The sequence below is a fragment of the Pezoporus flaviventris genome, unplaced genomic scaffold (assembly GCF_033815535.1).
Source record: "Pezoporus flaviventris isolate CSIRO_AGI_PZ_B2104156 unplaced genomic scaffold, CSIRO_AGI_Pfla_v1 ptg000123l, whole genome shotgun sequence".
Lineage (NCBI taxonomy): Eukaryota > Metazoa > Chordata > Aves > Psittaciformes > Psittacidae > Pezoporus > Pezoporus flaviventris.
In genome coordinates this window covers 593,703-664,822 of record NW_026892671.1, presented here as the reverse complement: position 1 = coordinate 664,822, position 71,120 = coordinate 593,703, and the positions used below count along the sequence as shown (strand labels likewise).

Here is a 71,120-nt window from a genome sequence, read left to right as displayed (position 1 = left end):
ACTGACATCTGCTATTCCACAGTCATCTGCCCCAGGATGCTGGCAGACCTGTTATCAGAGGACAAAACCATTTCTTTCACTGGCTGCATGACGCAGTTCCTCACTTTTGCTTTCTTTGCTACTATTGAGTGTTATCTCCTGGCCATGATGGCCTATGACCGGCACGTTGCTATCTGCCAGCCCCTGCTTTATGTGACCATCATCTTCAGCCGTGTCTGCTGGCAGCTGATAGCATCATCCTACCTATTCGCCTTCCTCAGTGCCATCATCTACACATGGTGCGTGTTTGGAGGTTCCTTCTGTGGTCCCAACCGCATCGACCACTTCTTCTGTGATGTTGTCCCTGTTCTAAAGCTCGTGTGCTCTGACACCCACAGCAGTGAGATGGTCATCTTTGCCTTTGTCACCATCAACGTGGTGGGCACGAGCCTGGTCATTTTACTCTCCTACATCTCTATTCTCTGTACTGTGCTAAGGGTGTGCTCAGCACAGAGCAGGGCCAGAGCCTTCCACACCTGCGCCTCCCATTTGATGTCTGTTTCCTTGTTCTTCGGGACATCATTCTTCATGTACCTACAACCTCCCTCTAGTCACAGGAGCCTGGATAAGGTGGCCTCCATCATCTACACAATGGTCACCCCCATGCTCAACCCATTCATCTACAGCCTGAGGAACAAGGAGGTGAAGGGGGCTCTGCTGAAGTGCGGGAGAACATTCTTCAGCCACTGGCAACATAGAAGAGTTCTGTCATCTGGGACATGAACAGTCCATGGGCAGTGTGAAAGCCAATGGGGCACTGAAATACTGAGATTTTCCACTGATACTCATGACTTTATGGAAGTTCTTCCAGAGTTTCTGCACAAAAGTCTATGATAGTACTGAATGAGAAACAGACCCCCCAAATCACACCATTCTTGGAAGAAAACCAAGAGGAGATTGAGCCTCAAAGTTCATTTCACTTCGCAGGCCCGCTCCTAGAAGAAGAAATTACCCTCAATAATCCCAGGCCTCTTTTCCTCACAGGAAACACCAATCAGCTTTATTCATATTAAACATTTGTCATTCATAAATGAGTATTTTCATTGCAAGATTCTTGACCTTGTTCCTCAGCTCCAGTAGAGTTCCTCACTCTTACCTGTGAGTTCTTTGTTAAAGCTGCTGGGGTGGGAGGGAAGAGGCAGTGTAGTTTTACATTTGCTTGCTGAAAAAGAGTCAGAGAAAAGGCTTCAAAAGATTGATTGCATTTGTTTGTGCCTTCCAAAGAGAAGAAGTTGGTGGGAATCAAGGTCTCAAGCTGCACCTTTGAATATCATGAGGAATCCCACCCCAGTCTGCAGCTTCACAATAAATTTCACTTCAAAGAAGAAATTGTAGACAATATAATTCATAATACAGGATGATGAACTGTGTTGATACTTCTCAGTGTAAAGGACAATTTGGGCACATCAGGGGGTCTCCCATTCATTTTAAGTGGAGTTTTACATTCATTTGCAGTGCTGTTTACTTCAATAGTGAGAGAAATGGAATTCCAGCTGGACATCAGCACACACATCCCATGTCCATGCCCAGCTCATGCTAAAGCCCACCAGGAAACCAAATTGTCTATTTCATATAAGAATTAATTCTGTAGAAAGCTTCCATAGATGAAACACAATGCTGAACAGAATCAATGGTAATTGAGAGCTTTCTGGGTCTGAAAGAAGCCAAAGCACACTGATGGGGGAAAATATCTTTCCTTTAGCTGTTGTGACTGAGAATTAAATTATATTTGGAAAGTATGTGGATGGTGAAGAGACTGTTTATGTGCTCTGAAAAACAATGATATGAAAGGAGACTGTCTTAGGTATAAGGGGAACGTGGCTTCTACCTGCAGTCAATGAAGGGGCCAGACCCTACATCATTAAACGCTATAGAATTTGCAGGACAGAAACCTTTGATATCAGAGAACTTCCTTTAAAAACTTCACTAAACCTTGTTTTCTTCCAATCTATTTTATTGGATATTTCTGCTTAGACTATAGGTATGGAATCATGCAGCTTCAAAAAGCCCAAGTTTGACCTCAAAATAGAGGTACTGGAGAAACACAACTGTGAAGTCCAGCAATACATGAAACAGGCTTGAGGTTTTGGAAATACATTTTATACTGAGATCATCATTGCATGATTCTGCTTCAATCTTTGCAGAGAAAGGGTCTACATAATGCAGAAACTCCTGGCTGTAGACACAAAATTCCCACACCAAATACATACCAGATTTCCTATCAATCCAAGTCTAATAGTTTACCTGGTAAAGGAGAAGTCACTATGAACCAGAGAATGACACTTGTATATAGGGTTCAATTCATTATTCTATTTCCCTCACTGAGAACACTACCTCCTATTTTGCCCATGCAGGGACATGGTCCAGATGGAAAGCAATAGCCAAAGCAGTGAGCACTGCTGGGTGCAGAGCATGATGGGTTCTCCTCTGCAGGAGCCTGGAGACTGCCACAGGGTTGGTCTCATTCATCTCTTTAAAGAGAGGCAAAGGGGAACACTCTGGTGTGCAGGGACCATCCCACAGAATCTGAGCAAGAGAAGTTAGGCAGAACAGAGACCTGGGCCAAGTTCAGACAAGACTCCAGAGCATCAGGCAAGTTGGTGATGAGGAGGCAGGTCCAAGAACAAAACGGGTCAATACAGAAGAAGTCAACAACCTGCTCAGGATCAGGTTCAGCAATGGCTAGGGAGATCCATTAGCAAGCCTAGGTCACCATGAAAGGATTCCATAGGTGTGCACAACGCCTGCTAAACTGGAAACCACAATGCCTTTAATAAAACTCAAACTCCCTGGGCTGAGGTTAAATAGAGATGGAGGTCAAATATGCAGAGGGTAGGGATGGAGCTGCAACTGAGGCTGCTCATGTGGATGAAGGCCTCTTAGTTCACCCTGGGATAATTCATCATTGCCTGGAAGTGTCCATTTCTCGACCTTGAGTACAGTGGAAGCCCAGAGTCAGCAGCTCAACTGTTGGACATCCAGGTACTTCATAGAATCATAGAACAGTTAGGGCTGAAAAAGACCTTAAGATCATCAAGTTCCAAACCCCCTGCATTGGGCAGGGACACCTCACACTAAACCATGTCAACCAAGGCTCTGTCCTTGAACACCACCAGGGATGGAGCTTCCACAAGTTCCTTGGGCAATCCACTCCAGTGCCTCACCACCCTCACAGTAATGAACTCCCTCCTTAGAGCCAATCTAAACTTACCCTGTTTAAATGTTAACCCATTAGCCCTTGTCCTATCACTACAGTTAATAATGAAGAGTCCCTCCCCAGCATCCTTATAGGCCCCCTTCAGATACTGGAAGGCTGCTATGAGGTCCCCATGCAGTCTCCTCCAGGCTGAAGAGCCCCAACTTCCTCAGCCTATCTTCAAACAGGAGGTGCTCCAGCCCGTGATCATCCTCATGGCCTCCTCTGGATTTACCATGTAGATAGCCACACTGGGGATGGAAAACTGGGCTCTCAAGTGTCCACAGAGGGACAGCAGCAAATCCAGAGGGGGAGTCCCTTGTGCATCATGTTCCATTTTGGGACCCTCTGTAAGATCTGAAATGGCTCTAAACTCATTCTGTGGCCAAGAACAGACAAAAAACTTTGCATTCCCCACAGGTGTGTCAGAAACACCACGAAAGCTGCTCATCAGTGCTGCTGTGTAGCTGTGATAAGGGATGGCTCAGCAACTCCATGACTCTCAGATGCCCAAGCACCACAACGCCTTTCAGAGCTGATTTCACACCCTTTGATTTTCCTTTCCTTTGTTTTCCTCTGGGAAAGCATGAGCAGCCCTGGAGGCTTCCTCCCAGCAGAGCACATGCAACTGTATTTATAGCCCCAGCACCACAAGCTGGGCTCTTGGAGTCTGGCAGGAGCTCACCTCTCTTCACATCAGGTACTTAACAGAGCTGATGCCAGCACATAGATGTTCTCTGCTGCACTGGGGATAAACCCTTGGCTCCCATCACTGAGTGGCAGAGGGAAGGCACAGGAGGTAACACCAACACAAAGCAGAGCTTCACCTGCACTGAGGTAGTGGGCTTGTGTCTGCATGTTCTAGTTGCCTCTTTAGCAAAGCTGTGTCAGAAAACAGCCTTACCAATGTGGGTTTTCCTTATGATAAGATGGAGCAATGTCTGATGCAGGTTGTTTTTCTGTTACATAGGCAGCTTAAGCAAGATACACTGATTTATTCAAGAGTTAAATGAGGATGAATCTTATTCTGTTATAAAGAAATGCAACAGTTCAGATTGTCAGCAGAATATAGTCACTAAGAAATCAGCCTTTGGAATCAGCACATTTTAACATCAACTCAGCTTTCAAGCAAGCAGCTTAATGCCCATGCTTTTAGGATGCTTCAGCATGCTGGAGCTCACAAAGGTATAAATCATGATTTTACCAATGTGTATTTCATCCTTTGAGAATGATCTCAAATAGTTTGATAAATGTGATTTGAAGACCAGAATGATGATCAAAAACCAAGGGAAAATATCCCTTGCGTGTGAAGTCATGCACGTGTAATCTGGGGTTTCCCTGGGACTGGGACTTTCTCTTGCTCCAAGCTTGCGTGCACTCATCATGAGTTTCCTCTTAGCTGTCTTCTGAAACGAATTGCTTCCAAAGTGAAAGCTAATAAAGATTTAATTCTTTTTTTCCATCTCAAAAAATATTTGTTGCAGAATGGCTCCAAGAGCAAGGCCATGGATCCTTAGAGGCCTTGTGTGAGCAAAGCAAGGTGTAGGCCTCACAGGTAACCGGAAACCAGATGTGGGAGGAGAATGTGAAGGAAGCTGTGTAGAACTAACCAATACTGTTGTGACTAGTAGGCGTCGTTAAACACCATGCGGATTTAAGCAAAGTGGGCCACAAATAAAGTAGAAGCTTGCTTATCACCCATATTGGGTTGGCGTGTCTTGCTTCTCCTCGCCACTAACAAATGGCACCCAAACAGGGACGCAGACTACAGGGCCCCGGTTAGCGGGGACCCGGACTACAGGGCCCCAGTTGATGGGGACCCGGAATACAGGGCCCCAGTTGATGGGGACCCAGAATACAGGGCCCTGAGTAACAGGGACCCGGAACGGCGAGTGAGCGGCACCAGCAGCAGCGGCCGGGGAGCGTGGGCAGTGCTACTGCAGTGGCGTGACGGACCCGGGTGCTTGGACTGACCGAAAGGAGTCCGCCGCTGGGGCGAACCAGACACTGCTGCATCGGGAGGAAGATTCGGAGACTGAGGTTACAGGACAATCCAGAAAAGGATGATCTGGAAAAGGCTGGCCATGAAAATGGACCGAGAGGTAGCCCCTGATTTATTACAGCGCTTTTTATAAAAGCGGGGAATTAAGCCTGAGACTCTAAAGCAGCTAGCAGGTCTAGTGGCTGTAGGGAAGGCTCAGGGATTTTTTGTAGATCCTAATACAGTTTTTGAGGAGAGTGAGTGGCAAAAGTTTGGTGATGAGTTATTCGACTCGATGCTTGATGATGATAAAATGGCAAGGAAACTTGGTAAGCCTTGGAGAGAAGTAATAAATTGTATAAAAAAATACAAGGCGTAAAAGAAAATCGCAGCTGTAGCAACAGAGAAACTAGGAACAGAGGTGCCCGGTCTGTTGAGGCCGGGGGAATATTATAACTCGTTTTACCCAACCCGCGGGGCGCTCCCTGTGCTCGGAGCGCAGGGTTTCCCGCCCCCCTTTCCTTTTCTCCCCCTCCTTCTTCATCAGAAGGTGCAGCGGAGGAGGCGCAACTCCCTGCTCCCCCACCACCCCAGTTGAGTTCCGAAAGGCAGAGGGATTCCGACAGGAGGGACTTTGAAAAGGACAGAGAGAGTGTATTAGAAGGGATACGCATGATAAATGTCGAGGAATCCGAAAGGAAGAGGGTGGTGCCTCGGCGCCGGATCGATTGGGACGCCATTTTGAAACACGCAGTAGAAAATGAAGACTACACCCTAACGAGAGATCTGGAAGACCTGCGAGCCTTCCCAGTCCGGTACGAACCAGATGGACTGGGAGGAACACAGGGAAACCATTATGCCCTAGACTGAAAATTTTTAACTCAGTTGCGAAGTACGGTGAATGAATCAGGATTGCACGGTGAGCCCACTAAACAGATGTTAGGTTATATATGGAGCAGTACAGTTTTATGCCCTGAAGATATTAAGGGAATAATTAGGATGATCATGACACAAGCGCGGCAGCTATTGTGGCAGGCGCATTGGCAGCAGCTCTGTGATAGATCATCAAATCTGCCCAGAGGTCAAAACGACCCGCTGTTTGGTGTTACAACAGAACAATTGATGGGAACTGGGTGATTTGCTAGTATAGACATTCAAGTGCAAATGGGGCCAGACGTTTGTCTGAAATCCATGCGTACTGCCTGGGAAGCCATGCAGAGGGCGTGCACGGTGCCCCTCACCCCCTCGTACATGTCCATTAAACAGGGAAAAGATGAAACATTTTTTGATTTTGTGGATAGACTAACCACAGCCATAGGGGATACTCCAGATTATATGAGGGGTCCGTTGTTGCGCCAGTGTGTCATGGAAAATAGCAACACCTACACAAAAAGTATTTTAGTTACCCTACCCGCAGATGCCACCATAGAACTTATGTTAGAACGCATGAGCAGGGTGCCAGTAGGAGCTCAGGCACTACTTGTAGAAACTGTTAAAGAGATGGGAAAAGAGATAGCTCAGGCACAGAGGGAGGCAGCTCAGGCACAGGTACAGGCTTTTGCAGCGCTGGGTCCTCTCCGGTCCAACAACATAGTGCCGGCCCAACCAAGACGTGAATGCAAGCCGCTGCTTCGTTGCTTCCGATGTGGCGGAAGACATTTGAAACGAAACTGCAGAAGGACTGTCTGGTGCTCTAATTGTCACTGAAACAGCCACAGCACAGAAGCCTGCAGCTCTTCGGGAAACGGACAGGCGAGCGCGAATGGCCGCCGCGCGCAGATAACAATTGCGGCCCCTGTTCAGGCCGCCGCCCAGTGGCCAGCGCCAAGGGCGACACCATCAGCCGGGAGCTGCGGCCCGCAGCCGGCCTACAGCCCGCCACAAGAGGGAGCCTCGGCTTGGACCTGGCAACCGCAGTAGATGCGACCCTCATTGATCAACGGCCGTGTAAGATCCCCACCGCAGTCCGGGGAACACTAATGATCAATGGACAGGGCCATGGGGCATTGCTGCTTGGGCGATCCTCCAGTGGACTGAAGGGTCTGTTTTATATTACCTGGGCTGATTGATGCAGACTTTACTGGAGAAATTTGCATGGTAGCTCAAATGTCATTTCCTCCGATTCATATCCCTGAAGGGAGTAAAATTGCCCAGCTAGTCCCCTTGCCACAATTAACTGCTGCAATGCAAGATACTGGCCCACTGGCCAAGCGTGGGTCCCAAGGATTTGGCTCCACGGGAGGCCTTGTTATGTTAACTGTCCCAATGACCACCAGACCCGTCGTTGACTCCACATGGTCTCGAGGGAATCAGCGTCTAAATCTACCAGCATTACTGGACACTGGAGCCAATATCACCATAATAAACACTGACAAGTGGCCACACTGGTGGCCGTGCCACCCTACCTTTGGCGGGGTTGAAGGCGTTGGCGGTACTGCTTCTGTGCAACACACCTCTGATTTAATACAGGTGGCCGTCGATGGTCAGGTTGCCTCCATCTATGCAACCATCATTTCGTTGCCGACTGGGGTTAATGCCCTAATCGGCCGAGATGTGCTAGACCAGCTGGGACTGGTGCTGACTAACCAACATTTTTAGGAGCGGTCGCTGCACTATGGACTTTCCCAATCCAGCTCACATGGACTACTAACACTCCGGTGTGGGTCGAGCAGTGGCCGCTGAAAAAGGAAAGTCTAGAGCAAGAGCAACTTTTAGTGCCGGAACAATTACAACAGGGACATCTACGACCTTCCATGAGCCCTTGGAATATGCCGATTTTTGTTATAAAAAAGAAAACAGGAAAATATAGACTGCTACAGGATTTGAGAGCTGTCAATGCACAGATACAAGCGATGGGTGCCTTACAGCCAGGACTGCCCAACCCTGCTATGCTCCCTGAAGGTTGGCACCTGCTGATTATTGATCTCAAAGATTGCTTTTTCACAATTAAGCTGCATCCACTAGACACCGCACTATTTGCCTTTACCTTGCCAATGCCAAATAAAGCAGCACCTTTTTGCCGTTTTGAATGGACTGTATTGCCACAGGGCATGAAAAATAGCCCTGCCCTGTGTCAACTGTTTGTGGCCAATGCGCTTCAGCCCCTTCACCGAATATGGCCAGGAACATTAATTTATCACTCTATGGACAATATTCTATTCGCCCAAAATCAACCCTTCACTACGGACCAAGAGACTCTACTGGAGCAGCAACTGAGCAAGCATGGACTCGTTATCGTGGCTGAAAAAATTCAGCGCAGCCCTGCCTGGAAATATTTAGGCTGGCATATTACGGAGGGCCAAGTACGACCGCAAAACCTGCAACTTCACATTCAAATATCAACCTTACATGACACACAGCGCTTACTTGGAGATATACAATGGCTGCGTCCCGTCGTGGGCATTTCAAACGATGATATTGACACCCTGAGATCCCTGTTGCAAGGTACCAACCCAGCACGGCCTGTGCGACCCACGTCGGAACAGCGGCTAACCATCCAGCGCATTAGCACACAAATCGCACAGCGATGGGTTGACCGTCGAGACCCAGATCTTCCCATAGATCTTACAATACTACAAGGCCCTAAGCAACTTTTGGGTGCACTGACACAGTGCAAAAAGAAAAAGGGGGAGGAGGTGAAGATATTGGAATGGGTTTTTACTGCTATCCGGCCCAAAACTACTATTCAACAGAAAATTGAAAATTTAGCAGAGTTGGTCCAAAAGGGCCGTATGAGGGCGTTGCAATTAATGGCCCAGGAACCCGGAACCATTTACTTGCCGATAAAATGGCGGGATCTTGAGTGGTATCTCCAGCATTCACAGGCGTTACAAGTCAGCCTGCTGTCTCAGGCTGCGGAGCTCAAGGTAGAACAACTGCAATCCACCACCTTGCGCTGGATCAGCCAGCAAGAATGGGTCAAGATACCAAAAAGGAGTGAGCACCCGCTGGCCAATGCAGTAACGGTTTTTACAGACGCCAGAAAGAAGTCTCGGCATGCCGCAGTGACCTGGATGCAGGATGAGAAATGGCACCAGCAGATATTGGCCGCAGAAGCAGAGGACTCACTGCAAACCTTAGAACTAGCGGCGGTCGTTTGGACCTTTCTGAACTGGCATCACACAGAAATAAATGTAGTCTCTGATTCTATGTACGTCACAGGTGTGGTTCAGCGCATTGAGGATGCTCGACTCAGAGAGTGTCAAAACCGGCGGTTGTTTGACCTGCTGCGTCAGCTGCAGGCGACCATTCACCAGCGGGAGTGTGCTTACGCCATCATCCACATACGGAGTCATAAATGGTCACAGAGGTTGGGGGAAGGCAATGATAGAGCAGATCAATTAGTTTCCATTGCTGCACCCCTGAGCAACTTCATAAAAGCCAGGGAGGCCCACAACACTTTTCACCAGAATGCCAAGGGTCTATTCCGTCAATTTAAGATTACAATGGAAGAAGCGAGAGGCATTGTTAGGGCCTGCCCCAGCTGTAGCCATCATGGACCAGGGCTGGGATTTGGGGTGAACCCTCGGGGCTTGGGCCCTTGTGAATTGTGGCAGATGGATGTCACACACGTGCTGCAGTTTGGACGCCTAAAGTATGTGCACGTCACAATTGACACATATAGCAGATTCCTATGGGCTACAGCCCAGACAGGAGAAAAGGGTTCCCATGTAGTATGGCATCTAACTAGCTGCTTTGCCGTTATGGGAGTACCTCAGCAAATAAAAACGGACAATGGGCCTGCCTATGTAGGTGAGAGAATGCACCAATTTTGTAACAATGGGGAGTCAAGCATGTGACTGGCATTCCCCATTCACCAACGGGACAGGCAATAGTTGAGCGGGCGCATCAGACCCTGAAACGGTACCTTGAAAAGTTCAGTGACGTTCATGCCGTGCAAGAAAGACTGTCTAAGGCATTGTTTGTTTTGAATTACTTGTGCATTTTTGCAGACCAGGACTCTCCCCCTGCTCAAGTGCACGGCCGAGTTGCGGCGTCCGAGTCTAAGGCACCCATGATGGTCATGTACCGTGATCCCAGCATGGGCCTGTGGCGGGGCCCGGCAGAAGTGAAGTACATGGGGCGAGGTTATATGTGTGTGCTCATGTCCACAGGTACACAGGTCCCCGCAATGTGGACTAAAACAGTGTCTTTATCTTCCCCTGCTCTTCCTGATAGTAATGAAGGCTCCGAAAATGGCCAGTTATCTGCCTCCGCAGCCCAAGACCAACGGGTGGGCGACAATGGTTAAGCTTAGGGGGCAGAACACCATTTGCCTCGCCTTATCGTCCCCTGGCAACCCGTTTTCAACCTGTTTGGTTGGTGTTCCTATAGGTGACTGGCCCTGCCCGTCCACCATACCGTGTGTAGCACTGCCAACCTCAACAGCGCAACAGACAATTGGGACGCTTGGGTACCCTATTTGCCTATTGCCCCAAATGAGCCTCAGGAGTTAGAATTATTAGGGGCCGTGCGAACGGATGCCTGTGTGACACTTAGTTGGACAAGCGCCCAAGCCAAGGTGAATGGTACCGCGACAAATGTAAATTCTAGTCCTTTACAGGAACACCAGTGTGTGGTGCAGGTATGCTTCCCGCAACACTTCCCGCTCTACCGATCATCCCCTGAAGTTGCCCAGTGGAATGTTCCTGATTTGTGGCGATCGAGCCTGGCCTGTTATTCCCTCTAAAATGAAAGGGGGACCTTGTTCTATTGGAAGACTGACACTGTTGGACCCCAACACTTCAATAATTCCTGATATGTCTTGACAGCACCATTTAAGGCGCTTAAAACACTTTGTACATAGTTTTACTGCTAACTGTAGATCTGATGTAAAGTTTTGGTCACCTGACACTATTATAGCAACTTCTTTACTCATGCCAGGTGTGGCTTCGGCCAGGGCCTTGGTTCAATTAAACAGACTGGGTTGCTGACTTGCTAAGCAGACAAATACTACATCGAAGGCAATTTCTGATTTGTTGTTTGATGTTGATTCTGTGAGACATGCAGCACTGCAGAACAGAGCCGCTATAGACTTTTTGTTGTTGGCACAGGGACATGGATGTGAGGAGTTTGATGGAATGTATTGTATGAATCTTTCTGATCATTCTAATTCGATACATGCACAGCTGAAAACCCTGGCTCAGCTTACCCAGCAATTGCAAGTGAGCAGTGACCTAGGGATAACTAAATGGTTGTCCTCATGGGGCATTACAGGTTGACTTAAAACACTGCTATTCGAAGGACTGCATTTATGTATCATTGTTATTTCAGTCATTGTAGTTGTTAGACTTGCTTATAGTTGCGTGATGAAACAGGTGAACAGAGCGACCCGCAATGTTTTGCTTGCACAAAAGAAAAAGGGGGGAATTGTTGCAGAATGGCTGCAAGAGCAAGGCCATGGATCCTTAGAGGCCTTGTATGAGCAAAGCAAGGTGTAGGCCTCACAGGTAACCAGAAACCAGATGTGGGAGGAGAATGTGAAGGAAGCTGTGTAGAACTAACCAATACTGTTGTGACTAGGAGGCGTGGCTAAACGCCACGCAGATATAAGCAAAGTGCACCACAAATAAAGTAGAAGCTTGCTTATCACCCATATTGGGTTGGTGTGTCTTGCTTCTCCTCGCCGCTAACAAGTATTAAATTAAATCCACATTTTTAAGTGTCACATCTTCGAAAAAATAAATGCCACCTGTTGCTTCAATGCTCTTGCTGTTCATTTCTAAATACCTCAACTGAAAAAAATAAAGTATACATAATTTGGGTTAGAAAATGTAGTAGAATATTCTAAAAAGTAGCAGTTACAATGGTTATTGATTGAGGTTAGATATGGTCCAAATGTGAATTTTTCTTTCACTGGCTGCATGATGCAGTTCCTCACCTTTGCTTTCTTTGCTACTATTGAGTGTCATCTCCTGGCCATGATGGCCTATGACCGGCACGTTGCTATCTGCCAGCCCCTGCATTATGTGACCATCATCTCCAGCCGCGTCTGCTGGCAGCTGGTAGTATCGTCCTACCTATTTGCCTTCCTCAGTGCCATCATCTATACATGGTGCCTGTTTGGAGGTTCCTTCTGTGGACCCAAACACATTGACCGTTTCTTCTGTGACATCGTACCTGTGCTTAAACTCCTCTGCCCTAATAAATACAATAGCGAGATGGTCATCTTTGCCTTTCCCACCACCAACGTGGTCATGAGCGTGGTCATTTTGCTCTCCTACATCTCTATCATCCGCACCGTGCTGAGGGTGTGCCCAGCACAGAGCAGGGCCAGAGCCTTCCACACCTGTGCTTCCCATTTGACAGCTGTTGCCTTATTTTTGGGGACATCATTCTTCATGTACCTACAACCTCCATCTAGCCACAGGAGCCTGGAAAAGGTGGCCTCCATCTTCTACGCTTTGCTCACCTCCATGCTCAACCCATTCATCTACAGCCCGAGGAACAAGGAGGTGAAGGCAGCTCTGGTCAAGTGTGAGAGGAGATTGCTCAGCAGATGGCAACATAAAAGAGTTGTATCACCTAGTACACCAAGTTCATCTTAAGTGAGAGACTTTGGGACACTAAAACAATGGGATTTTCCACTGATCCTCATCATTTTATATAGGTTCATCCACAATTCTTGCACATGAGTCAATGACAGTATTGAATGAGAAATACACACCACAAATCACATCTTCCTTGGAAAGAAACTAAAAGGAAAGGAACCTCAAACTTCATTTCACTTCACAGTCACCAGCCTGTGGGAAGAGATTACCTTCAATTATACCAGGCCTCTTTTCCTCACAGGAAACACCAATCAGCTTTATTCAGTTACAGGTTTTGTCACTGATAAATGTTTGTTTTCCTTGCAAGATTCGTGACCTTGTCCCTCACCTCCAATAAAATTCCTCACTCTTACCTGTGAGTTCTTTCGGCCTGGGAACAGCACTGACAGCACTGACGTTTTTAGTTACTGCTCACATGTTTAGACTGACCAAGGACTGTGAGTCTCATGCTCTGCTAGGGAGGAGGGGAAGCCGGGAGGAAGCAGAGACAGGACACCTGACCCAAACTGACCAAAGAGGTATTCCATACCACAGCACGTCATGCCCAGGATGTAACTGAGAGTTACCTGGAAGGGCTGGGATTGCAGGGTTGGACGAGGTACTAGTTGGTGCATGGTTGGGCTGGGGGGATGGAGGAGTTATCAGTCAGTGGGTGATGAGGTTTTGTATTCTCTTCCCTTGTTATTTCCTTTATTATTATTGGTGGTGTTTTGTGTTATACATTAGTTACTAAACCATTCTTATCTCAACCAGTGGGAGTTCCATTCTTCTGATTTTCTTCCCCATCCCTCTGAGAGCAGGGGGAGGGCAAGGGGGGGGGGGAGTGCGGTGCGTATGTGTGTGGGAGAGAGACTGTGTGCCTGGGTTTAAACCCGGTTTTCAATGTCAATCTTTTTTTCTGCTGGAAGGCACCAGACTGACAGTCCAGGAGATGCACTGCAGGAGTGTAGAACAGGATTTCTGAGTGGTTTTGAATGTCTTTCTTACCCATGGGGTACTGGGCTAAAACCAAGGCTTGAGACGTGGGAAGATCAATATAACAGAGGGAGAAATAACTCTCAATCAATTTTGGAAACAAGAAAAATATGTAATTCAAAGATTATTGAAAAGAACTACATGAAGGCAAAAAAAGCCACTAAGAATACCTGGGTGCGCTTGTGCAGGGGGAATAATGCAGCTTGAAGTCCCAGATACAGTCAGCTGGTTATTGCACTTGCTCCATCAGCTTCATCAGGGGACCCAGGCCAGCAGCACCTTGGCTGTTCAGGGGTGAGGAAGACCCCAAATCCTCTCTCCCACCAGCACTAAGGCTCTTTGTACCCCTGCTTAAATTCACAGCAGAGCAGAGGCTCAGATATGACTTGTCCTTATTTAGCACAAGGGCTTTGTTGACCAACAGACTGTCAGAGATTTATTTCACAGAATCCCAGCCTGGTTTGTGTTGGAAGGGTCTTTAAAGCTCGTCCAGATCCAATCCCCCTCCAACGGGCAGGGACACCTTCCGCTAGAGCAGCTTGCTCCAAGCCCTGTGTCCAACCTGGCCTTGAACACTGCCAGGGATGGGGCAGCCACAGCTTCTCTGGGCACCCTGTGCCAGCACCTCAGCACCCTCCCAGGGAACAGCTTCTGCCTAAGAGCTCATCTCAGTCTCCCTTCTGGCAGGTTCAAGCCATTCTCCTTGGCCTGTCCCTACAGGCCCTTGTCCAAAGCTCCTCCCCAGGTTCTTGTAGCCCCTTTAGGTACTGGAAGCTTCTCTGAGGTCTCCACACAGCTTCTCTTCTCCAGGATGAAAAGACCCAATATTATCAGCCTGGCTCCGTACGGGAGGTGCTCCAGCCCCAGACCATCCTCGTTGCCTCCCCTGTACTTGCTTCAGCAGCTCCGTGACCTCCTTGTGTTGCAGACGCCAGAGCTGTATCAAATCCTCTTGACCTTCCTGCAGTTCATCATTGAGAAAATGCTTATCAAGCAGGCAATGGAGACAGTGGTCAGTGCCTTATGTGAAGTCTGAGCCTCCTTTTTGTGGGCTCTACTTTCATTTAGCACAATAAAGACACAAAAAAACAAGGTGGTGTCTCAGGGCTGCTATTGAGGAGCTGATACTTATTTGGATGAAATATTGAATTCTCAGGCCACACTTAAAACCACCTGAGGCTCTTTGAAGAGAACCATTTGTTGTGCAGGTTCTCCATACCCTGCACTTGCTTTGTGATCTCCTTAACTGTAATAATGACCAATAGGGACCAATAATGACAAATAATGGCCAGTAATTACCAAATCCATGACCACCTGTTTCTTCCTTACCTCCACAGTACTGAAGAGCTCCAAATGTGCTTTCAAACCCTGCATAGATGTGGCAGCAGCTTTCGCTCCCACAGCCTCCTCAGAGCTGCCTTCACCTCCTTGTTCCTCAGGCTGTAGATGAGGGGGTTGAGGGTTGGGGTGAGGATGGAGTAAAACAGCGACACCAGCTTTGCCTGATCCCATGAGGATGCCTCATGAGGCTGGACATAGGTGAGGATCCCGGGTGCATAGAAGATGGTGATGGCAGCCAAGTGGGAGGTGCAGGTAGAGAAGACCTTCAGCCTCCTCGTGGCCAAAGGGATCTGCAGGACGGTGTGGAGGATGTAGGTGTAGGACACCAGGATCATCAGGAGAGAGACCATGGCATTAAACACACTGTTGTAAACCTGCAAGACCTCATTTGTGCTTGTGTCTGAGCAGGAGAGCTGCAGGAGGGTGGGCAGCTCACAGAAGAAGTGGTTGATGCTCCTGGCCTGACAGAAGGACAACCTCCCTGCCAGCGTGATGTGCACCAGGGAGGTGAGGAACCCGATGGTGTACACCAGCACCATCATGCCATAGCAACGCGCCCTGGTCATGGTAGTGGTGTAGAGCAGGGGCTTGCACACAGCTGTGTATCTGTCGTAAGCCATTACCCCATAGAGAAAGCTCTCACAGATAGCCAGAGCGAGGAAAATATACATCTGGGCAAAGCAACCCCAAAAGGAGATGTGGCTTCTCCCCAGCAGGAAGGTCTCCAGAGCTTTTGGGATGATAGCGGAGGAAAGGCAAAAATCCATGCAGGATAAGTGGGTCAGGAAGAAGTACATGGGGATGTGGAGGTGGGGGTCAGTGTTGATCAGCAGGATCATCGTCAGGTTCCCCAGCACCATGAAAACATAGAGGGATAAGAAGACTGTGAAGATGGTGGTTTGTAGCTCTGGGGCATCAGAGAAACCCAAGAGGATGAAGCTGTTTAGAACAGTGAGGTTTCCTGTATCTGTCATTTCAACAAGTTGATGGATTTGGATTGAAAAGAATCAGTGAAATACACCCCTAGAAGAGAAATAATGTGGAAGTTTAGTTGGAATATAATCCATAAAGTAAATGCAATGGAAAATGGTGCATTTGTAATGCTGTATTTCTGTGTGCAGCCCAAGATCTGAAGTCAGAGAAGTGAAGGAGCTAATTACAAAACCTGAAATTAAAAGAGAATAATTCCACCATGATTGATATACACTTCCCTAATGATACACAGGGAAACATCATGTCTATCAAAGTGTAATACAATAAAATCTAATAAATACATCTCAGAATGTGGAAAACAGAAAAGATTTTGTATTTTCTTCACTGATTTCTGGGAATTTTAAGGATTTTTTTTCTCCTTTTTGTATTTTTCAGAGTGGATCAGTGCTCTTCTGTAGCTTCTTTACTTGTGCTGCATTGTTTTCATCACAACACAAAGCCATGTACTTGAAATTTGCTTTTGGTTCTAAGTTTATCTGCTTTTGAGGGACCCTCACCCTGAATAATGTTAAGGGAAAGCAGTGGTCTTGTCTCCAGCAGAGCTCTGCTGTGATTGCAGTGAGCTTCCTACGACCAACCCAAATATCCACCTAAGGGTTTAAAATACAAAATACACCAAATATAAAGGAAAATTTTAAGGCTTTAGCTTGGATATTCTCATGCTAAAATATCGCTAAATCAGTTGTAGATGGGGTCAGGAATATTGGTGTTTTTGAAGCAAACCTACTAGGCATTCTAGGACACTTTTATTCACACCATGGGTTATCATGGGATGCTTTGGGTTGATGGGACCTTAAAGCTCACCCAGATCCAAACCCTCCCACGGGCAGGGACTCCTTCCACTAGAGCAGCTTGATCCAAGCCCCTGTGTCCAACCTGCCCTTGAACACTGCCAGGGATGGGGCAGCCTCAGCTTCTCTGGGCACCCTGTGCCAGCGCCTCAGCACCCTCACAGTAAAACACTTCTTCCTTTTCTCCAAACTGAATTTTCCTGTTTCAGTTTAAACCCATCACCCCTTGCCCTATCGCTACAGTCCCTGAAGAAGAGTGAAATTCAACATGCCATCATGCATGTGAGAGGCAGCATGACCAGGGTCAAACTGGACCCACCACCCATCAAACCCTTTTGTACCTGCTTGGTTAAAGAGGAAGGTGGTGGTGGATGCAGTGCCTGCAGCTCATCCTGGAGTCCATGCAATGGGTTGAAGGAGAGATGCTTGGGAGCAGGATGCTCCAGGCTGGCTGGTGAAGGGGCTTTATCTCACAGGAGGCATTACCTCAGAGGCTTGTGTTGTGCAAACTGTCCTCCCAAAGGACCCTCCTCCATCGGATAATTAGTTTGACTTGATCAGCAAAACAACCTCTCAATTCTTCTCTCCCCAAACTCCTTCTGGCTGCATCAGCACCTCCAAGACCAGTTCTCCTGCAGAGACCTACCCCTGAAGACAGGCCCAGGACAGTTTGCTTTGTATTTCCCCATCTATCACATACCTCTTCCTTTCAGTGTTTCCCTGAAGAAGCCCTTTACTTCCACAGGGATCATCTAATATTGCATTGAAGGGAGCTGAAAACAAGCACAACAAAGCATCCTCTCTGTGGATGGTTTGTGCTGGTCCTGGGGAGCCCTTTCCAGGGGACCCAGGCCAGCAGCACCCTGGCTGTTCAGGTGGAAGCAGGACCCCAGAACCCCCACCTAACAGCACTCAGGCCCTTTACACCCCTACTTAAATTTGCAGCAGAGCAGATGCTCAGACATGACTTCTCCCCATTTAGCACAAGGGCTTTGTTGACCAACAGACTGTCAGAGCTTTATTTCTTAGAATCACAGCCTGTTTTGTGTAGGAAGGGAGCTTAAAGGTCATCCAGTTCCAACCCTTGCCACGGGCATGGACACCTTCCACTAGAGTAGCTTGCTCCAAGCCCGTGTGTCCAACCTGGCCTTGAACACTGCCAGGGATGGGGCAGCCACAGCTTCTCTGGGCACCCTATGCCAGCGCCTCAGCACCCTCACAGGGAAGAGCTTCTGCCTAAGAGATCATCTCAGTCTCCCCTCTGGGAGGTTAAAGCCATTCCCCTTGGCCTGTCCCTACTGGCCCTTGGCCAAAGACCTTCTTCAGGTTTCCTGTAGGCCCCGTCAAACACTGGAAGCTTCTCTGAGGTCTCCACACAGCTTCTCTTCTCCAGGCTGAGCAGACCCAATGTTCTCAGCCTGGCTCCATATGGGAGGAGCTCCAGCCCTTGACCATCCTCGTTGCCTCCTCTGGACTTGCTCCAGCAGCTCCAAGTCCTCCCTGTGTTGGGGACACCAGAGATGTATCAAACCCTTTGGTCCTACCCTCAGTTCATAGAATCATAGAATCGTTAGGGTTGGAAAGGACCTTAAGATCATCAAGTTCCGAAGCCCCTGCCGTGGACAGGGACACCTCACACTAAACCATATCACCCAAGGCCTCGTCCAACCTGGCCTTAAACACTGCCAGGGATGGAGCATTCACAGTCTCCCTGGGCAACCCATTCCAGTGCCTCACCACCCTCACAGGAAGGAATTTCTTCCGTATATCCAACCTAAACTTCCCCTCTTTAAGGTTTAACCTGTTGCCCTTGTCCTATCATTACAGTCCCTAATGAAGAGTCCCTCCACAGCATCCCTATAGGCCCCCTTCAAATACTGGAAGCTGCTTTGAGGTCTCCACACAGGCTTCTCTTCTCCAGGCTGAACAGCCCCAACTTCCTCAGCCTGTCTTCATACAGGAGGTGCTCCAGTCCCCTGATCATCCTCGTGCCCTCCTCTGGACTTGTTCCAACAGTTCCATGTCCTTTTTATGTTGAGGACACCAGAACTGCACACAATACTCCAGGTGAGGTCTCACAAGAGCAGAGGAGAGGGGCAGGATCACCTCCTTCGACCTGCTGGTCACGCTCCTTCTGATGCAGCCCAGGATACTGTTGGCTTTCTCGGCTGCAAGCACACAATGAAGCCAGCTCATGTTCATTTTCTCATCAGCCAACACCCCCAAGTCCTTCTCTGCAGGGCTGCTCTGAATCTCTTCTCTGCCCAACCTGTAGCTGTGCCTGGGACTGCTCCGACCCAGGTGTAGGACCTTGCACTTGGCATGGTTAAACCTCATGAGGTTGCCATCAGCCCACCTCACAAGCGTGTCAAGGTCCCTCTGGATGGCATTCCTTCCCTCCAGCATATCAACCAAACCACACAGCTTGGTGTCATCGACAAACTTGCTGAGGGCACACTCAATCCCACTGTCCATGTCAGCAACGAAGATGTTGAACAAGACCGGTCCCAACACCGATCCCTGAGGGACAACACTCGTTACTGGTCTCCAGCCGGACATTGAGCCATTGACCACAACTCTTTGTGTGCGGCCATCCAGCCAGTTCTTTATCCACCGAGTGGTCCATCCATCAAATTGATGTCTCTCCAATTTAGAGACAAGGATGTCTTGTGGGACAGTGTCGAACGCTTTGCACAAGTCCAGGTAGATGCCATCAACTGCTCTACCCCTGTCCATCAGTTCTGTAGCCCCATCATAGAAGGCCACCACATTGGTCAGGCAGGATTTCCCCTTAGTGAAGCCATGCTGGCTGTCACCAAGCACCTTGTTGATTTTCATGTGCCTTAGCATGCCTTCGTGGAGAACCTGCTCCAAGATTTTGCCAGGCACAGAGGTGAGACTGACTGCTCTGTAATTCCCCGGGTCATCCATTTTCCCCTTCTTGAAAATGGGGGTTATATTTCCCTTTTTCCAGTCATTGAAACTTCACCTGACTTCCATGATTTCTCAAATATGATGGCCAGCAGCTTCGCAACTTCATTCACCAGCTCCTTCAGGACCCGTGGATGCATCTCATCAGGACCCATGGACACGTGCACGTTCAGATTTTTAAGATGGTCTCGAACCAGTTCCTCTCCTACATTGGGCCCAAGGTCTTCATTCTCACAGTCCCTGCATCTGCTTTCCGAGACTTGGGTGGTGCAGTCAGAGCCTTTGCCAGTGAAGACTGAGGCAAAGAAGTCATTCAGAACCTCAGCCTTCTCCAAGTCCTGTGTCGCTAGTTTTCCCGAGAGCTTCCTGAGGGAGCCTACGTTCTCCCTTGTCTGTTTTTTATTTGCTATGTACCTGTAGAATCCCTTCCTGTTTTCCTTAATACCCCTAGCCAAGTTTAATACTAACTGGCCCTTAGCTTTCCTAACCTAGTCCCTAGCTTCCCGGACAACATCCCTGTACTCTTCCCATGCCACCTGTCCTTGCTTCCACCTATTATAAGCTTCTTATTTCATTTGAATTTTCCTCAGGAGCTCCGTATCCATCCAAGGAGGTCTCCTGGCCCTCCTGCTGCACTTCCTTCTGGTTGGGATTCAACACTCCTGAGCTTGTAGCAGGTGATCCTTGAATATCAACCAAGAGTATTGGGCCCCCCTGCCCTCTAGGGCTGGATCCCATGGAACCTTCCGAAGCAGGTTCCTGAAGAGGCCAAAGTCTGCTCTTTTGAAGTCCAGGGCAGTGAGCTTGCTGCACACTCTTCTCACTGTCCTGAGGATCTCAAATTCAAGCATCTCATGATCGCTGCATCCAAGGCTGCCCTGGAGCGTCACATTTCCAACAAGCCCTTCCCTGTTGGTGAGCATGAGGTCAAGCATGGCACCTTTCCTTGTCGGCTCCTCTATTACTTGCAGAAGGAAGTTGTCTTCTACACAATCGAGGAACCTCCTGGATTGCTTGTGGTGGGCTTTACCGTCATTCCAACAGATGTCAGGGTGGTTGAAGTCACCCATAAGAACAAGGGCCTGCGAGCATGAGGCTTTTCCTATCTGTCTATAGAGTGCTTCATCCACAGGTTCTCCTTGATCAGGCGGTCTGTAACAGATCCCCACAGTAATGCCTCCCAGAGCTATATTCCCTTTAACCCTGACCCACAAACTCTCTGTGGACTGCTCACCTGCCCCCAGACAGAGTTCCATACTCTTTAGCCTATCCCTAACATAAAGGGCAACTCCCCCTCCCCGCCTGCCAGGCCTGTCCTTCCCAAAGCGCCTGTAACCTTCTATCGCAACACTCCAGTCATAGGAGCCATCCCACCATGTTTCTGTGATGCCTATTATATCATACCCCTGTAGACGTGCCCGCATCTCTAATTCCTCTTGTTTGTTCCCCATGCTACGGGCATTTGTATAGAGGCATCTGAGCCGAGCTCCAAATGAAGCCGGCTCATTGGCTGGAGCGCCTGGGATATCTCTACATTGCTCCAGGCATTTATTATAGGTTCTGGCAACTGACTGGGTGTGTTGGAATGGAATGATGCTCCCCTCCCCCAACACATCTAGTTTAAAGCCTTTTAATACCTGAGCTGGAGGAGATAACAGAAGTTAAGTGCACTGACTCTCTGTTAGACTCATCTGCCACACTGAGGGGAATAGTTCTCTCTGTGCTGGAACCTGACCAAAACTGCTAGTAGTGATAGGACAGAGGGGAATGGGTTAAAACTTAAATAGGGGAAGTTTAGGTTGGATCTAAGGAAGAAGTTCTTTACTGTAAGGGTGGTGAGGCACTGGAATGGGTTGCCCAGGGAGGTTGTGAATGCTCCATCCCTGGCAGTGTTCAAGGCCAGGTTGGACAGAGCCTTGGGTGACACGGTTTAGTATGAGGTGTCTCTGCCCATGGCAGGGGGGTTGGAACTGGATGATCTTAAAGTCCTTTCCAACCTTAACTGTTCTACGATTCTACTGACAGCAATGTGCCAGCTCAGCCTATTTTTGCTGTCTAGGACAGGACTCTCTGCCCCAGTCTGCTAGGGAAACCTCCTGAGACTCGAGTATCTCACTCAATGAGTTGTTGTGGGCAGCTGGGGATCCAGCAATGCTGTATCAGAGCTGGGGTGATGGATTCAGGGCTCCTGGGGTATCACACTCAGATGTGTTTAGTCTTTCTCATGGAGCAAATGGAATGCACAGTCCCTTTTTCTGCCTCCCTAATCAAATGTGATGACCAGTTTGCAAGTTCTTCACTTCTTCTCCAGTTTTCAAAGATTGGGTTTGGGTTTTTAAAAGAAAAGGTCTGATTTAGCCTCATGATTAAGAGATTTCTGAAGGGCTTTTGGATGCGTTTCTCTGCCTGTGAAGATTCACCAAGAACCACAGTTAGATGTTGCCTCAACTATCAAATCTTTATTGTTCTAGTGTCCAGCCTAACAGAGTACATGCAAGCCACATGGCATTGCTCTTCCCTATTTCACTCCATCTTTCCTCCTTCCCGCAGGGATGCTGCCATGCAATACAGTAACAGGGCTGAAGGCAACCACACCGCAGTGACCCACTTCATCCTCCTCGACCTGACAAGCGAGCCCAAGATGCAGACTCCTCTCTGTAATCTTCTTCATGATTTATCTCATCACTCTCATGGGCAACCTTGGGCTGATGGCACTGATCAAGACAAGCCCCCGGCTGCACACCCCTTGTACTTCTTCCTCTGCAATCTCTCTGTTGTTGATCTTTGCTACTCCTCTGTCTTTGCTCCAAAGCTGCTTCTTGCCTTCTTGGTGGAAAACAAAACCATCTCTTACCCTGCCTGCTTCCTGCAGCATTTCTTCTTCCTCATGTTTGTGACCACAGAGGTGCTCTTGCTGGCTGTGATATCTTATGACCGCTATGTAGCCATCTGCAACCCACTGCTCTACACGATTTCCATGCCCCACGGGGTCTATGTTCAGCTGGTGGCTGCATCATACATGGGGGAGGGGGGATTTTGAACTCCCTAATCCAAACCTGTTGCTTGCTGCTGTTGCCTTTCTGTGGTCCAAACACCATCAACCATTACTTCTGTGACACTAACCCTTTGCTGAAGCTCTCTTGCTCCAACAGCCACCTCAATGAGCTTTTGCTTGTAATTCTTCATGGGAGCATTTCCATATCTGTGCTGGTCCTCATCATCACCTTCTATGTATACATCCTTTTGTCCATCCTGAGGATTAGGTCTGCTGAAGGAAGGCACAAAGCCTTCTCTACTTGTGCCTCCCACCTCCTGACCGTTACCTTGTTCTATGTCCCTGCTGGGCTCAGCCACATGCAATCAGCTTCCAAGTACTCCCTGGAGACAGAGAAAGTCACCGCTGTGTTTTACACCCTCCTTGTCCCTATGCTCAACCATCTGATCTACAGCTTGAGGAACAAGGATGTTAAAGATGCCCTTAGAAAAGCAACAGCAAATAACCTCATTGCGAGCTGCTCATTGACCAACCTGGTCCCAGTCGGTTGATAGAACTCCTCCTCTTTCCCTTTTTAACTCATTTGGCGTCAGCTGTCTGGAGGAGGAAGGAACTGAATGTCTTTACAGGAGCAGGTACAGCACATCCTAACCATGCTTTAAAATCTGCAGAGGCTCGGTGATGTTAAGCATCCCCTCAATATAGGTCTCTGATAAATATTCTCTTGTCATCTCTTGGGTTTTGTTTTTTTTTTGGGGGGGGAAAGATGTGATATCATAGGAGGTGGCAAAAACAAGCCCATGAGGAATTTCCCTCTTCAGTTTAGCTTTAGAAGTTGCACTGATTCAAGCAGTGATTCATCCAGAGGCAAGTTCAAGGAGGGATAAAGGGTTTTGAGGAGGTACATCCAAAATACATCACTTTACTTTGGGCTAATGCAAGGAAATGCATAAAATCCCATTTGCTTCCAGAAGGATGTGCAGTGCAAAGTAAGGAAATGGGAGGAGAAGCAGAGCCACTGAGCTGCCAGAGGATGAGCATGGTAGGTGCTGTGATTGAGCATTGGGAAGATGCTAAATCTCTGTGTGACCAGAACATCCCAGGCTGGAGGCAGCAGAGCTGTGTCTGTCATCCTGCACCTTCCTTCCTACCACTGCAAACATCCAGCTCAGCCAAAGAGGTCTCAGAACTGTGTGGGTTGGAGGGAGCTTAAAGCCCACCTATTTCTAACCTCCTTGCTGTGGCCTTCATCTCATATCTGGTTTAGGAGAAGTAGCAGCTGAGAGTAGGATTTTCCCCTATTGCCAAGGATTTTAGTGTGATTGAATGTAATGACTTTAGGGAGAAGTATGTTTTTTTCCCCTATTTTCTTGTTGTGGGGCTGCTGTAAGTGATATTTCCTCCCCCCCAACTCTTCCCCAACACAACCTGTTAACTGAGAAGGTACCACTGAGGAATGCTGCAGAACTTCATGCTCTGCAAAGCAGAAATAACCAACTGCAACCTGTTAGAGACCTTTAGCAATAAGCTCTTTCTGTAGCAAATAGAGACCTGGATGCATTGCAGGATAGGGGGGATCATCTGCTACTTCATGGTACTTTGTACATGGCTGCACCCAAGTTAGTCCTGACGTTGTGTTTTTCATAGCTAAAAATAAAAGAGAAAGACTCCCAGCATCATTTCTGTTAGTTGGACATGTAAAATATGACTAAGCATACCCACTGTATGGTATACCTAGACTTCTAACTTCTTTTTTCCCCCTCAGAGGTAGGAGTTTGCATTTGGATGCCTGATGTAGAGTGCAACAAAATCTATCTGGAGCACCCAGTTGAACAGGGGTCATTTTCCCTAAGAGACAGACACAGACAAGGAGGGGGAGATGTTTATAACACTTAGTTTCCATTAGAGCTTGCCTTGTCCCTAGCTTGGACACCAGAGGATCTTGCCTCTCAATAAGAGTTGTTTGTGCTGTTTGCATGATGCAAGGTGCCTCAAGGGAGAAGCCAGGACCAGTTATTCCCAATGGGAAGGCGAGCTGGGAGCTGAAAGTGGCCACAAAACAGAGCACAGTCCCCGTGTGCCTGAGCACAGCAGCAGCTTCCTCTTATAGCCCAGGGGAAACTGAGAGTCAGGTTCATGGTCGTTACAGACCAGGAGCAAGCCCAGTTAAAGCACAGCCCTGGAAGTGGGCCAAGTGCCAGGACTGAGCTTAAATAGAGCCTGAGCCTATGGCAGAGGGTGTGTGAGAAGGACCCAGGTGATGCTGGCCATGGCAATTATTGTGGCTGCACTCCCTGATGTCTCAAGGAGAGGGGAACTGGGTTTTCCACCACCCAATGCCCTAAACACAGTGGCAGCTCTGCATTCAGCCTCCTCTGATGGATTCCTGTGTGCAGAGGATGAAAGAATGGAGCCGAAAGGAGCAAAGAGCTCCTTTATTGTGTTAATGAGAATCATCCCTCCTCAGTTATGCAAAATCATGGAATCATAGAATGGTTTGTGTTGGAAGGGAGCTTAAAGCTCATCCAGCTCCGACCCCAACACCTTCCACTGGAGCAGCTTGCTCCAAGCCCCTGTGTCCAACCTGGCCTTGAACACTGGCAGGGATGGGGCAGCCACAGCTTCTCTGGAAACCCTGTGCCAGCGCCTCAGCACCCTCATAGTGAAGAATTCCTTCCTTACATCCAGTCTGGATCCCCCCTGTTTCAGTTTGAACCTATCACCCCTTGTTCTTTTCCTACAGACCCTGATGAAGAGTCCCGCTCCTGCATCCTTGTAGCCCCCTTCAGACACTGGAAGCTGCTCTGAGGTCTCCACGCAGCTTCTCTTCTCCAGGCTCAACAGCCCCAGTGTTCTCAGCCTGGCGCCATCAGGGACGGGAGCACCTCCCGTATGAAGACAGGCTAAGAAAGTTGGGGCTGTTCAGACTGGAGAAGAGAAGGCTGTGTGGAGACCTCATAGCAGTCTTCCAGTATCTGAAGGGGGTCTATAGGGATGCTGGGTAGGGACTCTTCATTAGGGACTGTAGTGATAGGAGAAGGGTAACGGGTTAAAACTGAAACAGGGGAAGTTTAGATCAGATATAAGGAAGAAATTCTTTAATGTGAGGGGGGTGAGGCACTGGAATGGGTTGCCCAGGGAGGTTGTGAATGCTCCATCCCTGGTGGTGTTCAAGGCCAGGTTGGACAGAGCCTTGGGTGACATAGTTTAGTGTGAGGTGTCCCTGCCCATGTCAGGGGGTTGGAACTGGATGATTTTAAGGTCCTTTCCAACCCTAACTATTTTATGATTCTAGGATTCTATAGACACCAAAACTGTATCAGAACTGCAGGGGATACCAGAGCTGTATTGAACCTTTGGTCCTTCCCTCAGATCTTCAAGCTCGCTTGGGATGAACAATTATCAACCAGGCAATGGAGACAGTGGTCACTGCCTTACCTCAAGGTTGAGCCTCCTTTTTGTGGGAACTACTTTCATTTAGCCCAATTTAAACACAAACCACCATGGTGCTGTCTCAGTCCTGTTATTAAATAACTGATACTTATTTGGATGAATTATCAAAGACTCAGTCCACGCTTAAAATCACCTGAAGCTGTTTGAAGAAAACCATTTGCTCCCCAAACTCCTTCTGGCTGCATCAACACCTCCAAGACCAGTTCTCCTGCAGAGACCTACCCAGGTAGACAGGCCCAGGACAGTTTGCTCTGTCTTTGCCCATCTGTCATGGTTTAAACCCAGTCAGGTAACTTATTCACTCACTCCCAGTGAGTGGTGCCGAGCTGACAACAATCGAGGGCAGTCCCTCCCCCCCCCACCGGGGCTCTCCCCTTCCCCGCTCCCAGAGGAATGGGGAGGAGGATCAAAAGGGTGCAACTCCTATGGGCTGAGACAAGAACAGTCCAGCAACCAATGTACAACACAAATCACCACCACTACGATCAACTACAACAATGATAAGGGAAAATAACAAGGGAAGAGAATACGATACCACTGGCCAAGAAAACGAGTTCCACCCAGAAGCCCGTGTCCTTCCGGGTTAACTCCCAGGTACTCCCCACCCCGGACATGACGTGCTGTGGTATGGAATACCTCCCTGGCTAGCCCGGGGCAGGCACCCCATCTCTGCTTCCTCACAGCTTCCCCTCCTCCCTAGCAGAGCATGAGCCTCACAAAGTCCTTGGTCAGGGTAAACATCACTTAGCAACAACTGACAACATCGGCTTCACCAACACTGTTCCCAGGCTGGAAGTCAAAACACAGCACTGCACCAGCTACCACAAAGGAAAAACATGACTGCTACTGCTGAACCCAGGACATTATCCACCCCTTATTCCATACCATTCACATCGTGCTCAGATCCCACATTTTCAATACACCATCGCTCTCCCACATATATACATCCATATACATACAGACCAAGAGGAAAAAATCATTTTCTTAGTGCATGGGCCAATCCCTATAATGCTGCCGAGTCCATTCGGCCCATGATGTTCCAAGTTCATTCTCTGTTGGGATGATGGCTGGAGGGAAGTCAGGGCCAGTCGCTGGTGACCTGGAGACATCTAGTTGATGGGCTATAAAAGTATTACACAGCAGGCAACAGCATACAATTGAGTTCACTGGCTGTTTTCCCCTAAAATCAAATCCCCTTGAGGTATACATCGGACTTCCCCATCTTCCTGCATTACCCACCAAGTATATCCAGGTCCCTGAGCAAAAGCAATCCCACGTGTGGGTTTGCCTTTACCTGAAGCAAGAATAACTCAGACTGTCTTCCCCAGCAAATTCTTCATATGCACCACGGGAACTTTGTCCCCCTCTACAATATGTAAAAGTTCTGACTGGGCTGGGCCAGCCCTGTTGGCAGATCCTCTGGTGTTGACCAACCAGGTGGCCTTTGGTAAGTGTGTATCCCAGTGCTTGGAAGTACCCCCACCCATTGCTCTCAGTGTAGTTTTTAACAGCCCATTGTACCGTTCGATTTTCCCAGAGGCTGGTGCATGGTAGGGGATGTGATATACCCACTCAATGCCATGCTCTTTGGCCCAAATATCTATAAGGTTATTCTGGAAATGAGTCCCACTGTCTGACTCAATTCTCTCTGGGGTGCCGTGTCGCCACAAAATCTGTTTCTCAAGGCCCAGGATAGTGTTCTGGTCAGTGGCATGGGGCACAGCGTATGTTTCCAGCCACCCGGTGGTTGCTTCCACCATGGTAAGCACATGGCGCTTGCCTTGGCGGGTTGGTGGCAGTGTGATATAGTCAATCTGCCAGGCTTCCCCATATTTATACTTCAACCATCGTCCTCCATACCAAAGAGGCTTTAACCGCTTGGCTTGTTTAATTGCAGCACATGTTTCACACTCATGAATAACCTGGGCAATAGTGTCCATTGTTAAGTCCACCCCTCGATCACGGGCCCATCTATATGTTGTATCTCTGCCCTGACAGCCTGAAGTGTCATGGGCCCACCGGGCCAAAAATAATTCACCTTTATGTTGCCAATCTAAGTCCATCTGAGCCACTTCAATCTTAGCCGCTTTATCCACTTGTTGGTTGTTCTGGTGTTCCTCAGTGGCCCGACTCTTGGGTACATGGGCATCTACATGACGTACCTTCACCACCACGTTCTGCGCCCTGGCAGCAATATCTTTCCACAGTGCAGCAGCCCAGATGGGTTTACCTCTGTGTTGCCATTGTTTCAACCACCCCCTCAGGGCATTTGCCACCATCCATGAGTCAGTATAAAGTACAGGCCACTTTTCTCGTTCAGCAATGTTCAGGGCCAGCTGGATGGCTTTCACCTCAGCAAACTCGAGGCTCGATTCACCCTCTCCTTCAGCAGTTTCTGCAACTTGTCGTCCAGGACTCCATACAGCTGCCTTCCATCTCCGATGCTTTCCCACAATACGGCAAGAGCCATCAGTAAACAAAGCATACTGCTTTTCACTTTCTGACAGTTTATTATCTGGTGGGGCCTCTTCAGCACGCACCACCTCCTCCTTTGGTGACATTCCAAAATCTTTGCCCTCTGGCCAGTCCATGATGACTTCTAGAATGCCTGGACTTCTGAGATTTCCTATTCGAGTTCGTTGTGTAATTAGCGCAGCCCATTTACTCCATGTAGCATCAGTTGCATGATGTGTAGAGGAGACCCTGCCTTTGAACATCCAGCCCAGCACGGGCAACCGGGGTGCCAGGAGGAGCTGTGCTTCAGTGCCAATCACTTCCGAAGCAGCTCGAACCCCTTCATAGGCTGCCAGTATCTCTTTCTCAGTTGGGGTATAGCTGGCCTCAGATCCTTTGTATACCCGACTCCAAAAGCCGAGGGGTCGACCTCGAGTCTCTCTGGAGCTTTCTGCCAGAGGCTCCAGGTAGGACCGTTCTCCCCAGCTGCAGTGTACAGTACATTTTTACATCTGGCCCGGTCCGGACTGGTCCAAGGGCTACTGCATGAACTATCTCGCGTTTAATTTGCTCAAAGGCTTGTTGTTGCTCAGGGCCCCATTTAAAATCATTCTTCTACCGGGTCACATGATAGAGAGGGCTTACAATTGAACTGTAATTTGGGATGTGCATTCTGCAGATCCCCACAGCACCCAAGAAAGCTTGTGTTTCTTTCCTATTAGTTGGTGGAGACATTGCTGTTATCTTGTTGATCACATCTGTGGGGATCTGTCTACATCCATCTTGCCATTTTATTCCCAAAAATTGAATCTCCTTTGCAGGTCCCTTGACCTTACAGATGAAGGGACAATGTCAGATGAATTCCAGCTTCTGTGCCTGTAGTCAGCTGTGCAAACACACACTAGCACTGAATAACTACTGCTTTCAATAATGTGCCTAAAACCAGAGGTCCTAACATACATATACTTGTAATTAAGGCTTTTAGGTGCACGTCCAACCCTTCAGTGTTTGCTCATGCAAAAGAGAAAACTCAATGAGACAATGCTTTTACTGGGAAGACTTATGACAATGAATCTAATCAAACTGTGTTAGGCTGTAGCAGATGGTGACCCTACATGCATTTGTCTTCAGCCTCTACCTCCAGTTCTGCCACATGAAATTCAAATTAAAGAGTCTTAATATATGAGCAATTTCATGTGACACTGAGATTGAGATTTCCCATTCATAGAAGTTAGGGAATGCAAGGAAGTGTTCAAGGCCGACTTGGACGGGACATGGAGCAATCTGCTCTAGTAGGTGCTCCTCTTGTGGACAGGGGGTTGGAACTGGATGAGCTTTAAGGTTGTTTCCAAACCATTCCATCATTCTCCGATAGAAGAGCACAACAAATCTTCTCAATACAAAATTTACTCTGCTTTTCTCTTTTGTGTGTGCAGCTGTGTTTTGGAACAGAGAGCAATGCCAGCATCATGGAAGCCCTTCTCTTAGCCCATGATCAAGACCCCACACTGCAGCTATGAAAGAGCCACTGGGATCCATGTCTCCAGTTGCTTCACCATGGAAGAGAGGAACCACAGTTCAGTCACCAGCTTCATCCTCCTGGGGCTTACCACTGACACAAGGCTGCAGCTTCTCTTGTTCATGGTGTTCACCTTTGCCTACATCACCACCCTGTTGTGGTTCAAACCTAGCCAGACAGCTTGTTCACTCACTCCCCCCACTTCTTTCATTCTCCCTACTCCTGGGGGGGGATGGAGAGGAGAATCAAAAAGAATGCAACTCCCCCAGGTTGAGATAAGAACAGTTTAGTAACTAAGGTATAATACAGATCACTACTGCTACCACCAATAATCACAATGATAAAGGAAATAACAAGGGAAGAGAATACATCACCTCACCACCAACAACCAGTAACTAGCCCCCCCCCAGCCCAACCAAGCACCGACCCATACCTCCTCCAACCCTGCAGTCCCCCTGCATGCAGACTACTAGCCCTTCCAGGTAACTCCCAGTTACATCCTGGGCATGACGTGCTGCGGTATGGAATACCTCTTTGGCTAGCTTGGGTCAGGTGTCCTGTCTCTGCTTCCTCCTGGCTTCCCCTCCTCCCTGGCAGAGCATGAGGCTCACAAAGTCCTTGGCCAAACCAAAACATCACTGTTATCAGCTCTGTTCCCAGGCCAAAAGTCAAAACACAGCACTGCACCAGCTACCAAGAAGGAGAAAAATGACTGCTACTGCTGAACCCAGGACACACCCTCGTGAGCAACATCACCCTCATAGTGGTGATATGCCATAGCTCACGCCTCCATACCCCAATGGACTTTTTCACTGGCAATTTGTCCTTCCTGGACCTCTGGTATTCCTGTGTCTACACCCCCAAGATCCTTCTGAACTGCATCTCTGAGGACAAGAGCACCTCATTTGCTGGGTGTGCTGCTCAGTTCTTTGTCTCCGGTGGCTTGGCCTGCACCGAGAGCTACCTGCTGGCAGCCATGGCCTATGACAGGTACGTGGCCATCTCCAACCCACTGCTCCATGCTGCAGCCATGACCAAGAAGCTCTGCATAGGACTGGTGGCCACCTCCTACCTCAGTGGCTTTGCCAACTCTACCCTCATTGCCAGCTACACGTTCACCCCCAGCTTTTGTGACTCCAACGTCATCGATGACTTCTTCTGTGACCTGCTCCCACTGGTGAAGCTCTCCTGTGATGTGACAGACAGCTACCAGTCCCTCCTCTACTTCATCCTGACCTTCAACACCATCCTCCCTTCTGCACTCATCCTCAGGTCCTATGTCTCCATCTCGGTTGTTATCCTGAGGATGTGCTCAACTGAGGGGCAGTGCAAAGCCTTCTCCACCTCTGCCACCCACTTCACCACCATCACCCTTTCCTCTGCACTCGTCCCAGTTCCTCCTATGTGCTGGAGAGGGACAAGGTGGTATCTGTGCTTTACATGGTGGTGACTCCCATGCTGAACCCCTTCATCTACAGCCTGAGGAGCCAGGAGGTGAAGGAGGCACTGAAGACACTGCTGAAGAGACAGACAGCTTCCTAACAGAAGAAACCCAGGGGGTTATGTCCCTAATGATGCACACAGCAAGAAGCGCACAGACCTTGTCTTGCTTGTGCCTTCCTTTGTTACTTATCACAGTCTATGCAGGAGCACAAGCTCTCCTGATCTTGAAGTGCATCATGAGGGACAGGAGATGGCACTGTGCGGACAGACCTCCTCTCCTTCCCACCTCTCCCCATATGCAATATATATCTGTTATAAAATGGGATGTTAGCAGCAGTTGGGATTGTTGCACATCACCTTTGCACTGTGCTTTATCTGAATTAAACATTCATTACTCATGCCCAAAAAAGTAGCTCAGCGGGAGCTACATGTGTCAGAGAATCATGGACAGCTTTGGGCACAAAAGTACAGTAAGATCATCCAGTCCCAACCCCCAGTGACGGGCAGGGACACCTTCCACTACAGCAGCTTGCTCCAAGCCCCTGTGTCCAACCTGCCCTTGAACGCTGCCAGGAATGGAGCACTTACCACTGCTCTGGGCAACCAGAAGTCATGAAGTAACGTGTGCCTGTTCCTGAGCTGCCCAAGTTATTTCTTCACGATGATGCCAGCACCACAGACACACAATACCATAGTCCTATTCTATTATCCCAATGAAATATACACATGAGCACAGGTAGAGCAGGTCAGATTAGATGAACCCATGTCAGGAAACAGAAAGGCAACTGGGACTGACCTCAGTTGCCTGAACATTGACCATTAACACCATGGAGGGGCCCCTCGGTCTCCCTCTGAGCTTTCAGATGTTGCTCCAAAGCAGCCAAACCCTTCTGAAAGTGGCATGATGCACATGTCAAGTGCATGGCAATGTCCTGGGCCCTTCAGGACAGAGCAAATAGCACCACATATCTATATGAGGGCAACCAAACCTGACCTGGAGCATTTCACTGCATCTGTATCCTTCCCTGCAACTTAACTGGTAGTTTCCACCACCACTTACAGGAAAGCATGCAGAAAAAGGGGTTTCTTAGTTCTTCAATTATCTTTTCCTTTTCTTTTATAAAGTTTTAGTCCAACTGAAAGGAAAACTAAAACAAAGCTTTCAAGACTGTTGGGAGGAGGGATTAGGAGATCTGGAGTAGTTTCATCTTCTTCAAATTTAGGTAAATAAAAGTTGAGTCATTAAATCAGAGTTTTGTGTCCCCACCTGTGCTCAGTGAAGGTGTGTTTCTGTACCTCCTTTTAGACTCATTAAATCAACCAGGTTGGAAAATTCCTTCAGGCTCACCCAGTCCAACCCTTACCCCAGCACTGCCAAGGCCACCACTGACCATGGCACTGAGGGCCACATCTACACAGTGTGTGAACACTTGTAGGGATGATGACTGCAGCCGTGTCCTGGGCAGCCTGTTCCAATGCCTGAGCACCCTTTGGGGCAGGAATTGTTCCTCAGCTCCATCTAAACCTGCCCTGGTGCAGCTTGAGGCTGTTTCCTCTTGTCCTGTCTTTTGGATTAAAACAAACTGAAAATAGGTTTGAGAGGGGCAGCTGATCCAGTTTGACCTCTAGGAGGCCTTCACATCCTGACTGGAATTCATTTAATCTAGAGAAAGCTATTCGGAGATGCACATACCATGGAGAGACGGTGCATGGTACAAATCCTTCTGATGTTCAGACCTGCTCTGGACCACATCCATCCTCACCAGCTGTCCTAGGATGTAATAAAACATCCTCTTATTCCCATCCGTTCTAGAAGGGTCCTGACTATCTCATAACTAGGCAAGGAATTTTAGATGTTGAGTCAGGTGACCCCATTCCCATGTTTATTCTCCAATCCCAAATTCATAATGGTAGGAATAACAGTTTAAGGACATTTTTAACAGGTAAAGAACTAAAGAGAGACACAAATAAATCCATCCCAAGACAACTAGCAACAAGAAATTCAATGTATGAAGTGTCCTTGAGGAGGCCCAAAAGTGAAGAGAAATGCAATGAGCTTCCCCAGCTCCCTTTATTAGGGGTCAAAAGCAGGAAGGGACAAAGCAACCCATTAGCAAGAACCACATTATCTGCACATGTCATGAAGACAGGGATGTGTCTTTAAAGAGAGAGTAGGACCAAGCTTGTATGGGCACAGAAAGCCCTCCAGCAGGCCTGAGATCCAGGCTTTCACAATACAAGCAGTCACAGCTATTTCCATCACAAGTGATGCTGCTCACTTTGCCAAAGCAAGAAGTGGTCCCTGGGGACCAAGCACCCTTCCAGGTGTCATCAGCTTTAACAAGACCTTCTGGGGTTTACCAAGGAAGTTTCCTCATCACCACAAAAGCTTCTCAGAAGACTTGGATGTGACTTCCCTCACTCTTCATAACAAGCCATCAGAGATTAATTAGCTGGGGATAACAAGAAAGAAACTTTCTTCTTTGTTAACAGCAAAGTTCACTTCTACAGCTGCCTTGCTTGACAGAGATGGTTCATGCCCAAAGCCAGTGAGTTGGAGGGTCAGTGCGTAAGGCATGTTTGTGTATTAAGGACAATTTCATGGGCCAGGATCATAGAATCCCAATCTGCTTTGTGTTGAAAGGGACCTTAAAGCTCCTCCAGCTCCAACCCCTGCCACGGGCAGGGACACCTTCCACTGGAGCAGCTTGCTCCAAGCCCCTGTGTCCAACCTGGCCTTGAACACTGCCAGCGATGGGGCAGCCACAGCTTCTCTGGGCACCCTGTGCTAGCACCTCAGCACCCTCACAGGGAAGAGCTTCTGCCTAAGAGCTCATCTCAGTCTCCCCTCTGACAGGTTAAAGCCATTCCCCCTGGCCTTTTCCTGCAGGCACCTGTCCTAAGCCCCTCTCCATGTTTCCTGAAACCCCTTTTAGGCACAGGTTTATGGGGAAAAGTTCCTTTCTTATGGCTCTAAAAATAGCAAACCAACACTAGTATCTTCTAGGCAATAATTTCCTATCCATCCATGCAGAATAGAAACCCCTCATCAGGAATTTAATATCTGCTATTAGCAACCTTTATAAAAGCAAACACACAGCCAGAATGCTGCCGACATCCATTTTTCTTTCCTATTCTGTCCAGGAAGTGATTTATGCATGCTGAGCTTTGAGGCTCTACTGCATTAGACATTATTGACCAAGAGAAATGATTGAGGACAGGTTGGATGGTGATTGCAGCAACTTGATCTAGTGGAATGTGTCCCTGCCTGTGGCAGGGAGCTGGAATTTCATGAGCTTTAAGCTGCCTTCCAAACCAAACCATTCTATTATTGTATGAGAAGCTGCTTGCACCTCCCCACTTTTGAGTGGGGTTTCTGAAGGACCTCAACACATCAGCACAGTGAGCTGATGTTTCCCATTAGACTTAAACTTACTCTTCAGGCGATGGCCTCTGTCTGCTCTGAACACAACCCACATTGTAGCTGTGTCTGCACATCACTCTTCACTGCAAATGCAGAGCACCATCCACTTTTTCCAGAAGAAATCCCTGATATGCATGTTTAAAATAGAGCCAAGCTGAATCAAGGCCCCCAGATGCATCCTTGTCTCCATAAGGGGAACCTTCTGTGACTAATTCAGATGTGGAAACCTACAATTAGATACTATTGCTCCTTTGACCAATGTGACTCAACCATCAAACCCTGGAATGAGAAATCATGAGTAAGCTGCAGCTGGGATGGAAAATAAGCTTGGCCTGGATGGACAGACATAAGGAAATGAAGGAGTGATAGGGTAGTTCCGGACAACACTGAGAGTCTTTGAGCCATGAAATAAGTTGGACATGTCTGGATACAACATATGGCCAGAAGCATGGAGCATCTGTGTCATCAGCACCAGATGGCATCCAAGGAAAATCCAACCCTGCTCAGAGAGTGCCTTGAAAGGCTGTTCCTGCACCAAGTTGGGTGACTGCTTATCACAGGAGATGAAATTTCACCTTGCTCCTAGGTCAGCATGCTGGCAGCTTTCCATGGTGCAGGCCAATCCAGAAGAGCAAAATGACCAGCTTCCCTGATATGGAAGCTTAAAATAGATCCAAGCTGAATCAAAGGCCCCAGATGCATCCTTGTCTCTATAAGAGGAACCTTCTGTTTCTAATTCAGATGTGAAAGCCTACAGTTAGATAGGATGACTCCTTGGACTGATGTGACTCAACCCCCAAACCCTGGAATGAGAAATCATGAGTAAGCTGCAGCTGGGATGGAAAATAAGCTTGGCCTGGAGGGACAGATATAAGTTAATGAAGAAGTGATAAGGTAGTTCCAGACCACACTGAGAATCTTTGAGCCATGAAACAAGTTGGGCACGTCTGCATACAACATATGGCCAGAAGCATGGAGCATCTGTGTCGTCAGCACCAGATGGCATCCAAGGAAAATCCAACCCTGCTCAGAGAGTGCCTTGAAAGGTTGTTCCCGAACCAAGTTGCGTGACTGCTTATCACAGGGAATGAAGTTACACTCTGTTTCGAGGTCAGCATGGTGGCAGCTTTCCATGAAGCAGGCCAATCCAGGAAAGCAAGACACCCAGATACATCCTATGGAGGAAATAAGTATGTTTCCTATGAGGAAAGAAGTAGATGGGCACATGAAGCTGAGAGCTGGTCGTCATAAGGTTCCCCACCACCATGGTGTTGGAGATGAGTAAAACAGTTCCAAAGAGCAGCTTCTACACGTTGGGGAAGCCCAAGAGGACAAACGTGGTCACACTCAAGTGCTTTCCTCCAGCCACTCTCTTGGCAGCAGGAGACAAAGAAACATGGCAAGAGGTTGAATCACTTCTCCCAGCTCACAGGAACACACAGTGCATGAGGTTAATGCAGGATTTGGGGTTTTCTTTAGGACTGCACCCAATTCCTGGGAGATAAAACCATGATGGTTGAAGGTCCTAAATAATATATTAAAAATAATACCTTGATAAAATAATAGGCAATAGTTCCTATATGGAAACAAATAATCTTAGAGCTTAAATCCTAAAGCTGTGGCTGGCCTGTTATGGAAAGGATTGGTCCTGCAAAACATAAGCATCTTCCCATGGGCATCCAAATTCTTTTTAAGAAGGAGGCTTGTTTGGGATGATTTCTTTGCTGTCTGTGGGAGTTGTTCTTATATAAGGACAAGTAAATACAATAATATCATGCCTTAATCTGCCACAAGAATTAGTGTTGCATTAAATAGATAAGAAATCAAATTGGAGTGATTTTCTGACTCTGTAGTGATGTTTGAGTCAACTAAAATGAGACCAGAATCCCTGAATGCAATTCCATGTACTTGTAGCTTCAAGGGAAAAACCAACCCCTTCTCATCTGAATTATTCTTCCATATATTTCTTCCTCTGTTCTTACTTCTATTTAAAGAACATGTATGTATGTATAGATGTACACAAGATGACTGCTGTTCATGTTAACCTGAAATATGCAGACCTTAAAAAGATGAGATGACCTTCAAATAAGCATATTGCCTGATGAGAAATGAGCATTCCTGCTCCTTCCCCTCCCACTCCCCTCTTTCCATCAGCCCCTTTTCAAGCAACATGACCATTTCTTCAGCACAATTCATCTTCTCCCTCCACCCTTGCCAAAGCAGCTTTTACTTCCCCATTCCCCAGCCTGTGCTCAGATGTTCATTGCACAAAGTCCCTTGACTCACCACCAATGCTCTTCTCAGGGTGCTGGTGGGTGCCTTTGCTGCAAGGACACATTGATGGCTCGTTTCAACTCAGTGGACACCACAAGAGCCTTGTCCCTCTCTGATAAGGTGCCCCCCAGCCTGTCTTAGTGCTTAGAGCAAGTCCTCCTCATAGGCAGGACTCAGCATTTTCTCTTTTTGAAGTCTGTCTGATTCCACCTGCCCATTTTGGACCTAAAACTGGCCCACAGCTTCTCTGGGCACCCTGTGGCAGTGCCTCAGCACCCTCACAGGGAAGAGCTTCTGCCTAAGAGCTCATCTCAAGCCACCAACATCTCTTTATCAAACCATCAATACTGGTAAAGGCAGACACAGAGATGAACTCACCAGTACTTGACGAAAATCTCCTTGTTTCTTCCACCAGGACCTCAGAAGGGTTCCTCCAAGTAATAACAGTGTCTAAAAGAAGCCATTCTAATATCTCCCAATTCTTTTTCAAAAAGAAAATAAAGATAACATGGCCAACAGTTTTAAAGGGAGTAAAACCAAAGTGAATTTCACCTTTTCATTTCTACATAGAATCATAGAATCGTTAGGGTTGGAAAGGACCTTAAGACCATCCAGTTCCAACCCCCCTGCCGTGGGCAGGGACACCTAACGCTAAATCGTATCACCCAATGCCTTGTCTAACCTGGCCTTGAACACTGCCAGGGATGGAGCATTTACAACCTCCCTGGGCAACCCATTCCAGTGCCTCACCACCCTAACAGGAAAGAATTTCCTCCTTATATCTAACCTAAACTTCCCCTGTTTAAGTTTTAACCCATTACCCCTTGTAATGAAGGGAATTAGCTCAGTTTCCAGCTACCCTGGAGAGAAAAGCTTGGTACTCTGTGTTCCTGGTTCTTCTTATACATCTAGATACCAGACACTGGAGAGGAACCACATCCTCAGTGTAGAATCCACACATTCAAAATCCAAGCCTTGAAATCCTTTCCAATCAAAATGGAAAAAAAAATGTTCCCCTTGCTTCATGACATTTTTACCTCACCAGCTAAGGGAGCCATACCAGACATCTCCAAAGAGGACAGCACTCACCCTCTTTTAGACATGACTTACATTACAAGCCAAACATGAAAGTCTCTCCTTATCTGTTTATGAGCCAAGGTCCCATTACAGCTAAGGAGACTCAGGCCAATGCAATGAGCAGAGCTCATTCAGATCTCTTCAGCTGGAGGAATGGAGGTGTCTGCCTTGCAGTGAGAGGAATGAACCCCACCAAATCTCCCTCAGCAATAAAGGGAGCTAATGGACACAGTAAACACATAGAGATGACATGGTGCATTCCAATTTAAGGGATAAGTGCTTCCCTAAGGACATAGGAAATGATTCCTAAATCCAATCACTAAGTACCCAAAAAGGGGAGGTAGCTCCTACCCAGCATTTGCTCAGCTGCCTTTAAACCAGATTTAACTACAATGAAAGCAGCTCCACCTGAGAGTGGGGAGCTAAAGCCATTAGGAGCTCCTCAGCAGGAATGCCAGAAGCCAGGTGCCTCATTGCCTGCTCATCATGACCCAGCAGGAAGATGCATTGCAATGCTGGCTGCTGCTTCTGCTTCCTAGAACCTCATGTGGTGTTTGCTCTGCTCTCCTGGTCAGATGATAACCCCATTGAAGGCAGTGGCAGCCCTTAGACACAGCAAACCACTGGTTTCCTTAAACACACACAACAAGGAGCAAAAATCTTTGGGGTTTGATATCAGCAGCTCCAATGTGAAGCCACAGTGAGCAGAGTGATAGGGTTGTAGCCACAGACTTGTGTTTTTAAGACACTAAGAGCTCATGTTCCTATTTAAACACTTGGTGATGGTGAAGGAGAGAGAAGCTGGACATAAAGTCATTGAATATTGTTGCAGAAGGCACCAGAGAGACCTTATTGTGGCCTTTGAATCCCTTAAGAGGGGCTACAAGAAATCTGGAGAGGGGCTTTGGACAAGGGCTTTTAGGGAGAGGCCAAGGGGAATGGCTTTAACCTGCCAGAGGGGAGACTGAGATGAGCTCTTAGGCAGAAGCTCTTCCCTGTGAAGGTGCTGAGGCACTGGCACAGGGTGCCCAGAGAAGCTGTGGCTGCCCCATCCCTGGCAGTGTTCAAGGCCAGGTTGGACACAGGGGCTTGGAGCAAGCTGCTGTAGTGGAAGGGGTCCCTGCCCGTGTCAGGGTTTGGAGCTGGATGAGCTTTAAGGTCCCTTCCAACCCAAACCATTCCATGCTTCTATGATTTCAGGGACAGATAAAAGATTAATGCAAGAATTAATGGTGTCCCATTCTTTTTCACTTGATGCCATCTGGAAGTTCTCCATGTGCGTTATCTTGCAGATGAGGGTAAATCTCAGATTTCCTATTGTGAATATGCAGCATGGGAAATTCCAGTTAGAAACAGAGGGAGTTAGAAAACCCCGCTGTAAGAGCAGTCAAACATTGACATAGGGGCCAGGGAGGGTGTGAAACCTCTGCCCCTGCTTGTCCCCAAGGCTCAGGAGGAAAACAACTGTCATCTGGGTTAAATAATAACCAGGGAATTATCAGGAAGCTCTGGGAACAAAGCAGGATTCAGCTGATTGACCCTGGGTGCCTGTTAGTTGTGTGTTGTTAAGAAATGAGAAAACCACTTAGATCCTGACTTAACTGAATCCAGCCATGGACCTTCTCCCTCCAGCCTATGTTAATGTGGGTCCTTAGGATAGTCCTAAGGCTCAGCCATGGCTCCAGGTTTCACCACGGTCCTGGCAGAGGCTGCAGCTCCATGGGCTGAGGTAATGCACAAAGTGATGTGTTTTGTGGTGTTTTATGTATACTGTGTTTGCCTACCACCATTCAGCTTTCTGAGCAGGAAATCAACAGGAGAGACATCAGGGCAGGCAATGCCATCGCTCCAGGCTGCCAGGGGCTGCCACGTATCAGGTCTGAAGGCTGCTGAACAGCACCACAGCTCCTGTGCTCTGTTGTGATCAGGCTGCCATGGAGATCATGGCTTCTGCTGATGGTGAGGAGAAGCAAGACATGACAACCCAATATGAGTGATAAGCAAGCTTCTACTTTACTCATGTCGCACATCGCTTATAGCCTCATAGTGTTAATTATGCCTACTAGTCACAACAGCATTGGTTAGTTCTAAATGGTTTCATTTACATTCTCCTCCCACATCCGGTTTCTGTTTTCAAGGATCTTCCTCATTACATCAGCTGCAATTCAGTTCTGGGTACTTTCCCCAGAGCTCAAGGACAGTGTGTCCTTCAGCTTAAGTCACGTACATGTGAGGCCTACACTTTGCTTTGCTCGCACAAGGCCTCCAAGGATTCATGGCCTTGCTCTCGGAGCCATTCTGCAACAGCTTCTATTGCTGCCAACAGGGGAATGGAAAGTAAAGGTGTGGTGCAGTGGATGGGGATTCCTTGATAGTTTCTGCCCTTTGGTGTGGATTCATCACTATCACTTCTTAAAACGCTTTCAAAACGCATTCGGTCATAACAGAGGTCACAGAAGTACCATATTTCACTTAAATTCTTTGCTGTCTAAAATGAAATGAGGTGAATGGTGCTGGAAATCATTTTGTCCATCAAAACTTAATAATACTGACTGCATGGCATCACACTTATTTGCTATCATTTCTGTTTTTCTTGCTAAAGGTGTTTTTGTCCTTTTCTTAAGGCCCTTAATGATTTAACAACACCATTATGAAATGAAGTTTGATCCAGTGGAACGGTAGAATTCACAGTTTATTCTCATTTGCCAAGCAAAAGGGAGAACAAAAAAGAAAAGATCTTTAAGTTCATGCACTCCAAGTGTTCCCTTGCCCTGTCGAGGCCACCCCTAACCCATGGCACTGAGGGCCTTTTCTATAGGGTTTGTGAGCACTTGCAGGGCCGGTGCCTGCAGCCCTGCCCTGGGCAGCCCGTTCCAATGCCTGAGCACCGTCTGGGGCAGGAATTGCTCCTCAGCTCCATCTAAACCTGCCCTGGTGAAGCCTGAGGCCATTTCCTCTTGTCCCATCCCTTGTTCCCTGGGAGCAGAGCCTAGCCCCCTCCTGGCTCCATCCTCCTTTCAGGCAGGTGTAGGCAGCAATCAGGTCCCCCCTTTTCCTGAGATGAAGAGAAGTGCATGCTTGTAGTTGTCTACCTGTGTCTTCGTTAGGTGAAATAAAGTACAAATTAACTAATTAGGTGAAATTAACTACTAAATAGAATTATCAAAGTTTAGAGAGTGAAATTATTTGTATTTTCAATCATATCACCCAATGCATCACATAAGTCTGGGTGCAGAAGACCCCCAACATGTTGTCCATACTTAACCAATACCTGAGCATCTACCCCATATCTCCATTCTGTCTGGCCCTAAACTTGCACCACTCAAGATCATCTTATTTTTGTGTGCTTCCTCAATGCCTCCTTCACCTCCTTATTCCTCAGGCTGTAGATCAAGGGGTTCAGCATGGGAGTCACCACGGTGTAGATCACCACAGCCCATTTATCTGCTGCTCTTGAGCTGTCTGAGCTGGGGAATAAATACATAAAAAAGCATGCCCCATAGAAGATGCTGACAGTGGTGAGGTGGGAGGTGCAGGTGGAGAAGGCTTTGCGCTTGCCCTCGGCTGAATTGATGCTCAGGATGGTGGGGATGATGGCCACGTAGGAGAGCAGGATAACCAGGATGCTGGACACACCAAAGAGAGATGCTGCAGTGGTCAGGATAATGTGGCTGAGGGTGGTGTCAGTGGTGGAGAGTGAGATGAGAGGGGAAATGTCACAGAAGAAGAGGTCGATGGTGCTGGAGCTGCAGAAGGACAGAGTGGACATGCTGATGGTCTGTCCCACACCATTGGTCAGCCCCACCAGGTACGAGGCAGTCACCAGCTGGAAACAGCACTTTGGGGACATGACAAGGGGGTACAGCAGGGGATGGCAAATGGCCACGTAACGGTCATAGGCCATTGAAACCAGCAGGAAGCATTCAGTTATCCCAAGAAGCTGAAAGAGGAAGACCTGAGCCACACACCCAGCATAAGCAATGCTCTTCTTCTCTGACATCAAGTCAACCAACATCTTGGGGGTGATGATGGTGGAAGAACAAAGGTCTACAAAGGCCAGATTGCCCAGGAAATAATACATGGGGAAGTGGAGGTTGGGGCTGGCCCTGATTAAGATGATGATGCCCAGGTTGCCCACAATGGTGACAACGTAGGTGAGCAGGAAGAGCAGGAACAAGTTCCCCTGAGTCACCGGGTCCTGTGTGAAGCCCGCCAGGCTGAACTCGGTCGCTTGGGTGCAATTGCTTTGTGCCATGGGCTGGATGGTGTTTGTGTGTGAGCTCCTGGCTGGGGCTTTCTTCTCCAAGAGGCAGGGATGTCCCAGGTGGAAAAGGCTCTGTGTGGTGGAAGCTGCTCAGAGACAGTCCTGCAGGATGGAAAGGGAGAGTTCAGGCACAGCTCAATGAGGGACAGGTTGGTGAAAGTCATGTGCCAGGACAGGTAGAACAAAGGGGTGCTCAAGCAGTTGAACACCATGGCACAACGTGGTTTGTGCTCCTCTGGCTCACCTTGAGATGTTGAGCAATGACCACTTTGGAAATCAGTGGGGAGGTTCCACTCACCCGAGTAGATTTACCTTAATGCTGCACTTAATCCCCTTCGTTAGTGCTGAACCTGGGGCTTGGAGACCATCCAGCTCAACCTGGAACATAGAGAAGCGTGGTGCTTTCACAGTGCAGAGTTGATCCTTCATCCTGTCATGGGCATTTGCCAACCACCTGCTTCTTCCCTCTCTGCTTTGGTTTCTTCCTAACTAGAACAAATTTGTGACCTGTGGAAAGTGCAGGTTGGACAGGGCAACCTGCTCTAGTGGAAGGTGTCCCTTGCCATCACAGGGGGTTGGAACTGGGTGAGATTTAAGGTCTCTTCCAACACAAGCCATACTATGATCCTATGCAACCTTACAGAGTGGTTAGTATCGGTTTCCCCTCCCTCGTGACACACTTTGTCAGGTCTAAAACCTTTTCATGGTTCTTTAACCTTTCCCTTGATTCTCCAACAGAAATGGGCAATCCCCAGAGCTCAGCAATACCTACTTGCACACATGTTTTGGGGAAAAAAACTCACCTTTTGGAGCTGCCTCATCTCAGCAATGGGGAGCACCCTGATTGTGCTGTACAGGAAAGCTTCTGGTGCTCATCCAGGAATCCTTTTTTGCTCAGAGGTGAGGAAGCCTCCTGAGGGTGTTCTCCACCAGGGTGATCTCCAAATCTGCCTTCTCAGCAGCAGCATGGGGAGCACACAGCACAAGCAGCTCCCTGGGAAGCCCAGAGCATCATCAAGAAACCCACAACCCTGCAGTAGGGCAGAAGATGAAGACAGGAGCTGCTGGCTGTTGGCAAGGGAGAACCACAGGAGAATGATGGGCTGAAAGATGCTGCCCCTCACTTACATCTCAGCTCTGTCTCTGCTGCCCTCCTGATGCTCCTGGAGAAGGATGTGAAGATGAATGTGCCTGGAGCTGTGTAGGGAGCCTGGGAATGAGCCAGCATCAGCAAACCCCCTTCCTATTTCAAGTGATGTGGGGATGTGGGGACTGTGAATCTCTTTGTGCCCCAGGAGGTGACAAAGCCCAAAACAGGTCATTATCTCTTCTCTGTGCTGCTTGGTTTGGAGAAGAAGTGTACCCAGAGGAGATGACATCAGCTTGAGCAAGCAACAGGGCTTTGGGCTCCCTTACAGCAAACCACAGAACAAGCCCAGCTTTGACATCCACTTCTGGAGCATTTCTGAGCAGTTACAGCTTCACAATGGCCATGATTGACATTATCATGGCAGGGAGATGAGGGGAACCTCACCAATGGGAGCTGGTACCAGGTCCATCAGCAATCCCAGCACCACAGACAATGAACCAGGTTTCCACCCATTTTCAATTCCTTGTACTCAAACCATAGCTCACAAGTTTGGCTGCAAAGGAGCCAACAGAAGATCGTGGTGACCTTACTAACGACGAGGTAAATGCTGTCCTCTACTTCTTGTCCATGCAAACATCAATGCTCACATCACTCAAGGCACTCAGGTTGGTCAGGAATGACTTGGCCTTGGTACATCTGGGCTGGCTGCTCATGGTCACCCTCCTGTCCTTCCTCTGCCTGGAGAGGGCTTCCTGGGGAATTTGGATCTTAACCTCAGTGGGCCTGAGGCAGCCCCAGTCCTTGTGCTCTCCTTGATGATGACGTTCACCTTCTTCCGCCCATCGTGCTGGAAGCACAAGAGACAAAGGAGAGCCTGAGGGAGCGGTGCCCAAAAGTGAAAGGAAGGAGATGGGGAGGAACAGTGAGGAGTGTGGTAAAGGACTGAAATGGGCAGCAACAGGGGAAAAAGGCCCTTTTGAAGGGTGCTTTAGGGTTGCCCTTGTCACTGGTGGCTCTGATGTATGCTCCCAAGCACATCACAGAATCCCAGAGAGGTTTGTGGTGGAAATGACCTTAAAGCTCATCCAGTTCCAACCCCTGCCATAGGCAGGGACCCCTTCCACTGGAGCAGCTTGCTCCAAGCCCCTGTGTCCAACCTGGCCTTGAACACTGCCAGGGATGGGGCAGCCACAGCTTCTCTGGGCACCCTGTGCCAGCGCCTCAGCACCCTCACAGGGAAGAGCTTTTGCCTAAGAGCTCATCTCAGTCTCCCCTCTGGCAGGTTCAAGCCATTCACCTTGGCCTGTCCCTACAGGCCCTGATGAAGAGTCCCTCTCTTATTCTATCTGAGTAAGTTGCTTCAAATGTTGTGTTCTCTTTTCTTGAGGGAATTGTCCAAATGTCTCTATTTTTCATGAAAACTCCATCAGAAACTTTGATTAAAAGCTTATAAAGTGAGCGTTTCACTTCACACCAACTTAAATTAGATTTTGACTGGTTGCCATTGCATTCATTCATTATTCATCACAGTTCTTTGCAGAAGACCACGGTTTCCAAAGGTACTTATTTTAACCACAAATTTATTCAGTTTGTCATTATACAAGTACATGTTCTTCCAGCAATTGTACAGTTCATTAAACAGAAATGGTGTGTTTGGATTAAATGTTAAAACCCCTCCATCTACTGTTTCATTTAGAGCATCTTCCTCCTCAATAATGTGATGACATACAGAAGAGGATGTGACATGGTCAAATCCACAAAGCACAGACCTGGTACTGAGCATCCAGAAAGGAAAAGATGTGAGGACCACACATCCCAGGAAGATTTTAGTTGGGACACACTTCTGGCCACATGTTAACCTATGTGTGCCTATCACAAGTCCTTAGCACTGCTCCAGCTCACTTACATGGGATAAATGTATTGGATGGTCATATCAGGTATCGCAGAATCCCAGACTGGTTTATGTTGGAAGGGACCTAAAAGCTCTCAACTTCCAACCCCTGCCATGGGCAGGGACAACTTCCACTTAGAGCAGTTTGCTCCAAGCCCCTGTGTCCAACCTGGCATTGAACACTGCCAGGGATGGGGCAGCCACAGCTTCTCTGGGCACCCTCTGCCGGCACCTCGGCACCCTCATAGTGAAGGATTCCTTCCACAAATCCAATCTGGATCCCCCCGGTTTCAGTTTGAACCCATCACCCCTTGTCCTATCCCTACACTCCCTGATGAAGAATTCCTCTCCTGCATCCTTGTAGCCCCCTTCAGACACTGGAAGCTGCTCTGAGGTCTCCAAGCAGCTTCTCTTCTCCAGGCTCAATAGCCCCAGTGTTCTCAGCCTGGCGCCATACGGGAGCTGCTCCAGCCCCTGAGCACCCTCGTGGCCTCCTCTGGACTTACTCCAGCAGCTCCATGGCCTTCTTATGTTCCCTGCAGAGAAGCACTTGGGGGTGCTGGTCAATGAGAAAAGGACCATGAGCCAGCAGTGTGTGCTTGCAGCCAAGAAACGAACCGTATCTTGGGCGGCATCCAAAGGAGAGTGGCCAGCAGGTCAAAGGAGTTGATCCTGCCCCTCTGCTCCGCTCTTGTGCATTGTGTGCAGTTCTTGTGTCCTCAACATAAAAAGGACATGGAACTGTTGGAACAAGTCCAGAGGAGGCCACGAGGATGCTCATGGACTGGAGTACCTCCCGTATGAAGACAGGCAGAGGAAGTTGGAGCTGTTCAGCCTGGAGAAGAGAAGACTGCGGGGAGACCTCAGAGCAGCCTTCCAGTATCTGAAGGGGGTCTATAGGGATGCAGGCGAGGGACTCGTCATTAGGGACTGTAGTGACAGGACAAGGGGTAACGAGTTAAAACTGAAGCAGGGGAAGTTTAGGTTGGATATACTAAAGAAATTCCTTCCTGTGAGGGTGGTGAGGCACTGGAATGGGTTCCCCAGGGAGGTTGTGAATGCTCCATCCCTGGCAGTGTTCAAGACCAGGTTGGACAGAGACTTGGGTGGCATGGTTTAGTGTGAGGTGTCCCTGCCCATGGCAGGGGGGTGGAACTAGGTGATGTTAAGGTACTTTCCAACCCTAACTATTCTAGGATTCTAGTATTCTATAGACACCAAAACTGTATCAGAACTGCAGGGGATACCAGAGCTGTATTGAACCTTTGGTCCTTCCCTCAGATCTTCAAGCTCACTTGGGATGAACAGTTATCAACCAGGCAATGGAGACAGTGGTCACTGCCTTACCTCAAGGCTGAGCCTCCTTTTTGTGGGAACTACTTTCATTTAGCACAATTTAAACACAAACCACCATGGTGCTGTCTCAGTCCTGCTATTAAATAACTGATACTTATTTGGATGAATTATCAAAGACTCAGTCCATGCTTAAAATCACCTGAAGCTGTTTGAAGGAACCATTCATTCCCCAGACTCCTTCTGGCTGCATCAACATCTGGATGCCTCATGAGGCTGGACATAGGTGAGGATCGCGGGTGCGTAGAAGATGGTGATGGCAACCAAGTGGGAAGCACAGGTAGAGAAGACCTTCAGCCTCCTCGTGGCCAAAGGGATCTGCAGGACGGTGTGGAGGATGTAGGTGTAGGACACCAGGATCATCAGGAGAGGGCCCACGGTGTTTAACACAGCATGGTAAACCTGGAAGACCTCATTTGTGCTTGTGTCTGAGCAGGAGAGCTGCAGGAGGCTGGGCAGCTCACAGAAGAAGTGGTTGATGCTCCTGGCCTGACAGAAGGACAACCTCCCTGCCAGCGTGATGTGCACCAGGGAGGTGAGGAACCCGATGGTGTACACCAGCATCATCATGCCATAGCAACGCGCCCTGGTCATGGTAGTGGTGTAGAGCAGGGCCTTGCACACAGCCGTGTATCGGTCGTAAGCCATTACCCCAAGCAGGAAGCTCTCACAGACAGCCAGAGCCACGAAAATATACATCTGGGCAAAGCAACCCCAAAAGGAGATGTGGCTTCTTCCCAGCAGGAAGGTCTCTAGAGCTTTTGGGATGATAGCAGAGGAAAGGCAAACATCCATGCAAGATAAGTGGGTCAGGAAGAAGTACATGGGGATGTGGAGGTGGGGGTCAGTGTTGATCAGCAGGATCATCGTCACGTTCCCCAGCACCATGAAAAAATACAGGGATAAGAAGACTGTGAAGATGGTGGTTCGTAGCTCTGGGGCATCAGAGAAACCCAAGAGGATGAAGCTGTTTAGAACAGTGAGGTTTCCTGTATCTGTCATTTCAACAAGTTGATGGATTTGGATTGAAATGAAAGGAATCACTGAAATACATAACTACAAGAGAAATAATGTGGAAGTTTAGTTGGAGTTTAATCCATAAAGTCAATGCAATGGAAAATGGTGTATTTGTAATCGTGTATTTCTGTGTGTAGCCCAAGATCTGAAGTCAAAGAGGTGAAGGAGCTCATTACACAGCCTGAAATTAAAAGAGAATAATTTTACCATGATTGATACACACATCACTAATGAAACACTGCAAAACATCACGTCTATCCAAATGTAATACAATAAAATCAAAGAAGTGCATCTCAAAATGTGGAAAACAGAAAAGATTTTGTATTTTCTTCACTGATTTCTGGGAATTTTAAGGTTTATTTTTCTCTCTTTTTCTCTCTTTTTTGTTTTTTTTTTTCAGAGTGGATCAGTGCTCTTCTGTAGCTTCATTACTTGTGCTGCATCCTTTTCAACAGCACACAAAGCCATGTACTTGAAATTTGTTCTAAGTTCTAAGTTTATCTGCTTTTGAAGAACCCCCAATATGCATAATGTTAAGGGAAAGCAGTGGACTTGGCTCCAGCAGAGCTTTGCTGTGGTTGCAGTGAGCTTCCTATGACCAACCCAAATATCCACCTAAGGGTGTAAAACACAAAATATGCCATATATAAACCTAAATCTTAAGGCTTTAGCTTGGATATTCTCATGCTAAAATATCGCTAAATCAGTTGTAGATGGCGTCAGGAACATTGGTGTTTTTGAAGCAAACTTACCCCGTACTAGGGCACTTTTATTCACGCCATGGGTTATCATAGAATGGTTTGGGTTGAAGGGAAATTAAAGCTCAGACAGCTCCACACCCTGCCATGGGAAGGGACACCTTCCACTAGAGCAGCTTGCTCCAAGCCCCTGTGTCCGACCTGGCCTTGAACACTGCCAGGGATGGGGCAGCCACAGCTTCTCTGGGCACCCTGTGCCACCGCCTCAGCACCCTCACAGGGAAGAACTTCTTCCTTATTTCAAACCTGATTTTCCCTGTTTCTGTTTAAACCCATCACCCCTTGCCCTATCAATACAGTCCCTGAAGAAGAGTGAAATTCAACATGCCATCAAAGCATGGGAGAGGTAGCATGACCAGGGTCAAACTGGACCCACCACCCATCAAACCCTTTTGTACCTGCTTGGTTAAAGAGGAAGGTGGTGGTGGATGCAGTGCCTGCAGCTCCTCCTGGAGACCATGCGATGGGTTGAAGGAGAGATGCCTGGGAGCAGGATGCTCCAGGCTGGCTGGTGGAAGGGTTTTATCTCACAGGAGGCATTACCTCAGAGGCTTGTGTTGTGCAAACTGTTCTCCCAAAGGACCCTCCTCCATCGGATAATTAGTTTGACTTGATCAGCAAAACAACCTCTCAATTCCTCTCTCCCCAAACTCCTTCTGGCTGCATCAACACCTCCAAGACCAGTTCTTCCCAGGAAGACAGGCCCAGGACAGTTTGCTTTGTATTTCCCCATCTATCACATACCTCTTCCTTTCAGTGTTTCCCTGAAGAAGCCCTTTACATCCACAGGGATCATCTAATATTGCATTGAAGGGAGCTGAAAACAAGCACAACAAAGCATCCTCTCTGTGGATGATTTGTGCTGGTCCTGGGGAGCCCTTTCCAGGGGACCCAGGCCAGCAGCACCCTGGCTGTTCAGGTGGAAGCAGGACCCCAGAACCCCCACCTAACAGCACTCAGGCCCTTTACACCCCTACTTAAATTTGCAGCAGAGCAGATGCTCAGACATGACTTCTCCCCATTTAGCACAAGGGCTTTGTTGACCAACAGACTGTCAGAGCTTTATTTCTTAGAATCACAGCCTGTTTTGTGTAGGAAGGGAGCTTAAAGGTCATCCAGTTCCAACCCTTGCCACAGGCATGGAAACCTTCCAGTAGAGTAGCTTGCTCCAAGCCCCTGTGTCCAACCTGGCCTTGAACACTGCCAGGGATGGGGCAGCCACAGCTTCTCTGCGCACCCTATGCCAGCGCCTCAGCACCCTCACAGGGAAGAGCTTCTGCCTAAGAGCTCATCTCAGTCTCCCCTCTGGGAGGTTAAAGCCATTCCCCTTGGCCTGTCCCTACTGGCCCTTGGCCAAAGACCTTCTTCAGGTTTCCTGTAGGCCCCGTCAAACACTGGAAGCTTCTCTGAGGTCTCCACACAGCTTCTCTTCTCCAGGCTGAGCAGACCCAATGTTCTCAGCCTGGCTCCATATGGGAGGAGCTCCAGCCCTTGACCATCCTCGTTGCCTCCTCTGGACTTGCTCCAGCAGCTCCAAGTCCTCCCTGTGTTGGGGACACCAGAGATGTATCAAACCCTTTGGTCCTACCCTCAGTTCATAGAATCATAGAATCGTTAGGGTTGGAAAGGACCTTAAGATCATCAAGTTCCGAAGCCCCTGCCGTGGACAGGGACACCTCACACTAAACCATATCACCCAAGGCCTCGTCCAACCTGGCCTTAAACACTGCCAGGGATGGAGCATTCACAACCTCCCTGGGCAACCCATTCCAGTGCCTCACCACCCTCACAGGAAGGAATTTCTTCCGTATATCCAACCTAAACTTCCCCTCTTTAAGGTTTAACCTGTTGCCCTTGTCCTATCATTACAGTCCCTAATGAAGAGTCCCTCCACAGCATCCCTATAGGCCCCCTTCAAATACTGGAAGCTGCTTTGAGGTCTCCACACAGGCTTCTCTTCTCCAGGCTGAACAGCCCCAACTTCCTCAGCCTGTCTTCATACAGGAGGTGCTCCAGTCCCCTGATCATCCTCGTGCCCTCCTCTGGACTTGTTCCAACAGTTCCATGTCCTTTTTATGTTGAGGACACCAGAACTGCGCACAATACTCCAGGTGAGGTCTCACAAGAGCAGAGGAGAGGGGCAGGATCACCTCCTTCGACCTGCTGGTCACGATCCTTCTGATGCAGCCCAGGATACTGTTGGCTTTCTCGGCTGCAAGCACACACTGAAGCCGGCTCATGTTCATTTTCTCATCTACCAACACCCCCAAGTCCTTCTCTGCAGGGCTGCTCTGAATCTCTTCTCTGCCCAACCTGTAGCTGTGCCTGGGACTGCTCCGACCCAGGTGTAGGACCTTGCACTTGGCATGGTTAAACCTCATGAGGTTGGCATCAGCCCACCTCACAAGCGTGTCAAGGTCCCTCTGGATGGCATTCCTTCCCTCCAGCATATCAACCAAACCACACAGCTTGGTGTCATCGGCAAACTTGCTGAGGGCGCACTCAATCCCACTGTCCATGTCAGCAACGAAGATGTTGAACAAGACCGGTCCCAACACCGATCCCTGAGGGACCCCACTCGTTACTGGTCTCCAGCCGGACATTGAGCCATTGACCACAACTCTTTGTGTGCGGCCATCCAGCCAGTTCTTTATCCACCGAGTGGTCCATCCATCAAATTGAGCTTTTGGGATGACAGCAGAGGAAAGGCAAACATCCATGCAAGATAAGTGGATCAGGAAGAAGTACATGGGAATGTGGAGGTGGGGGTCAGTGTTGATCAGCAGGATCATCATCAGGTTCCCCAGCACCATGAAAAAATACAGGGATAAGAAGACTGTGAAGATGGTGGTTCGTAGCTCTGGGGCATCAGAGAAACCCAAGAGGATGAAGCTGTTTAGAACAGTGAGGTTTCCTGTATCTGTCATTTCAACAAGTTGATGGATTTGGATTGAAATGAAAGGAATCACTGAAATACATAACTACAAGAGAAATAATGTGGAAGTTTAGTTGGAGTTTAATCCATAAAGTCAATGCAATGGAAAATGGTGTATTTGTAATGCTGTATTTCTGTGTGTAGCCCAAGATCTGAAGTCAAAGAGGTGAAGGAGCTCATTACACAGCCTGAAATTAAAAGAGAATAATTTTACCATGATTGATACACACATCACTAATGAAACACTGCAAAACATCACGTCTATCCAAACGTAATACAATAAAATCAAAGAAGTGCATCTCAAAATGTGGAAAACAGAAAAGATTTTGTATTTTCTTCACTGATTTCTGGGAATTTTAAGGTTTATTTTTCTCTCTTTTTTGTATTTTTCAGAGTGGATCAGTGCTCTTCTGTAGCTTCATTACTTGTGCTGCATCCTTTTCAACAGCACACAAAGCCATGTACTTGAAATTTGTTCTAAGTTCTAAGTTTATCTGCTTTTGAAGAACCCCCAATATGCATAATGTTAAGGGAAAGCAGTGGACTTGGCTCCAGCAGAGCCTTGCTGTGAATGCAGTGAGCTTCCTATGACCAACCCAAATATCCACCTAAGGGTGTAAAATACAAAACATACCATATATAAACCTAAATTTTAAGGCTTTAGCTTGGATATTCTCATGCTAAAATATCGCTAAATCAGTTGTAGATGGGGTCAGGAATATTGGTGTTTTTGAAGCAAACCTACCCCATACTAGGGCACTTTTATTCACACCATGGGTTATCATAGAATGGTTTGGGTTGAAGGGAAATTAAAGCTCACACAGCTCCAAACCCTGACACGGGCAGGGACTCCTTCCACTAGAGCAGCTTGTTCCAAGCCCCTGTGTCCAACCTGGCGTTGAGCACTGCTAGGGATGGGGCAGATACAGCTTCTCTGGGCACCCTGCGCCAGCACCTCAGCACCCTCACAGTAAAGCACTTCTTCCTTATCTCCAACCTGAATTTCTCTGTTTCAGTTTAAAGCCATCACCCCTTGCCCTATCGCTACAGTCCCTGAAGAAGAGTGAAATTCAACATGCCATCAAGCATGTGAGAGGCAGCAAGACCAGGGTCAAACTGGACCCACCACCCATCAAACCCTTTTGTACCTGCTTGGTTAAAGAGGAAGGTGGTGGTGGATGCAGTGCCTGCAGCTCCTCCTGGAGACCATGCGATGGGTTGAAGGAGAGATGCCTGCGAGCAGGATGCTCCAGGCTGGCTGGTGGAGGGGTTTTATCTCACAGGAGGCATTACCTCAGAGGCTTGTGTTGTGCAAACTGTTCTCCCAAAGGACCCTCCTCCATCGGATAATTAGTTTGACTTGATCAGCAAAACAACCTCTCAAGTCCTCTCTCCCCAAAGTCTTCCTGGCTGCATCAGCACCTCCAAGACCAGCTCTCCTGCAGAGACCTACCCCTGAAGACAGGCCCAGGACAGTTTGCTCTATCCTTGCCTATCTATCACATACCTCTTCCTTTCAGTGTTTCCCTGAGGAAGCCCTTTACATTCACAGAGATCATCTAATGTTGCATTGAAGGGAGCTGAAAACAAGCACAACAAAGTATCCTCTGTGTAGATGGCTTGTGCTGGTCATGAGGAGTCCTTTCCATCAGGTGCATTTATTTCCATACACTTGACTAGTGATTGTACAACACTTTGGTCAAAAGCATTGGCTCAAATCGTGGCTGCTTTGAGGATATAGCAGGATGAAGTCAGATTTCCCAGTCTTCATCTGAAGAATCCCGAGTGCCGGTGTGCCCTGAATGCTTCTCCTAGATGAAGAGACATTATAAACTCTTAGTAGAAATATTAAATGATAACCTTGCCCCAGACATTTAGAAAAGACAAAGAATGGGGCAATGAGAGGAGAAAACCAAGCTATGAAAGTGTGGGGAAGGAAGAAGGAGAAGTATACAGGTGGCTTTAGATGTTTTCAACGTCAACCTGTTTTTCTGCTTGAAGGCACCAGACTGACAGTCGGGGAGATGCACTGGAGGAGGGTAGAAAAGGATTTCTGAGTGATTTTGAATGTCTTTCTTCCCCATTGAGTACTGGGCTAAGACCAAGGCTCGTGAAGTGGGAAAATCAATATAACAGAGGGAGAAATAACCCTCAACCAAATTTAGAAAAGAAGAACAATATATAATTCAAAGATTATTGAAAAGAATTGAATGAATTCAAAAACAGGCACTAAGAATACATGGGTGCACATGTGCAGGGTGAATAATGCAGCTTGAAGTCCCAGAAGCAGACAGTCCCATCAGCTTTGTCAGGATACCCAGGCCAGCAGCACCTTGGCTGTTCAGGAGGGAAGAAGATCCTCCATTGTAACAGCACTCAGCCCCTTTACACCCCTACTTAAAATCGCAGCAGAGCAGAGCCTCAGATATGACTTGTCCTCATCTAGCACAAGGGCTTTGTTGACCAACAGACTGTCAAAGCTTTATTTCTTAGAATCGCATCGCAGTTTGTGTTGGAAGGGACCTTAAAGCTCATCCAGCTCCAACCCCTGCTATGGGCTGGGACACCTGCCGCTAGAGCAGCTTGCTCCAAGCCCCTGTGTCCAACCTGGCCTTCAAAACTGGCAGGGAAGCAACATCCTCAGCTTCTCTGGGCACCCTGTGCCAGCACCTCAGCACCCTCACAGGGAGCAACTTCTGCTTAACAGCTCACCTCAATATCCCCTCTGTCATTTCACGTGAAAAAAACTTGTGGTCTGGACTTGAAATACCTGGAAATATCAGTTAATATTTCCTTAAAACCAGAAATAACACCAGAAATCATTTGCTAATATGAAACATGAGCTCAGATACCAGTTGGTTTGATGCCAGCAGGGCAAATCCATCACCTTCTCCCTTTTGCTCTCTGAACCCTGAAAGAAAGTTTATTGTTATGTTTAATAGCATTTAAATAATAAAATATATTAATTTCAAGCAATATTTAAGTAACACTCACTTTGGACAACAACTTTCTTTCCAATACACAGTCACTGTCAGGTTTCAGGCTGCAGCCTGAGAAAGTCCTGTCCATGCCAGCACAGAATGTAGCCTTGGTTTAAGGAGAAGCGTGTTTTCCAGGTGTCATGCTTCCAAGTATGTTTAGTCCCTGCTTTGTGAAGGTGCTATATCCACCCGTCCTTGAAGGTAAATATCCACCCATCCTTGAAGGTGTTATATCCAGCCATCCTCTTCAACGTCCAATATCCAGCCATCCCTGAAGGTGCAATATCCAGCCTGCTTCTTCTCACCAGGGCAGGGTAGCCCTCTCCTTTCAGCTGACTAGGAACCATGAAAGGATAAAGAGCAGAGGACTCTACTTTTTGCTGTCCTCATGGTGTTCTTCATATCCGCATTTCTTAGGCTGTAGATGAGTGGGCTCAGCATGGGGACAGCCACAGAGTACAGCATGGAGACCACCTCGTCATGCTTCGAGGACTGCCTGGAGCTGGGGTGCAGGTACATGAAGAGGGAGCTGCCATAGTACAAAGCAATGGAGATGAAGTGAGAGGCACAGGTGGAGAAAGCTTTGCGTTGACCAACCACAGACCGCATCCGCATGACAGTGGAAAGGACCTACAAGTAGATGAGGATGAAGACCGGGGTGATCAGTACCTTGAACCCCACCACGGCAGCAACCATCACCTCGATGGCAGTGGTGTCAGAGCAGGAGAGGGCTAGCAGTTGTGGTCCATCACAGAAGAAGTGATTGATCGTCTTGGACCGACAGAACGGGAGACGAGATATGGAAACCGTGTGTATGGTAGAGCTGATCACGCCAGCTAAGTAGGCACCAGCCAACATCCCAATGCAAAGCCTTTGGGACATGACCGTGGAGTAGAGAAGGGGGTTACAAATGGCCATGTAGCGATCGTAAGCCATAGCAGCCAGCACATAGCACTCGGTGGTGGCACAGGTTGCAAAGCAGAAGAGCTGAGTGGCACATCTAATGAAGGAAATCACCTTCTTCTCCACTAGAACATTGAGCAAGGCTTGAGGGATGATGGTAGAGGACTAGCAGACATCCAGGAGAGACAAGTGGCTTAGGAAGAAGTACATGGGGGTGTGTAGGCAGGAATCCGTTCTGATTAATGCAATTAATTGCAGGTTTCCTATGAAGGTAACCACATAGATGGCAAGGAATAAGACAAAGCACATCACCCGCAAGTCTTCCCTGTTTGTGAAACCCAGGAGAATAAGCTCAGAGGGGGACGTATAATTATCTTCAACCCCAGTGAACCTATAAGCAGTTTGCATGGTTTATGTCTTCAAATTGAAATGCTGAATAGGCCCAAATCCCTCAATAATGTTAAGAATGTCAGGTTTTGTCTATCAATCAGTTACACCACTTACATACATACAAGTCAATATAAGGTAAATTCTCTTTGAGAGAGGAAAACACCAAGTTCCTAAGGCTAAACACCACAACCATCACGAACACGCTTAGAAGCAAGTAGATATTTTAAGCCAAAGAAGGGAGGGCAACACCAGAATGAATAAACTGCAGGGTTCCTCATAGCTCCTCTCAAGCCATTGACACATGGAAGTCCTTGAATTCCCCAGTAACTGCTGGGAAAAGGGAATTATTTCTCATCTTTTGGGTGCTGCCAGTCCAGTGTAAGTTCATGAGGAATAAATAGCTGTTCTCTGTGACCCAGGAGGAGCTCTTTGAGAGCAAATGTGGCTTTCCTTAGGGTAGGATGGTGCAGAGCCAGGATTTCTCACCCCACTTTGCTTTAGACACGATGCCTAACTTGGAGACAAAAGATACATTCAGGCTTGATCAAACATGAATTCTGCCTGGGAGAAATCAGCAGCTCCTAATATCACAGCTTACGACAGGTAGAATAAATCTTCATTGATTTTTCTGCCTAACATTAATCATCACTTGACAGAGTTACACCAGAGAGCAAAGCAGGAGTGTGCGTGGCTGGTATCTGACAAGCAGAGCCATGCTTAAGAGTCATCATTATTTGATGACCTTTTGCTGAAGGGGTGAGTTCCCCCTCCAGAGCCAGACTCCTCATTTCAGATGTCCTGTGAGCAACGCGGGTGGTCTCCTGATGTTATTAATGGGGATGTAGAGCTGCTTTTCACTGCTCGCATAGAGATGCCGGAGGCAAAACAGCCCCTGAGCCATCACCACGGAGCTGGAAGATGTGACCCAAGTAATGAAAATCAAATTGTTTGGGTCTGGGGCTCAATCCTCCCCCTGAGGCAGCATCCACCTGCCCAGACACACACATCTCCTGCCAGTGGAGAATTGACCTGAAACTCACAATTAACAAAGGCTCACCCTCACTTTTTCTTGCTTGACAAACCAAGTGCTTAGTCTGAAGTGATCCAAGGTGCAGATATGAAACCTGGGATGTGTCTAAGGCTGCAGCTTGTGCTATACATGACAACGTCCTCCCAGCGATCACATCTCCCTGCAGCTTGAGCACACTCACTGGAATGGAGATAAATTAACTGAAAACCCATACCTTGCTGCCTTTGTTTAGATATTATCCATGCAGGTTGTGGGTCCACACTCTGCTGAAGAGTTGACTGAATATTTATCCCTGTATTCCTGGGGAAAGGACCTCCATTTGTGGCTTTCCTACTCCGATTTGGTAAGATCTTGCTTTTTTGCCAAGCTTTCAACAAGCTGCCCTAGGACTCACCAAGCAGACTGTTGCTAGTGTTATCCAAGATGTAACTCTTGACATTATTGATAGGAGAAAGTCCAGCTGTTGTTGAGACTCTACAGCAAAGCAAAACCTTGTAGCACAACCTCCTGGTTAGGTAGCAGTTAGCTTGCTCTCGTAGAACCATAGAATCCCAGAGTGGTTTCTGTTGGAAGAGTCTTTTAACCTCATCCAGTTCCAATCCCTGCCACGGGCAGGGACACCTTCCACTAGAGCAGCTTGCTCCAAGCCCCTGTGTCCAACCTGGCCTTGAACATTGCCAGGAATGGGGCAGCCACAGCTTCTCTGGGCACTCTGTGCCAGCACCTCAGCACCCTCCCATGAAGGGCTTCTGCCTAAGAGTTCATCTCAATCTCCCCCTGGCAGTCCAAAGCCATCATGGTGGATGTTATCATCAAGATCTCAGTACAGGAACAAGGGGAAGGTGACAGATATATGAAGTTATAACACACTGCTTGGTTACCTGCTCTTTCGAGAGTCTTACAGCACAAACTGTCTAATGAGTGAAGAAAAGGATCGTTTAAAATATGAAACAAAAGAGCCCCATGCTCACAGCACCAGCATCCCTCTGATTCCTCAAGGGGATGGTTTCTGCTGCCCTGATATAAAGCAGAGGAGGTAAGGTTTGCTACAAGGCCTGTGGATCCTGTGGATGCCACAGGACAAAGCAGGGTTTTCATATCAGGGATTTCTTCCTCTTTGCTCTCAGATCCACTTGAAATGGGTTTTAATACTCCCAGCTTCTCCAGGCTCCAGCTAGAAGGGTAATGCTGCTCTGTCTTCTCCCATGCAGAATCTACCCGTCCTTCCAGAGCCTTGTCCTTTGTGGTATTCACAGAGCCAGGGGTTAAACAAGTCAGGGGATTGCACATTAACTGCCGGGGAGCTGTCAGACCAGGCAAGGGTCAGCCCATAGGGCTCCCAAGAGCCAGGTCAGGATACACCCAACAGGTTTTAAAATTAATGGCACCAGAAGGTCTTATTTGAACAATACCAGCCCCAAACTGTTGTCTTTAAGAGTTTTATACAGCCTTCAAAAATCCCCAAAGTTGGTTTAGTACATAACAGTATGTAGTGTCTCATATCCGTATTCAAAAACAAGATTACCTCTTGGGAAGCACTCTTAGAAGCGTTCAACCGTCAGCGTAGGAGAAATCCAGTTTTTCTTCATCGCAGTTCATGCTGCTACTTAGAATGAAAATATAAAAGCACAACTTCCTTTTCATTTTGATGCAGCTGCCTTTCCATTTCAGTCAGAAATGCTTCCATTACTGTGCTCCCAAATATGAGAGGGGGCTGCAGGGCCTTCCAGGAAAGGACAGAAGTCACCTCTTAACTCCCCAAAAGCCCTAGTAGGGAATGACCCTGGTTATTCCTGCCTAGCACTTAATGTTCTGTAACAAAAGGTGGGTTTCCTACCCCATGCAGGTTACCAGGATGGATCCACCAGTAACCCAGGAACTTGGTTACTGTATAGGCAGCCTCACCCATTTAATTCAGCATCAGAGGGCACCTAAATAGGCCCAGCTGCTCCCCAGGGATTATTTAGGTGGTGATGGATGTGATTTACATACATCAACAACAAGGAATTAAATCCTTCACCTACATGGGATAAAGGTTGAGATTTTACCTGTTTTGAGATCTGATGTGTTTTCGTTTGCTTCCATTATGAAATCTGGGATGGCTTTGTCAGGAGTAAAGATGTGCAATGGGGACACCTTCTGAGAGGGATCTGTGGATCTGGAGGAAACAACTGATGGAGAAAGGAATCATTTAAAACACCATGAATTAGCACTTCAAATTGTGTATGGATAGCACAGGCTATTTAATGAAAAAAAAAAAAAACATTTAAAAGGCAGAGTGAATTTGATATCCTCAACATCAGAAGGATATGGAGCAAGTGCAGAGGAGGCCACGAGGATGCTCAGGGGATGGAGCACCTCCCATATGGAGCCAGGCTGAGAACATAGGGGCTGCTCAGCCTGGAGAAACGAAGCTGTGTGGAGACCTCAGAGCAGCTTCCAGTGTCTGAAGGGGGCTACAAGGGTGCTGGAGAGGGACTCTTCATCAGGGACTGGAGTGACAGGACAAGGGGTGATAGGTTCAAAGTGAAACAGGGGGAGTTCAGGTTACATATAACAAAGAAGCTCTTCCCTGTGAGGGTGCTGAGGCGCTGGCACAGGGTGCCCAGAGAAGCTGTGGCTGCCCCATCCCTGGCAGTGTTCAAGGCCAGGTTGGAAAGAGTCTTCGGTGACATGGTCTAGTGTGTAGTGTCCCTGACCATGGCAGGGGCTTGGAACCAAGCTCCTTTCCAACCCAAACCACTCTATGATTCTACAATAATCTACATTTCATACAACCTGAAGCCTCAGCCAAGAACTGCATTAGGAAAAGTGGGGTTTAAAGCATCATTTCTAAATGTGAGGGGACTTCATTTGAAGCTGTTAAACTATCTGACATTGCTTTAGTAGGGTCAGGAAATAAACTGTCCACATGGGATTAGCCAGCTGTAGAGGCAACATGATGGCGTTAGTTTTATTTACCTATTATCAGTTTCTTGGGTAAGAACAAGCCACTTGGCTGCGCAAAGGTTCCCAGCACATAAGAAAAAGAAGTTTTTATCTTAAAGAAAAAGGAGTGGCTATTCCCAGCAACGTCCAATAGATGGTGGTATTGTATAATAAATCCTGATCCATGATTTTCTAGCCACTTCCTTCAAAACTTCTGCCTTTTGATACCTAAAGGGACTCCTGTGACCATTTTGCACCTCTTGGAGGTGACCACAGAGAGCAATGGTACCAAGAAGGAACAAAAATCACATAGGAAAAGGCATGGATTTTGTTCAGAAGTAGATGAAATGCAGCTTTGAAGGAGAAATGGGCATCTAAAGAGCCAGCATATGTGGATACTGTCATGTCCTGCTGGCAACAGTAAGAGTCAGCATCAGGCTGGTAACTTTAGTAAACAGTAAGAACAAAAAATAAGAGTAAAGAAGAAGAATATATATATAATATATATATATAAATTAAATATATATATAATAAAATGTAAAGGATAAAGAATAAAGTATAAATAAACAATAAAGCATAAAAAAAGAATAAAGATTTATTTCTTAGTGCTGGCCAGGGTCACATCCCTGTTTGGGTTATTTTCCCCTTGATTAAAGAGTGTTTTTCCCACTGGTGATGCCACAGTTCAAGTGACCACAGGTGGAAAATCCCCATCCAGGACTCAGCCAAGCCTTCTCCTTCCTATCAGCCCATCAGCTCCAAATCCATTCCCAGAGGAGCTTGTTTACACAACTGGATCAGGGACATCTCTCACCTTTGAGTGATGAGCTGCTAAAGAAATAGGGAAGTTTTGGGTGTGTGGGGAAACCCTGTGGTGACTGTTTTCCCTGGTGGCATTGCGATTTTATAGCAACCAAGATATGGGGGAGCTGCAATTTGTGCCAGGAATGACTTCTTGCATAGGAAATAAAGACTTTTGGTTGGGTTTTTTCATTACCTTCGATTTCCCTGTTGTTTCAGGGAGTCGGTGTGTTTCCATGTTTGCTTTGGGTTTCTTTAATCCCCATTGCCTCAAACCAAAGTGCAACTCTCCTGCAGCAAACTCTACTGATAACATTCTTGCCTTTGTTTTTAACAAACCACTGTGGGTATAAATTAGAAAACTCCTTAGAGCTTCTCTTAAAGGATTTGAGAAAGGCAGAACTTGAGGAGGAAAACTGAAAGGGTGAAGTTCTACAGCTGCCTGAAAAGAGGTGGCAAAGCCCAATTTGACTGTGATTTAACTCAGCAGCCTGGTTCCAAACACAGACCTGTTGAAGAATTTGCATTTCACTCACTTGGCTCATGCGCAATATCCCACTGCTCCATAACTGCATTAAAACATCAGTTCATCCATTTAGATCTTGGGTTTCCATCCTTCCTGGGAAAAGCTTTTCATAGGAGCTGCCTCCCCTACCCAGCCCATAAATCACTGAGACCCCAGCTAAAGTGAGGCAAGAAAAATCAGTACCGTGTGTGTTGGTGTTGACATTGAACACAAGATTATATTGTGTTATATATAAATATATAGGTTAGGATACATTTAATATTGTGTTTTGATATATATACACACATACATACGTGTTTATGTGTATAATTTGCAAGTCATAGGAACAGAGACCTCCTAGATGTCCTTTCTGCACAATAACTATGTCCTGCTGGTCATAGTCACATCAGTGACTAGTCATGGTCACATCAGGTTGCTCCTGGCCTCATTCAGGCAGCTTCTGAACATGTCCATGGGTGGAGGCTCCACAGCCTCTGGGACAAATCCTCAGGTTACCCACATCCCTGGATCAGGGTTTTCAAAGCCTGACTGTGATTCTTTCTGCAGTTCTCCACAGAGCATCCTTCATCTCTTTGTTCCTCAAGCTCTAGATGAGGGGGTTGAGCATGGGGGTTACCACCGTGTAGAAAACAGAGACCACTTTGTCAGTGTTCAGGGAGTAACTAGAGCTAGGGCGTAAATACATGAAGATGGTTGTTCCATACAACATGGTCACCACAATCAGGTGGGACATGCAGGTGGAAAAGGCTTTTTGCCTGCCCTCAGCATTACGGACCCTCAGGATGGCAAAGAAGATGAAGAGGTAGGAGACCAGAATGGCAGAGATGGTGCTGAGCTCAATGACACCAGCCAAGGAGAAGAGGATCATCTCATTGATGTACGTGCTGGCACAGGACAGAGCCAGGAGAGGAGGAACATCACAGAAGAAGTGGTTGATGACATTGGAGCTGCAGAAGGGCAGCCTGATGATGGTCATCTGAATGATGGAGTTCAGGACACCCCCAATATAGCACCCTACCACCAGCCCCACACATAACCTCCGAGTCATGACAGAGGAGTAGAGCAGGGGGTTACAGATGGCCACATACTGGCCATAGGCCATGACAGCCAGCAGGAAACACTCAGTTGTCACAAAGACGATGTAGAAGAAAGCTTGAGCCATACAGCCAGCAAAGGAAATGGTCTTCTTCTCCAATAGGAAGTTGACCAAAGTCCTGGGGGCTACCACAGAGGAGAAGCAGATGTGAACAGTGGAGAGGCTGCCCAGGAAGAAGTACATGGATGTGTGGAGCTGTGGGTGACCTTGGATGGCTACAATTATCCCTGCCTTGCCCAGAAGGGTGATGGTGTAGATGAGCAGCAGCAGCACAAAAAAGGCTGCCTTCGTCTCCACTTGGTCACTGAGACCCTTGAGGATGAACTCTGCTACTGAGGTGTGATTCTGCTCTGTCATTCAGGGCTTTTGTATCTGGCAAGGAAGGAAAAAACCCTGGAAAATACAGGACAGTGGAAACCATGCCTTTATTTGAACTGGAATGGGATAACTTGACAATTAGCACCCTGTGCATCAAGGGCATCCCCACTATTCATTTCCAGGGAGCTACAGTGGAATGGACTGCTCTGTGGTCATCTGCTCCAAGCTTGCCCTCTTACACAGCCCAAGGAAAGAGGAGGCCCCTTCTGAAGTGAGAGCATCCCAGCTTCCCCAGACAACTCTGAGCAGATTCATTTTGTATCACTCAATCCCATTTTGGTACTTACAGTTTGATGAGACCAATGGCTACAGCAGCAGAGAGGGTTCGATGTGACACAGACCAAGGCATCAGCTCTGCCCTTGATCTCCTGTGATCAAGTTTCTCTGAAGACAGCTCTGATTTTGGCAGCAGCTTCTGGCTATAACTCATATAAGACTAAAAGCACAGTAGCTTTCTTTGGGTGGTTTTGGAAAAGTCATGGAGATGAAGGAAAAAGAGCCTTTAACTTGCTGGGAATTAAGGAAGGAGAATGGAAGGGGTGCTGCATGACCCTAAAACTCATTCAGGACATGAAGAGTTTAATATTACAGTCTTGGAAACCTTGGGGAGGTGAAGCCAGGAGACCATAAGCAAAATTTGGGTCTGAAGATGTTATTCCCTTAGTACTATTAAGAGAATATATGATTAGGAGGAATCAACACCATGATGAGACCATTGAGCTCTGCTAAGCCAAACTCACTCAACTCCGGTTGTCTAAGTTAGGTGCTAAGTTAAGCTGCTCACCCTCATGAAAGTGTGAATTACAGGTTTCTGTCCCTGATAACATAAAGGTTCAGAGTAAAACAACTAAATCTTTACAGGATTAAAGATGAGAACTAAAATCTTACCCCATCAGATGAGTGTCAGGACGAGAAGACTCAGCAAAGATCCATTCTCCATCAACAGAATATTTCTTTGTAGAAATATTCTTTACATTTTAAAGTGAATATCACTATTTCAGGGCCAGTGGTTAGGTTCATCTGTCCTTGTGAGTTTGCTCGTCTCTTATTTTGCAAGGTTCCTTAAACATACCATAAGCACCATGATAAGCAGCAGTGGCTAAATGGGCTACAAGAAAGATGGAGAAGGGCTTTGGACAGGGGCCTGTAGGGACAGGCCAAGGAGAATGGCTTTAACCTGCCCGAGGGGAGACTGAGATGAGCTCTTAGGCAGAAGCTCTTCCCTGCGAGGGTGCTGAGGCACTGGCACAGGGTGCCCAGAGAAGCTGTGGCTGCCCCATCCCTGGCAGTGTTCAAGGCCAGGTTGGACACAGGGGATTGGAGGAAGCTGCTCTAGTGGAAGGTGCCCCTGCCCGTGGCAGGGGTTGGAGCTGGATGAGCTTTAAACTCCCTTCCAACCCAAACCAGGCTGGGATTCTATGAGTACATCCCAGCAGGAATATTTCATCTCTTTAAAACCAACACAGAGGAGCAAATCTTTACCTGGCACAATTCTGAGCAGCCTCCCCAGTTGCTGCAGTGATTTCTACCAGAGCAGGGCTAACATGGATCTTTATGGTATGGTCTCACGTACCTGTGGAAGGGGGTCACCTCTTACAGCTGTAAGTTCTCTTCCACATTAGATGACACTGGATATCTGCACAGCAAATCAAGGGGATTCTCTCTTGAAGGCATCCTCCTAGCTTCCAAACAAGAACGTCTCTCCTGAACCTCCAAGACCTTCCAGCCTATTTTCATCACCAGGTGAAGTTCTTCACTTGCACCAATGTGTTACTTTTATTTCTCTCCCTGCAGGTCTTTGCAGGCAACAGACACAAACACTTGGGGAAGAAGTGTTTGTCACAGTTTTGGCTACAGTTCAGGGCCCTAAGACACATGAACCTTGGTTATATATTGCTGGCCCCTGAATGAGAACCCATGAGTCACAACAGCCTAAACTGCTAATAAAGGCTTAGCTATGCACACAGGCTGATGGAAAATCTCTTCTAATTGTTGTCACAGAGATCTCTAACCTGTTACAACATTCAGCAGCCTCCAGGGACAGGAAAAGTAGAGATCCAAGCAAGCACAAGTTGTTCTTCACAAGCCCTTTTGAAGAATCAAGGGGCAGGTGAGAAGGTGCAGCCAAAGGGCAGTCTGTGTCAAACATCTGCTGCAAGCAGTTTAGGTAATTACCTCTGAATGGATGCCTGGAGAAGACAGGTGGTATTATAGAAGATGAAGGCTGACCCAAGCCTCCAAGCACTAAATGAGCCTGAAAGGTTACTGATGGTTAGGAACACAGGGGTCTATCTAGGAGCAACTTGTCACAACATGACTGATGGTCCATTAGACCTCTTTACTGTGTTCCAGGTACTTCCAGAGTGTTTCAGCTACCCATTTTTGACTCCTTTTTGCACAGAGCCAAGTCATTCCACTGCTCCACTTCTATTGCAAGACCAAACCCATTCCATTACAACCTCTTTTGAAAAGGGATGATGTTAATCCAGTTCTTTCTACAACATTTTTGGAGGGGTGTAGCAGCAAACTGATAGTATATTCATGGTAACTTCAGTGTCGTTTGCCTCTGCTCAACACACTCAATAGACACCAGATTCTGCCAGTGCCTGGAACATTTTTGGGGGTTACAATTCACACTGTTTCTTTCAGTATAGCTGAGTTTTCCCTTTAAATACTAGAAGCCCATGCTTTGAGATCAGACTGACAGCATGAACAGAGCCATATTTGGATCAGATTTGATCCATAAGTGGGATTTATTCATCCATCAGTTGCCAACAGCATTAAGCATTGGTATATGAGCTAACTGCCAAGAGTCTCTTTGCAGTCAGGAGAAATGAAGGCGGTGGCTCAGCTGTTCAGACGTGGGTGTCCAGGACTATCAGAGACTTACCATGCATCCCTCTGGCTACCCTAAAGGACACAAGCCATGCCTGCCAGACCTGTGTCCATACATCCTATGATATCTCAGGGGCAATTGGATGGATCAATAGAGTCTGTGTAGCCCAAAGGAGGATTTGCCATGGCCAGAGAAGACCCACACATGGTCCCATGAACAGACTAAGTTCTCCATCAGAACCAGAGAACACCAGGGTGGAAGGGACCTCAAGGATCATCTGGTCCAACCTTTCTAGGCAAAGCCTGATCTAAGCTAGATGTTCCAGCATCTTCTCCAGCTGAAGCTTAAGTGTCCAATGGTAGGGAATCCACCACTTCCCTGGGGAGACTGTCACTGAGCTACTGATTTGTATCACTGAGAGCCTAGAGGACTGGCTGAGAGATGGACAAATGAGATGGGTTTGGGCTCACCTTGGTTCACATCAGCGTGAACAGTACCTGAGATGACACTTCTGGTTTCCTGTTGAAGACGCAGCCTCTTTCAGGCTGAGCTATTATTGTGCCTACCTCTTATTCCCTTCTCCAAGGAAATCATTCAAAGACAGAACCTGCACCTTCTCATTGCTGAGGGGAACTAGAAAGACAACAATACAGACAAATAGAGCATATCCTATTGAAATTGTCTATGCTGATCTCTTAAATAGGATAAAATACATCCCCAAAAAGGATCATCAGCGTGACATACAGACCAACACATGAGCTATAGGTGTCCCAGGTTATCTTCCAGTCTGTGAACTCCAGTGGTGCCATTCAGTTGGCCAAAGGAATGGCTGAGAAATGCTGCAGGACTCACTGGAACCCATGAGCTTCTGGAGGAAAGCATCAATGTCACCAGCACAACCAGCAACAATTTGCACTAACAAACCCGAATATGGATGGAGAAGAGCAATGCAGACAGCTGTGTTGACCCCAGACAAGTGTTTGGTTGGGTTTAGCTTCTACAAATGGCAATATTTTAACAGCAGGGTTTATATTTGAGGAGTTTCTGTGCCAACACTTTCACCAGTGATTCCTGTTTGTTCCCACTTCAGGCACAGCTCAAAACACCCTCCCCTTCCCTGAAAAGGTGAATAAAAACACATATTCCAGTTATTGCTGGAATAAACTTATTTTGCTTCTTACAACAGCATGACTAGGAGGAAAAACAACTTGTAGAAAGCAGGTAGACAGTCATCAGTTTATTAGGTCTAAACCTTCAAAGTGTTTATCACTAAATTCCTTGTCTTGTATCAGCTCTGTTGTGTCTAAGGATGTTTTGAGCCTATTAATTTTCCTCTTATAATGACGGTGGTAATGGAAAGGGGAAGTTTCAAATAAAAAATACATTGAAGTTACGTAGAACTGAAATCTGACCTAAGGAAGTGCCATGACCCATAGGCTGGGTGGGCCTTATCCACCTGAAATTCAGATGTCCTGAAGTTAAATATATCAGAATCATGATATACGTTCTATATGCAGCTGATATCTTTATATATCTTTATTATATCTTTATGCACCATCATTCACTTGAGCCATTTGAGTTCCTTCTAAGGAGGGAGACTGAGATCAGATATAATGTCTACTTATTAAACTTCACTTTTGGCCAGTTAAATCCCACAGCTAATGGTCTTGTGGATACAGAGAACTACATGCTTAGAGGAAAAAAAAAAAAAAAGAGAATAAAAGTAGAAATGTGTTGTATTGCAACTAATGCAGCATGGCTTTAGTGTCCATTAAGTTTGAATATATGTACTAAACAATTCCACTCAACAGCACATTTAGGAACCATCACTGTCCAATCCTTTGCTCTGTATATTAACAAAATTATTTGAAGTATTTCTTCACTATAAAAAGCACTTTGAAGGATTAAAGCGCAGCAGGGAAATCTTCAAATACCTTTGAACATTCTTTGATGGGTCGTTGATCAGGGAAGAAAATTCCGAGAAGCTCCTCTCCAGCTTCCCTGTTTCCTGCAGCTTTAGGGAACTTTTCTTCCTCCTCTCTCCTCCAAGCCTCCTTGGTCTGCTCTGTGTGTTCTCCTGCATGCTCCCATCTGTCATGGGGATTACCTGGAAGCACTGAAATTCACCTTAAGTCCATAGAACACATCTCATGGCTGGAAGAGGTACAGCACTTGGTAGAGTGTCCACCATACTGGTGAATGATGTCCCAGCTGTAAGAGACCACAAGTGGGCTCTTGAAAAGACAGCTGAGAAAATAGTCCAAGTCCTCAGCAGAAATCTCATAAATGGGTTATTTTAACAGGACCGAGCCTTGTCATCATATTTCCCTTCAAGAAAGAAGCGATTTGGGGTTGCTTAAGCAATGGCAGGTACATAGGAAAATCCAACACATTCTGCCTTCAAATATTCAGGAACAAGTTGGACATTTTAGCATGTTTCATCACAAATCAACCTTTGGTGGCTCTTCAGCGAGTATGTGTTTCTCCTGTTATGAAATACACTATCAAGAGGCAAATGTATAGCAAATTACTCCCACATCGATAAAGCTGGTCTACAAAATGGACAATAATATATAGAAGTATTATCACAGCTTCTCTCCAACCTCAAAAAGACTCAAAACCACCAACCCCACTCCCATCACTAAGTGTCAAACCATTTACGACTTTGGCAGGGAAATAATCGTTCTCCCCACTGTTCTCTTCAGAGCACTCTTTACCTCCTTGCTCCTCAGGCTGTAGATGAAAGGGTTCAACATTGGGGTCACCATGGTGTAAAAGACAGAAACTATTTTGTCCCTGCCCACGTTGTAGCTGGAGCTGGGCCGTAGGTACATGAAGATAAGGGTCTCATAGAAGATGGTGACAGCCACTAGGTGGGATGCACAGGTACCAAAAGCTTTGCCCAGCACAGAGCCTGTCCTCATGACGGTGAAGAGGATGTGGCCATAGGAGATGAGGATGACTGATATTGTGGTGACCTCACTGAAGCCCCCAAAAGCAAACAGCAACACTTGGTTGAGGGAAGTATCAGAGCAAGCCAACTTTGAGAGTGGTGGCCCATCGCAGAAGAAGTGGTCAATGACATTGGGGCCACAGAAGGACACCCTCAATGCAAAGCCTGTGAAGACGGCTGAATTAAAAAGCCCAACTGCATAGGACCTAGCTAAGAAGGAAACACAGACCTTCTTGGACATGAGGATGGGTTAATGCAAGGCGTTGCAGATGGCAACATAGCGGTCATATGCCATCCCAGCCAGGAGGTAGCACTCTGTGATTGCAAAACAGCATAGATATAGAGCTGTAGGAAGCAGCCAGCAAAAGAAATAGTCTTCCTTTCAGACAAGAGGTTCAGCAGCATTTTGGGTGTCACCATGGAGGAGTAGCACAGATCCAAGAAGGACAAGTGGCTGAGGAAGAAGGACATGGGGCTCTGAAGCTGGGAATCGAGCCAGACTGCAGCAAGGATGCCAGGGTTTCCTATCACAGTGGTGACATAGATGAGCAGGAAAATCACAAAAGGGTAACCTGGAAGTCGAGGCAATCTGTGAACCCCTTTAAAACAAACTCTGTCACCGTAGTCCAGTTTTCCCAGGCCATCAGTGTCCAAGAGGCTCCCAGTTCCCAGGCAGCAGGGTGGTTTCTGTGGGCTTGGTTATGATGGCTTAATCCCTTGCTTAACTATTAGTGGGGTTTAAGCCTGTACTCTAGATAATGAAGACATTCTCTAATGAAACACAGCCAGGCACCTTGGCAGGATGCTTAGATGGTCCACAGCCACCTGCCCATGCAGGGAGTCACTGACTACATCTACCACTCAGGCTCTTAAACCAAGCTTTGAATGTATCTTCTATCTTCACACACCAATTTCAAAGGAAGTCTGAAGCCAACAAAAGAAGTTTTCCCTTGTACATCATGGTGGTCTTCATTATGTTTCCATCTGCCTGCAGTTTTCTCCACATTAAGGGAAGAGCAGCTCAGGTTGACTGCTCTGATAATACAGGGTAAAGAAATATTAACTTTCATGCTGCTTTTCAGGTTGAAGATGTCCCAGAGACTCTTTTAATTACCCCAGGTAGCTCAGAGTCTGAATTTGTTGCTCCTTAGTCTAAATGCTCAGAAATAAAAGCAATATGTTGGTTTTCATTAAAAACAATTGATTAATAACAAGGTTAGTGGCTACTTTGGGGCTAAACTGCATCTCAATAACTGCTCTCATCTCATAAGAATAAATACCTAGAAGAGAGAGACAGGCATATGCATTTATCTTTGCTTCACCAGTATCTTCCAGCTTCACTGGTGACTTGTTAAAAATGTGTTTTTCCCCTTAATTTCTATCATTCAACTTACATCTTAAGCAAAAAGCAAATACTTCCAAGCAACTGATTTCCTGCCAGATTAAGGTCAGGAAGTAAAACTTCCATTTAGAAAGGATTTATAACATAACCATGTGTCTCAAACACAGACATTTGAGAGGAGTTTAAAACTAGTTCCACCACCATCCCCCAGAACAGTACCTGAGATGCCACTTCTGGTTTCCTGTTGAAGACCCCGCCTCTTTCAGGCTGAGCTATTATCGTGCATACCTCTTGTTCCTTTCTCCAAGGAAATCATTCAAAGACAGAACCTGCACCTTGTCATTGCTGAGGGGAACTAGAAAGGCAACAATACAGACAAATAGAGCATATCCTATTGAAATTGTCTATGCTGATCTCTTAAATAGGATAAAATACATCCCCAAAAAGGATTGTGTCAGGAGAGGGGGTAAATACATAAGATATTAGACATTTCTTCTGTACATGCTTATATTTGTCCCAGTATAACCATTACCACTAAGCAAGGAGATGTTTGCAAAGAGAAAAGGCAATTTAAGCTCCTGTGACAATCACTGCTACATTCCTTCGGCATTGCCTCTAAGCAGATCTTCCTTGCCCATTTGCATGACTATTACACAAAAGCATCTCTGTCTTGATAGTATTTCTCCACCTTCCAGCTTGCTTTATATACCAGAGCTTCAGAGATGAAATTTTGTGATTCTATGAGGCTGTGCTTCACCATTCCATGAAATCCTCCAAGTCTCCTTTCCTTCCCTGTTTAGTTCTACATGGTGTTGCCTGTCCATGTATGGCTGTGTCTCCCAGAGGCTCCTGTCTTCACTATTTATTGCTTTCCAGCTTAGATGGTTGACATAAGCTGCCAGCAGTCTCATTGGGCACATCACCCCATGCCAGTCTTGTTTTCTCCCCCCTTTAAATATAATTGGAAAGTTGCCTAAGGGACTTCACAAGTCAGGCATCTGGAGCTATTACTGCCTCAACCCCTGAGATGGGCTGTCTTCTGGGAGCCAGAATGCACTGAAATCAGAAATTGCTGTGAGGTTATTGACAAAGAGCATCTCTTAGTAATGACATCTCAGCACCTTGTAACTACAGAAACCCTCAAGCTGGACAGCTTTATGAGCTTTTACTAAGACTGAGAACCCATTACCAAACCACAGTGTTACTCACCTA

General features: G+C 47.3%; 5 protein-coding genes and 3 pseudogenes across 5 annotated transcripts in view; 3 read left to right on the top strand and 5 right to left on the bottom strand.

The window, feature by feature from the left end:
• LOC133282413 (olfactory receptor 5AP2-like) overlaps positions 1-833 on the top strand; it is a 1,031-nt gene extending 198 nt beyond the window's left edge. Inside the window, exon 1 of the mRNA XM_061478421.1 lies at positions 1-833. This exon is cut by the window's left edge and continues 198 nt beyond it. Within this exon, the coding sequence (XP_061334405.1) occupies positions 1-762 (762 nt within the window). The 3' untranslated portion in view covers positions 763-833.
• Positions 834-15,207: 14,374 nt separating this feature from the next.
• On the bottom strand, positions 15,208-15,702 carry LOC133282441 (olfactory receptor 5A2-like; the record flags this gene model as incomplete). Its single annotated transcript, XM_061478443.1, has 1 exon — positions 15,208-15,702. A coding segment is annotated over exon 1 (495 nt), but the record flags the coding sequence as incomplete, so codon positions are not given.
• A 6,655-nt stretch (positions 15,703-22,357) lies between these two features.
• LOC133282440 (olfactory receptor 5J3-like) lies at positions 22,358-23,343 on the top strand (annotated as a pseudogene).
• Positions 23,344-30,256: 6,913 nt separating this feature from the next.
• Positions 30,257-31,760, top strand: LOC133282391 (olfactory receptor 9G1-like; annotated as a pseudogene).
• Positions 31,761-41,764: 10,004 nt separating this feature from the next.
• LOC133282439 (olfactory receptor-like protein COR3) lies at positions 41,765-42,691 on the bottom strand. The gene has a single exon (XM_061478441.1). The coding sequence runs from the start codon at positions 42,689-42,691 to the stop codon at positions 41,765-41,767; it is 927 nt and encodes a 308-aa protein (XP_061334425.1).
• A 12,370-nt stretch (positions 42,692-55,061) lies between these two features.
• On the bottom strand, positions 55,062-56,036 carry LOC133282438 (olfactory receptor 5T7-like). The gene is given in 1 exon segment (XM_061478440.1): positions 55,062-56,036. A coding segment is annotated over 1 exon segment (975 nt).
• A 5,853-nt stretch (positions 56,037-61,889) lies between these two features.
• Positions 61,890-62,756, bottom strand: LOC133282393 (olfactory receptor 5AR1-like). Its single transcript, XM_061478409.1, has one exon. It carries the CDS (start codon positions 62,754-62,756, stop codon positions 61,890-61,892), a length of 867 nt encoding a protein of 288 aa, XP_061334393.1.
• Positions 62,757-68,270: 5,514 nt separating this feature from the next.
• Positions 68,271-69,210, bottom strand: LOC133282437 (olfactory receptor 5F1-like; annotated as a pseudogene).
• Positions 69,211-71,120: the final 1,910 nt, after the last annotated feature.

What these genes read in the sequence shown, in the direction of transcription:
- LOC133282393 (XM_061478409.1), bottom strand. Translation starts at nt 62,756, where the DNA reads ATGACAGAGCAGAATCACACCTCAGTAGCAGAGTTCATCCTCAAGGGT.
- LOC133282439 (XM_061478441.1), bottom strand. Translation starts at nt 42,691, where the DNA reads ATGGCACAAAGCAATTGCACCCAAGCGACCGAGTTCAGCCTGGCGGGC.